This window comes from Pipistrellus kuhlii, unplaced genomic scaffold (genome assembly GCF_014108245.1).
Source record: "Pipistrellus kuhlii isolate mPipKuh1 unplaced genomic scaffold, mPipKuh1.p scaffold_m20_p_16, whole genome shotgun sequence".
Lineage (NCBI taxonomy): Eukaryota > Metazoa > Chordata > Mammalia > Chiroptera > Vespertilionidae > Pipistrellus > Pipistrellus kuhlii.
In genome coordinates, this window is record NW_023425471.1 from 3,117,021 (window position 1) to 3,170,274 (window position 53,254).

Here is a 53,254-nt window from a genome sequence, read left to right on the forward strand (position 1 = left end):
TATGTAATACTTTTAACAATAAATAATTTACAATTTTTAAAGCAAATAACAAAACCATTTCCTAACAAGATTTGTAAATAATTACTTCAAAGGGCTTGCCTCATTTTCATCACGTTTAATCTAGCTTCCTATAATCCTTGCCAGGGCCAGCTTTATGGGCACGTGACCAGGGTGACACACAGGCCCCTGCCCTTGCAGGGTCTAGCCTTATTTTAAAGTTCTGCTGTTGCCATGTTGAAATACTTAACCATTTTTTAACAAGGCCTGCATTTTGGTTTTGCACGGGGTCCAGTCAATTACATAGCCCTTTCTGATTTTTATATCTACAACTATAGAATAGCACACTGGAAATCCCATACAGATTAATAATTTGTGACGCATGGTTTTTCCCTGGATGCTTCAACGTAGTTCACATTATTTAATTTGATCTGATTGTAAAATTGATTGATGTTCATAATGAAAGATTAAGACCAATTCCAAGGACTATCATTTTAAAACAATTTGTCATTGAACTATTTCTAAGAGGTTTTCTCTTCCTAGATTGACACCCTTTGGGATCAGAGGCCATGGTCTTCTAAGAGGATTAGCAAACTTCTCTTTAAAGGGCCCCCTAAGCATTTCACGTCTTTCCTTATCTCAGGAAAACGGCCATAGACCACAGGTGCACAAATTACCATAGCTGTGTTCCCATGGGACTTCATGTGTGGACACTGAAATTGGAATCTCAGATACTTTTCAGGTGCCATGAATATTCTTCCTGTTCATTTTCTGACCACTTCAAAATGTAGAAATCATCCTTTGTGAACTGCATAAAAACGTGAATCAAGCTAGATTTGGTCTTATCCTTCATAATAATGTTAGAGCTAGTATATAGTAGGTTTTCAGTAAAGTTACAGAATTCTCTGGATCCAGCCACAGCAATGCAGTTCAACAGGCTGGCCTCAGTAGAGCACAATAAAGAAAGAGGTCCATGTCTCCCTCGCCGTTGCCTTTGGGTGCTGCCAGCCCTTGCTTCCCCGCTCCTTGACGGCATTTGGAGCAGATGGGTAACTTCCCTGTTGCTTTTGGCTATTACAAAGTCTCTCCCCTCGCAGACAACTGTACTCTCCGAGAGCACTTCTCCATCTGACAATCACTCAGAACACACAGCCACTGGCGTGGGCACCAACTCAGCATGGGCCCAGCCGTGAGCACCCCACCTGGATGAGGTGTACACACATTAGGACTCAGTCCCGCCCGCTTGCTATAGGGAAAAGAGTGAAAATGCACGGCCTCTCTGAGGCTCACACCCTCTGCCTCTCTGAATCCCCAGCTTCTCGCCCACTGCCTACTTGGGCTGATGGGGACTGGGGCGGTCCAGCTCTCCAGCACCTCCTGTATGCGTGCAGCCAGGGCCTCCTTCATAGTCAGTCAGTGTTATACTGGATCAAGAATATGCCAAATGTGGGTTTCCCAATATGCTAGGACATCCTCAGGAGATACTGAGCTCTCTGTCACTGGAGGTGATTGAGCTGATAGAAGAGATACTATAGTAAGGACCAGGCAAAAGTTGGGATGAAAATGAGAGTATTCATTATTCTGTTTATTTCTTGACTATCTTTAGGGAGTTACTCTTTACATTTTCAATTCCTTATATCTGGCTTTAGATAGGCTCTCTTTCACTACCTATAATAAATTCAGACATAAAAAGAATGACTTACTGAAATGCAAATATAACCCAAATCTCCATTTTAGTGACTACTTTTAAGATCCTCTTTCCTCAAAATGACTTCCATAAATATAAAGAAAAACGAGTTTGTGTTTCATTCTCCCTTTGGTTCCTCTGACCTGCTTTAAGAGCTTAAGTATAGAAAGATTTCATGTCTACAGACTTCAAAAAAGACCATTGTAGTTCAGGGTTAAGCACAGACATTCTTTTACAGGAAAGGCTTATTAACAGAATGCTGAGATGGAGGTAAGCCTACTCAAGTGAATATAAAAGTTATATGTTCAGTGAAGCAGATGGAGATGAAGGTGCTAGCCAGCTCTACTTGGAGCATGGGATTATGTTGTTCTTCAGATGTTTGGGATAATTTTACCTGATCTTCTATCCTGTCATTGCTTCCTCTTAATTCCAAGAGTGTAAACCAACTGGTGTTGGGTAGGAGTTGAATTTTCTTCACAAAATTGAAGCCGCAAATGATTTAGGTTAAAACAGCACTGACATCGTTCTAGATTAAGTATCCTGCCAATGAAACCACTTATCTTGGGTAAGTTTTAAAGGATTGAAAGCTAGAGCATTCAAAACATTTCAAAGAGATCGTCTCCATGCATAACAGGAATGTAAATGCACAATTTAGAAGAGGATAGGAAAGAGTTACTAAAGCTAAACATGCAATTTCACTCCTGGGTAAATATCCAAGGAAAATAAAGCATATGGAAACTACATGGACAAGAATGGTCATAGTAGCTTAGCTGCCTGCTCTACATACATTTGATACATCATAGGTGCTTAATGAATGTGAAATTGAAAGGAACACATATTTATATCTCACTGAATTCTTTCCATCCTTCACTTAACCAGACATCAAAGGGGTGAGGGGTGGGAGAATATGGCTTCACAAAACTAGCAACACATACTAGTTGCATACATTTATCCATCAGTTTGGATATCTACCATAAATACTTTAAGCAAAACCAGTTTATTAATAATTTCCCTTTGAATCCATTATTTAATAAAACATCAAAGTGAGGTCTTTAGAGTAATTTATTCAAGCTTAAGATAATTATAAAGAAGGGCCCATTACTAAAGAAAGCAGAGTGTTAGAAATTAAGATGTAAAAATGAACACATAGATGCTCCACTTACTGTTTTCTCTCCCAAGCTGGCCTGATACTAAGCTCACTTTAAAAGCACTTTCTTGCAGAGGGATTGGTTTTGGTCAACGCTAAGGTCTGGTGGTTGTATAAAATTAAAGCTAATGATATAGGGCAATGCCATCCAATGAAACGATCTGGAATGATGGAATGTTCTGTATCTGTGCTGTCCAATATGGCAGACACTAGAGTATATGATGGCAAAATGTGCCAAACAGAGCCTGCAAAATTATAATATTTAATGCAACTGGGGTGACCAGAAAACAGAGCTACAAATACTTGGCCACAAGCATTCCCAAAAGGTTAAATTCAATTATCATAGATATTTTAATAGTTTTATCCAAATTAATAAAACAGAGGCTTAACTTTCAAGCCTTCACTCAGTTGCAAATTTAGAAAAATAACTAGTTATTTAAGTCAAAGCCTTGCCAATCAGACAACAGAGAATTTAATCTATTTTTAAGTTTCAAGGTGACATACCTGATTCACGTAGTTCAACATGAATAGTAGTCACCAGAAGAGAGTCCACAACATAGTTCCATGGTGGAACGCTAAGGGCAGACAGAGAAGGGAAAATATAAAACAAACCCTGCCCTCCACTTAAAGCTGCCTTATCCATTCTGTGACCCGGATTAGAATAAGAGAAAAAGCAAGCCACCAGCCAGAAGGTTTAATGATTAACCCCCATCACTTGGGTTAATACTTGGACAGAAGCAGCCCATCTCCTGTCAGTTATTGACAAAAACCTGTTTGGAAAACAGGTTAGCTGTGTTTTGCAAACTCTAGCTTGAAAGAATGTTTCCCCTGCTGACTCAAAGTCAGAATCCCCTGCCCCCGCCCCTTTGTAGTCCCATTAAGTGCATGAGGGAAGGAACTGAGTCCTCTCTGGAGGCTTTGCCTGGTATGAACTTCCCACCTTCTCAGGCCTGAAGTCTCTCTGGCTGACAGAGAAGCCATCTTCATGTGGGAAGCTGATATCACTCCTCTATCTCTGGTGAGCAAAGGCCTGGCCAGAAGGGCCTTACCTGCCTCACACTCCTGCAGGGAACTCCTGGCCAGCTTCCCATTCAAAGGGAATGGTTTGGGTCAGCCCGAAGGGGTGGCTGCTGTGAGAAATCACAGCTGGTGACAGCAGAGCTGTCCATGGAACACTCAGTGATGGAAATTCTCTACAGCTGACCTCACAGAGTGGCAGCCAGGAGACATGGTGACTGTGGAGCACTTGAAGTGGAGCTGGTGCTGCTGGGAGAGGAATTCTTGGTTAAATTGAGCAGCTGCCGGTGGCTGGTGAGCACAATGGTCAGTGATGCCACAGAGCAGTAGGCAAGAGCTGCCCACCACACACTAGGTCTGCTGGGTTCTTTCTCTCATCCTCCAAAGAGCACCTCACTGGTGCGGTGGTTATGTTGTCATACGGTGCAGAAATTAAGGCTCTGGTGTTCAGGCATCGGTGGCATTGGGAGGAGTAAACAGGTGTCACTGGAACCCTCTCTCCATTACATTGAGCCGCACTGCATCTCAGGTCATCATTGGCAAAAACTGAAATTGCAGCAAAACCTCAGAGATGCTCTGAGTGAGATAAAGAATGGACAAGACTCCTTCCCCATGGGCACTATAGAGGCCAACAGAAGCCCCCAGAGTCAACCGATGTCAGGGCTTTCCTCTCTTCCATGCTTGTAGAGGGCCGCCTGAGAAGGCACATGAACATCCTTTAAATTGTCAGCTGAGCCTGGAGGCACTGGCAGAGTCCATGTCCCAGTTACACCCTCCCCCCCCCCCAAAAAAAAAGGGCCGGGGGTGTTTTTCAGTTTCTGACTTACCTTTGTGCAGGTATCAGCAGGGATGGGTCTAGATATGTAAATCCAGTAATGCTAGGGCCTAGTTAAGAATGCATATAAGCTCCTTTGACCCTATAAAATAAACCTGCTGAGTGGCTCGGCAGTTCGCTGCCTCTCCTTCAGAGAGGATGGCACCCACCTAGCGCCCAGCTTTGTCCAGGTGTCAAATGATGAATCTATTTCTGCCTCTTGGTCTCTTTCTTTAATTTCTTAATCCCCAGCTCCTCCATTCAGGAACCTGTCCCTTCTCCTTTTCCATGCAGGACATGGAAAAAAGAGAAGCACCCTACCATACTTGCCGCCTCTTCATGCATTTGGCCCCCAAATTTGATCTTGTTGCTTGAAAGCCATGAGTGGGAAAATTAGGTTGGGTGGCCCGGATGTTAATAGAAAGTTTGGATTTTTAAAGCAACAATGAAAAAATGTAAACAACAACGCTTCTGCAACACTTTGATAGTTTCCTGCTCCTCCTTAGGGGGGTATGTTATCATAGGTGGCCCATCAGTGTTTGCTCCCTCCACCTGAGGAAGCTTGTTCGCCTTTCCTCCACTTTGGTTGCCAGGGCACAGAGTCGGGAGAAGTTGCCAAAAGTTGGCTGTGGCAGACGCAGCCAAAAGTGAGGCCTGTCATTCTAGAAGTGTCACTATTTAGTGAGTTTTCATTTCACTAAAATGAAAATTTCCTAGAAGGAAAAGCTCACATAACTGACCCCTGCAAACAAGGTCAGACTAGACCAAGTTATCGCGGCAAATGTTAGATAAGATAAAGTCATCATGGGAAGGAAAAGTCAATAGACAGAGATTGCGACAAGCTGATAGCTGGGATCAAAAGCAAAAGCCATGTTGGAGACAGAAATCCAATTCAGCTTTCCTGTAGCCTGGAACTTCATTAAAGTATCAGATACCTCTATTTGCTTTTGCTTAATTATCTATGTGACTAAGATTGAAGACGGTAAAATGCTGAATCGTAGCCTAAGCCATTCATTTGAAATGAGAAGAAAATCTCTTCCCTGTTGAATGATGACTTCCCAATGTTTGTTGCATCATTGTTTAAATGTAAAAAAGAGCAATTTAAGTTTTTTCTAGAAAATAACAGAGAAGCCAAAAGACAAAAGTAGAAATCACTTGTAATTCAACCAGCATCAATGACCATTGCTAATGTTGTCCAAATATTTGGAACATATCTTTCTTAGCCTTGGGTCTTCCTCAGTGTGTGTGAATACAAATAGATTTCTTTTTAAAAACAAAACTAGGAATTGGAGTTGTGTTTAAAGGTAGAAAATTGCAACCAGTACATAAGTCCAGGAGATCTAAGGCACAGCACAGTATGGACAACAATTGATTTCAAGGTGGTAATATAAATTTCAAGGTTGCTAAGAGACTAGATCTTAATTGTTCTGACCACAAAAAATAAATTATAATTATGTTATGTGGTAAAGGTGTTAGCTGAGGCGATGGTGGTAAGCATATTGCAATATATAAATGTATCAAGTCAACATAGTGCACACCTTAAACTTATATCGTATTGTTTGTATTAGTCCCATAACAAACTTGAGATTATACTATTATGAAGCTTTGTCCTCTTCTTTCTTGAACTTAGTGTATTTTGGATATATTTCCACATCATTAAGTATTCCACAGTGGTTCTCAACCTTTCTAATGCCACGACCTCATGTTGTGGTGACCCCCAACCATAAATTATTTTCTTTTTAAAAAAATATATTTTATTGATTTTTTACAGAGAGGAAGGGAGAGAGATAGAGAGCTAGAAACGTCGATGAGAGAGAAACATCGACCAGCTGCCTCTTGCACACCCCCTACCGGGGATGTGCCTGCAACCAAGGTACATGCCCTTGACCAGAATCGAACCCGGGACCTTTCAGTCCGCAGACCGACGCTCTACCACTGAGCCAAATCGGTTTCGGCCATAAAATTATTTTCGTTGCTACTTCATAACTGTCATTTTGCTACTTTAATGAACTGTAATGTAAACGTCTGTGTTTTTCAATGGTCTTAGGCTCTACAGCAGCGGTTCTCAACTCTACCCACAGGTTGTGACCCACAGGTTCAGAACTGCTAGCAGGGTAGCCTAAGACCATTGGAAAACACAGATATTTACATTATAATTCATTAACAGTAGCAAAATTACAGTTATGAAGTAGCAACGAAAATAATTTTATGGTTGGGGGTCACTACAATGTGAGGAACGGTATTAAAGGGTTAAGGCATTAGAAAGGTTGAGAACCACTGATCTATGATATAGTGGTAATGAATGCTTTTAATTCTAATTTCTTATTTTTCATTTTTCTATAATAAAAATGCTATAATAAATATTCGGGACACTAACAATTTTTTGCTCACTTCTAATAACACCTTTGGTATAAATTCTTAAAATTTAAATTTTGGAGGCAAATGATATGCAAGAATGTAAGATTCTTTTCTGGCCGAAACCGGTTTGGCTCAGTGGATAGAGCGTCGGCCTGAGGACTGAAGGGTCCCGGGTTCGATTCCAGTCAAGAGCATGTACCTTGGTTGCGGGCACATCCCCAGTGGGGGGTGTGCAGGAGGCAGCTGACTGATGTTTCTCTTTCATCGATGTTTCTAACTCTCTCTGTGAAAAATCAATAAAAATATATTTTTAAAAAACTGTATGTCTGTGTACATATCTCTCTTGAACTATGTATGTGTTTATTTTGCATTGTCTTGCATCAAATGATATGCAAAAATGTAAGATTCTTTTCAAAGGTTTTATATCTGTGTACATATTTTTTTGCACTACGTGTAAATTCATTTACCCATGTCCTTAAAGCTCTTTTGGCAAATAAAATGCTACAGCAGTGTACAAATACTGCTTTGATTTGCAACTTTTTTGTTTTATGTAAAGCTGAACATTTTATATGTTAAATGGTCATTTGTTTTTTCGATTTTTTTTTTTTTGTAAATTGCTTATGTAATGCTTTGTCCTTCTTTTCTGCCAAAGTGTTTGTTTGTCCTCAAATTTTTGCACTAATGTGTGTGTACAGACATTCTTTGTCAGTTATGATTTTCCCCTTTCAATTTGATGATTATCCTCTTGCATTTTCCTGTTAAGCTATCCTGTATTTCATGTCATCTACACATCATTTTAAATTTACCTCTTACTTTTGAACAGTAATACCTAACTGTTGATGCTGTTGTTGCTTTGTCTCATTGTAGTGGCCCTGTCACAACAGGTACATCATAATGGTGAGAATAGCATGGAGCCTTACTCTAATGAGTAAGCAGTTCTCTGAAAATTTACCATTTTTTCTCACTTTTAGTCATTTCAGATTTTATACTTTTTTTTAAAATATATTTGTATTGATCTCAGAGAGGAAGAGAGATAGGAATATCAGTGATGAGATAAGAATCATTGATTGACTGCCTGTGCAAGCCCCCCACTAAGGATCGAGCCCTCAGCCAAGCATGTGCCCTGACCGGAAATTGAACCCTTGAACTCGGTTCCAAGGTCAATGCTCAACAGCTGAGCTACACCCGGCTGGGCTTATACTTCTTTTAAAATCCATATAGACTCCTTATAATTTCTAAGAAAGTCATTGAATTCATTCAGATTTTCCAGTATGCTCATGAGCTTTATAGAATATTTTCCATAAAATTTTTGTGCTGCCATGCTCCCTATATATTTGGTAGTGAAGACATTAATTTTTTTCTCGTTTTACATTAAGCTTTCCAGAAGTCTTGCTATTTTTTGTTGTATTTTCAAGGAACGTGTTCTTGGATGAATTTCATTTCTAGTCTTTGTATTTTCTGATGTATCTATCTTATTTACAAGTATTTGTCCTCCGGTTAGAGGCACCTCTCACCAACAGCAGAGAGGTGTTACCAGGCAGGACAGCCCCAGAGTCAATGGAGAGGGCTGTACCCAACCTTGATCCTTGTCTTCTCATATAAATGAATTTATACCAGAGACCTGGACTCTGTTGTGAAAAGCCAATTTGTTGAAGCAATTAAAGCATGCACCTTTATTGAAAAGGCAAAGCAAGCAAACCTATACATCTGGCTTATAAAGGGATCTCAGCTAATCTGCAGAGCAGGTTGGGTGGGGGTCAAGGCATTATATACCCCCCTGTCTAAAAGGTTTCAAAATTCTTCTGCTGAATATTTTGGTATAGAGTAATTTTTAAGGTCACCTCCCCCTTTTTTTAACTTTGTTGTGGCCTTCCCAGAATTCATAAGCACCTAGCACTTTATCTTGCCAAGCCTTGAGACTGCTGGCTTCTCTGCTTAGGGAGTGAAATGACCCTGTTTTCCTTTTCTCTTTTCCCCTCCCTTTCTGCTCTCTCTCCTTAGGGAGGTTTTTTAACCATTTGCTCTTGTGACCTTGGCTCAGGAAGATAATGGCTTGGTAGTTACAAGCTGGCTGCAAATTGCCCACAGTATTTGGCCTTGTTGTAACTTTCCTGTCTCAGCTTCCCTATTCCTCCTGCCTGGAATCCTGTAACACTCCTTCCAGTTATTTTTAAAAATATATTTTATTGATTTTTTTACAGAGAGAAAGAGAGAAGGATAGAGAGTTAGAAACATCTATGAGAGAGAAACATGGATCAGCTGCCTCTTGCGCACCCCCTACTGGGGATGTTCCCTCAACCAAGGTACAAGCCCTTGACGGGAATCAAACCTGGGACCTTTTAGTCTGCAGGCTGACGCTCTATCCACTGAGCCAAACCGGTTTCGGCTCCTTCCAGTTATTAACTTGTGTTGCTATTCTTTTAATAACTCTTGAATTGACTAATAAGCTCATTTGTTTTGAGTCTTCGTTAATAATGAAAACATCTGTGGCTATTCAGTTTCCTCTGAGTACTGATTTGGCCACATGACAAAAGAAGAGTAGAAGTACAGTGATCTCACTATTATAAATTTTCAAAATAATCATAATGATAGTTTTCATATTTTCTTATAACCCAGTAATTATTTAGAAAAGTGTTTTCTGCCTTGGCCAGTTTGACTCAGTGGATAGCATGTCAGCCTGTAGACCAAAGGGTGCCAGGTTCAATTCCAGTCAGGGGAAGGTGCAGGCTCCTCCCTGGTCCCTGATTGGTACAGGAGGCAGCCAATTAATGTGTTTCTCTCACATAGATATTTGTCTCTGTCTTTTCTTCTCAGTTCCATTCTCTCTAAAAGATCAGTGGGAAAGTATCCTCAGGTAAGGATTAACAAAAAAAACAAAAAAAGAAAGAAAAGTGTTTTCTAAATTTCTAAGTACTTTTCAGATTTAACTATAAATATATGTATATTTTATATTTTAAATAGTATTCTTATTAGTCTCAAATGTATTAATACATTTTAATCTTAAAATTTATAAGAGGAAGTCTATGCAATTTACCCATTATCTCCAAATATATTTTACTAAAAACTTTGAATAAGCATCTTATAATATTCTTCTTAACGGAATCATGAATGAACACTATACTGATAGAGTAAATTTCCTGTAATTATAATTATAAAAGCATTATCTGTGACTGTTTAGTATTGTTTAAAGTAGATCAAAATTCGTAATATTAAAGAACTGTGAAATGGAAAATTTCTCAAGGTAATAAGATTTTGATATCAGGATAAAGCAAATTTCTAATAATGGGCTGATGTGCTTATATGTTTAGATTTCTTTGACAACAACAAAAGAAATTGTCAGATGTGTGGCCCAACGTGACATGATTCAAAATATAAACTTTTATTGGTTCTGTCAGGTGAATAGAAAGACAAAACCTTAGTGACAGCTAAAACCGGTTTGGCTCAGTGGATAGAGTGTCGGTCTGCGGACTGAAGGGTCCCAGGTTCGATTCTGGACAAGGGCATGTATCTTGGTTGCAGGCACATCACCAGTGGGAGGTGTGCAAGAGGCAGCTGGTCGATGATTCTGTCTCATCGATGTTTCTAGCTCTCTATCCTTCTCTGTTCCTCTCTGTAAAAATTCAATAAAATATATTTTTTTTAAAAACACCTTAGTGACAAATATGAGCCACTGTCAATCACTTGACTTCAAAACCAAAGACACCACACGTTGCATATCACATAGAAACTAATAAAAAAGAATTCATTGTTAAATAGCTTGGTGGCAATCTCAATAAAATAGGTGGAAAACAGCTACATTCTAGGATTCATACCTCTCAACCTACTGACTTTGCTTTCTTATACTTTTCAATATCTTGCACAAATTTAGTGCTTGTTTTGATGTACAAGTTTTAAGTAGTGAATGTCCACAGGATTTGTGTCCTTGTAACTTGCTTCATACAATGCTCATTTCAGCCTAATAACTTATTAGTAACAGCGGTAACGATGGCAGGTAAAGTAGTTTCCATCATTTTTAATATATCACTATTGATTTCCTATGTTCCAAGCTTAGAGAAAGCAGATACAAAGTGAGGTTACTGTTTACCATGAGCATTACGGAAAGCAGTAAGTCTCCTGAGATAGGAAAAAGACATTGATTTCTCCATGTTTTTCATATTCCACAATACTCTTGAAAAGCAGTTTCTCAGCATATAGCTATTGATCTACTGCTCAGGAAGGTCAATTAAATATGAGATCACACAAACAGGAAACACGTGAGTCATTCTTTGTACTCATTCCAGGTGCCTTTTAAAGTTGATCAGAGTTGGAAATGCATGTGGGCATGTGTATGCTTCATTTGCTGTAAGAAAACAAGAGGTAGTGAGCACTGCTGTTGCTTTTGAATTTTGACCCCCAATGATCAAAAACAGGAATTTCCTAAACCTATTGCACCTAAATCTACTACAGTAAATTGTGAAACCATTTAAAATATGATGTTACTTCGTACATTTTTAAATATATCTGGCTGTGACACATTAAGATAAATAAAAACTTTTAATCATTGAATATGGAAACCTTTCATAAGATTTTTAAAACCCTGCACTTGTAAAACTAGTATCTACTACAATTATTTAGCGCCACTCACTCATTTTCTAGAATACAAGTGGTAAAGTTTTAATCAAATGTGATCCTTCACCTTTTAATTGTAATGCAATTGATATGTAATAAACAATTTAAAGAGGTTTATAATTATTATCCCAATTTGTTCAGAATAATCAGAGAGATAAAAAATGATTCTACTCCCTTTAAACTATCATTAGGTTAAGACATATATGGTGATAAAATATTTTTGCCTCATGTGCAAACCTATTCTATTTTAACCTAGTGGTTCTCGATCAAGGGTAATTTTGCCCCCAAAGAACACTTAGAGACATTTTTCAGTTGGTGGAACTTCGGGGGGCTGGGAGTTCGGTGATATCTAATCGATAGGTAGGACCAAGGGTTATAGTCACAGGACAGGCCCTCCTCCCCCCAGAAAAGTTTTATCCAGCCCCAAATAATAACAGCACCAAGTCTGAGGTGCTACTTTCACTGTGCAGATGCTTTTGGGTAAGGGACTGCATATTCCTTCTTAGTTTCCCAGTATCAGAAACGGCAACTTAGAATCTAGTATATTGAAGACAGTTGGTGCTGACACTTGGTAAACTGGCATCATTACTTTTTTTAAAATATATTTTATTGTTTTGGTTTTTTTTTTGAGAGGAAGATAGAGGGATAGAGAGTTAGAAACATCGATGAGAAACATCCATCAGCCGCCTCTTGCACACCTCCTACTGGGGATGTGCCTACAACTAAGGTACATGCCCTTGACAGGAATCGAACCTGGGACCATTCAGTCCGTAGGCCGACACTCTATCCACTGAGCCAAACCGGTTTCAGCATAGCAAGAAAATTTAAAACACTTTCAGGATATATCATAAACAAGGCTTTGAAATATTTTTGTCTTCATCCTGATATTTTATGCTTTATTTTAAGATGCAAAAATCTTATGAAACTAGGATATTCAAACGGCTCATCAGATTTTGTAAGTTAATTGACAGCCATCACCATTATGAACTTTGGTTTATTTTTTACAGGCTAACATTTTTTCACTTCAGTGAAAGTTAATCACTATTGCTTGAAGACAAAAATTAGACAAACTGAACGAGTGTGATTTTGCCAGTGTTGTATTTCTACAGAGGGAACTTAAAGGACAGCTACTTAAATGGAAGGCGTGTGTGCCTGTGTCTCATCCTGTGAATGAAGACCAATAGATTATGACTTCTAAGTAGTGAAAGCAAGACTCACACTGAGTTTCTGAAATTTCCTTGTAGATGTTTAAATATTTACACTGCTTCTTGAATGTTACATTGAAAGTTTTTCATGGCCTTGGTACACAATGCTTATTTTTGTAAGCTAAAATCTTTGCAGCTAGGAAAATATAGTTGGGCCAAAACCGGTTTGGCTCAGTGGTAGAGCATCGGCCTGTGGACTGAAAGGTCCCAGGTTCGATTCCTGTCAAGGGCATGTACCTTGGTTGCGGGCACATCCCCAGTAGGGGATGTGCAAGAGGCAGCTGATTGATGATTCTCTCTCATCGATGTTTTTAACTCTCTATCCCTCTTTCTTCCTCTCTGTAAATTATCAATAAAATATATTTAAAATATAAAAAGAATGCAGATGTGTTTTAAAAAAGAAAGAAAGAAAAAGAAAAATATAGTTGGACTTTTTGGTCTTTTTGATGTGCCTCAGACATGAAACAGCTTTGGCCACCAACACAGGCATCAAGCTAGGATGACCTAATGACTGTATATCTGCCTGGCCCCTGATGGATATAAGAGCACACTAATCAGGTGTTCCTTGCCCACCGCCAGGGGTGACTTTTCTGGTCTTTAATCACCTAATAGGCTGCCTGTTGGAGTTTACCCAAAAGTGTTTAGCCCTGCCCATACATACTTCCTCTGCCAGCCTTTATAAAAAGGTGAGGGGGGCCAATTTTCATTGTAGAACCTTAAACTACCTTCCTCTCAAAGCACACGAATGAATATCTCGAAGTGCCTACCCTGAAGTTTTGGCCAATGACAATGACCTCATACTCTACCCCACAGGAAATTCTCAGCTCCTTATAATGAAATGTCACTCTGGGAAGGCGATAAAGACCTGCATGCAGGACCTCTATTTCTACAAATCAGAGGTGCCGGATAGGTTGTTGCTCACAGCCAATCACCCATTACGCAATGTTCATCGCAAATGTGGACACAGCCACCAAACTTCCCAGCACAAGTTATGCAGGCAGTTTCTGTGAATGAATTGAGAGTTGACTTGCAAATTGAAATCTACTCGTCCTCCTGGGTAATAGTAATCTAAATGCTACTCTGGCCCTGGCTGGTATGCTCAGTGGTTAGAGCATTGGCCCACCCACCAAAGGGTCATTGGTTCGATTCCCAGTCAAGGGTAGGTATCTAGGTTGTGGGTTTGCTTCTGGGGAAGAGGGAGTGCATGCGGGTGGCAACCAGTGAATGTGTCTCTCTCACAGTGATATTTCCCTCTCTCTCCCCCCATCCCCAATAAATAAATAAATAAATAAATAAATACTACCCTGGATTTGGCCAGACCATTCAGGACTTTTATACTTTACTCAGCTGAATAGGAAAGTTTGGATAGTACATAGCATCAATTTACTAGTAAAGCACTGTGCTTTGTCATTATAGCAATGGTTTCCATTGAGGGGAACTATGTTTCCTTATGACACTTAGTTCCCACTTAGTAGCTTATAGCACTTTTATGAGGGACTAGGATTTCTCTTGCTACTCAAAACATATCAAACAAACCCCCTAGCTTTTATATCTTATGAACATAGCAAGACCTTAAAAATATTGCCATTCTGTCGATGAGCGAATGACATCAAGAGAATGACAATCGAGAGAATTCAGAAGTTCATGGTCAAATCTCTGCCCCACCCCCACCCCACTTTAACAAGGACATTTTCCTCTGTGCTCTAGTATGGTACTAGTCTTATTGGGTACTAGATCACTTCATAAGTTATGTAAATGTCTAATCACTTAGTTGTATGCCTGGAACTAATATACTAGTGTATGTCAACTTATTGAAAAAAAAATTAAATCTCTGCTAACTTTAAACAACTGCTTTGGATCTGATGGCCTGGATACTTAAATGCTAATTTTATCATTGCCTGCATTATTCTCCTTCCGTTAAGTCTCCCTTTTCTTAGCCCCGTCAACTCTTTCTTTTATCCAGTAATGATTGTATTTTAGTAAGCTTCCTCAAATCATCGGAGGAAGAAGATGAGCTAGAACTAATTGTATAAAAATCAACTCAGTAAATTACGTAGACTGTTTTTGGATCCATTTCTGTGAGTTCATTTCTCAGGCAAATATGACTGACAGTTGAAACATTTTACAAATGAGTCAGGCTTCTCAGGGCCAGAATGTTCTGTTGAAAGATTCCTTTCTCTGTGTTCCTTCTAGTGCAACATTTGTTCCCATTATCTCTGAGCCAGAAATGCAATGGCGGTTGGGAATAAAAAAGTAACTAAATATGCTATCATAAAAGTTTTATTGTTGATATATGAAGAAATAAAAGTAGCAGGATATGTTATCTTTCTCCACACGTGAAAAAGGCAAATATACAATGAAGATTTATTGAGAATGTATTACTTAAAGAAATGCATTCAGTCCTATGAAAGTGGTTTTTTGTTTGCTACCCAAAAGCGCTCCAACTAATCAACTCAAGAAGACCTGGGGTTACCAAATCCTTTCTCACTTGTCAAGCCCTTCTCTAATGTTCTTGTCACAGTTGTCTTGCCTAAATCCAAGATGGGACAACTTCAGACTGTAAGCCCCTGGAGGCCCATCTTATTTGTCAGGGGCGCATGTATTCAATGAGATGATTGAAATGGATGAATCAGATATCTGTACAGGGGTAGAAAAGCTGGTTATATATAATCTAGTCACATTATTCTTGTGGACTTAGAGTTGGAAATGGACAGAGAAAGAAAAGCGGGGTAACCTGTGAGCGCACGCAGGGCTGTAAGCAGAGTTTCAGTCTGTGTGATGTCTCCACGCGCCCTAGACAGCAGGAGCTCACTGGATGCCTAGAGAAGGGAAGTTCATCTGGAGGAGACATCAAGAATACAGATCACACTGTCAGACCTCAGAGGGAAGGCAGGGGAGGGTGGGGATAAGGGGGAGAGATCAACCAAAGGACTTGTGTGCATGCATATGAGCCTAGCCAGTGGTCACGGACAACAGGGGGGTGGGGCATGCGTGGGGAGGAGTTTTTGGTGGGAATGGGGGGGGGGGGTGAGGACAAATATGTGATTCCTTAATCAATAAAGACATTTTTTTTTTTTTACAAAAAGAATACAGGAGCTGAAACCGGTTTGGCTCAGTGGATAGAGCGTCGGTGTGTGGAATGAAAGATCCCAGGCTCGATTCCGGTCAAGGGCATGTACCTTGGTTTCAGGCACATCCCTGGTGGGGGTGTGCAGGAGGCAGCTGATCAATGTTTCTCTCTCATCGATGTTTCTAGCTCTATCCTTCTCCCTTCCTCTTTGTAAAAAAAAAATCAATAAAATATATATTAAAAAAAATAAAAATAAAAAAGAATACAGGAGTTCAGTTTACTCCACTCATCTGCCTAAGGGACCAGAAGGAACACCGGTGCACAGTTCAAGTTCAGAGCACAGGAACACTGGCTCGAGGAAACCCGGGTGAAGTGGACTTGAAAACCAGCTGGAAGGAACGTGCCTGCACCATCTGCTCATTATCCACGTACCCCTCCTGAGCCGCCTGCTCTCCTGTATCCTATTGACGTTTGGAAATGGGGAGACCGGAGGAAAAGCATCTCTTAGACTAGCTCTTACATCTGACTTCACCCCACAAAAGGAAGCCAGCGCTCAGGAGGGTTTCTCTACTCTAGAGTAAGGTGACCAGATCGTCCCGCTTTTGGCGGGACAGTCCCGATTTCTAATAATTTTTCCCTCATCCCATGGCGTTTTAAAAAAGTCCCGATTTTTGGAAAGAATCTTTCCAATCTTTCCAGAGACAAGGTGGGGGGCCGTCCACTCGACCTCCAATTTCTGCAACAAAGTTCCGCCAGGGAGGAGGGGGGGAGTCAGGAGGGGGAGCTAAGGGGCGTGGCCAAGGTGGAGGGGCGGGCCCAGGCGGAGCTTGGAGGCGTGGCCCGGGGAGGGGGCGTGGCTGCGGCGGGAGGCGGGTGGCCGGGCCGGAAGGCTGAGAGGGGCGCTGTCTGGAGTGGCGTGGCCTGGGGAGCAAGTAAGGACTGGGAAGTGGAGTCACATGGGGCGTGGCTTAAGGGTGAGGGGCGTGGCTCTGGCCATGGAAACCGACGAGGGGGTGTGGCTCCGATGGCCAAGTTTGCCAGCTGCGATCCCGGGACTAAGTGAGGCTCATGCTCTGGGGAACAGGCTCAGGTAAGGGCCAGGGGCCGGTGGAGCTGGGGGGAGGGGGGAGGAAAGGAGGGGGGAGGGGGGAGGGAGGAGGGTGGCTACAGCGGGGGCTGCCCCCTGGGGGAGGGCTGGGCCTTCCTCCCAGCGCTGCCCTGCCCGGTCTGGGAACCAGAGAGCTGTTTGCGCGGATTGCTGGGGTCACCGCGGAGCACGGTGGACTGGTTAGCCTGGGAGGGCATTACCCTCCCCCCCTCCCCCCCTCCTCCCCTCCCCCCCTCCTCCCTCCCTCCTCCCTTCCTCCCCTGCACCCCTCCTTTATGGGAGGCACCAACCAAAAGGCTGCACTTCTTTGGCTTTAGGGCTGTGCACTTGCCGGGAAAACAGCCGCCCCAGGGGAGCTGTGGGGAGTGTGAGGACCGTCCCGGGGAGGGAGGCTTGCCAGGGCGGGTTGGATGTGACTAACTCCAGAAACTGCTGGGAAATAGCTGGGCACAGGTGAGGGCTCCAAACCTGAGATCCTGATCCCACCAGCCGAGTCGCGGCCAGCTGGCTCTCACTTGGGTCAGCATCTTGTCTCTCCCTTCCCCTGGGTGTGCCAGGGTCTGTGGATGGAGGCCCAGCCCCAGCGAGGGGGTCAGCATCCCAGTTGGTTCTCGGGGACAAATCTCAGTCCTTCTGGCCTTTTGCTTTCGCCCAGAATTGGAGGAGAACCTCGGAAGTACAAATGTTGAGTCTTTGTGGAATTCCGTGTTAAATGCTACTGCCTTGAGGCTGGTGGCAACTCATTCATATTCATGTCAGTGCCTTCCCCTGCCCTGTATTTTAACTGGGAAAGTTTGAGAGGTACAAGAAGTTAATGTGTACACCTTCCTTCGGATAGAACCTGTTCTCTCCCAGCTACTGAAACCCGCATTGTTTTCTGCTTCCCCTACTTTCTTCACGGATGATCTAATTAGTGAAGGAGCAGCCAGATTTCTCTGGTGCGGGAAGCTACCCAGGACCCTGCCCCTCATCTGCCCTTGCACACCCCTCAGAGCCGGCACTGTTCTCGAATATGTTGGAAATGGGAAACCTTTCAGCTACGGAGGGCTGTCCTCCTTTATCAGGTGATTTTTTATATTTTTTATTGATTTTTTCACAGAGAGGAAGAGAGAGGGATAGAGAGTTAGAAAATCGATGAGAGAGAATTATCAATCAGCTGCCTCTTGCACCCCCCCCCCCCCACCACTGGGGATGTGCCCGCAACCAAGGTACACGCTCTTGACTGGAATCGAATCCTGGACCTTTCAGTCCACAGGCAGACGCTCTATCCACTGAGCCAAACCTTTTAGGGCTACTCAGATGATTTTTACATCAGCGCCAGGACTGAAATCCACCAAAAAGACCGAGAGCAGCGAGGACACGATTCTCTGTGCTGTCCACACCTCTCTGAGCCAGGGGGAAGGCAGTGGGGTTCCCAGCTGGAAGGCAGTGAAGACTGGCGGAACTGTGAGTGAATGGGTGGACATGGATATTTTGGAAATCTGATGGTAGCAGGACAGGCCACACTTGCATGGTTGGTTCGCAGCACAGTAAGCAGTCCCTGGGAATGTGTTTTGAAACCTTTGGCAACCCCCAGATCAGAAGCATAGTCTCAGAAAAGAAGTGGGTGAGAGGAGGAAGCTGAGAAACATAACCTCTCATTGAAATTCAGAGAATTACAAGCTGGCTTCCTTTCTAAATCAAGAGGTGAGGAATTTAAGGGTCAATAGGATAGGAATCAAGGAATTTTTTCAATGCAATCATTATCTTTAGTAGGACTTCATTGCTGTCTGTTTTGCATACATATAAATGTCTTAATCAGGCAGAGCCCAATGTATTTGTCATTTAATAAATACATGATTTTGAATGATTCTTCAAATCAGGTTTCTAAGTCTTCAAAACAGCCGAAACTGGTTTGGCTCAATGGATAGAGCGTCGGCTTGGGGACTGAAGGGTCCCGGGTTTGATTCCGGTCAAGGGCATGTACCTTGGTTGCGGGCATATCCCCAGTAGGGGGTGTGCAAGAGGCAGCTGATCAATGACTCTCTCATCCATGTTTCTAACTCTCTATCTCTCTCCCTTCCTCTCTGTACAAAATCAATAAAATATATTAAATAAATAAATAAAATTTTAAAAAACTAAGTCTTCAAAACAGCAGATCAGGGACCTGTTAGTAAAATTCAAGACATGCATAAGTAATTAGTGATCGCATAGTACTATAGTACAGAAAACTTAGCCCCCTCTTGAGCTTGTAAAAATTTAGTGGGGATGGAGTCACTTCAAAATGGAGTCGGAGCTGCCATCCCAAAGGAGCCTTACTCCTGAAACCTTTGGATTGTTAAAACTGAGCAAACATTCCTATGGGACTGTATCCCACACAACTGTTTGCAAAGCTAATAGGAAAGTAGATATGACTACATTGCTGAAAATGAGATCATTCTTTAAAATTAGTATATGCTAGCTTAGCTGCACCTATAGAAATTTCTTCCTTTGCTTATTAAGACTCAGAGAAATTCCTACTATTGCTGCATTTATTCCCCTTTCCTTTCTCATAAAAATCCCTTGCCTTCACCTCCTAATCCAAACATAATTTGGGTTTCTACTTGAATCAGCGCTTCCTGAATAGCTCTTCTATAGAATCTTAAACACTTGTTGCATCTCACTTTGTGTCTTTGTGTTTTGGTGTTGTTGTTTTTTTAGTAAATCTTTATTGTTCAGATTATTATAATTGTCCCCCTCCCCCATAGCTCCCTCTCACTTTGACGTTTTATTTTTATGTTAACTGTCCCATCCTTAAGGACAAACTTAAGTAAGGACAAATTTTCTGTGAAAGCCAGTAATGTATTGTAGTAGTTCATTGTTATATATTATGTTTGATAATTAAATATTATTTGTGGTTTCACAAGCTTGGGTTTTATGAGATACTGGATAAGTTTAAATAACCATCTCTAGCTCTAACCGGTTTGGCTCAGTGGATAGAGCATCAGCCTGCGAACTCAAGGGTCCCAGGTTCAAATTCTGGTCATGGGCATGTACCTTGGTTGCGGGCACATTCCCAGCAGGGGGTGTGCAGGAGGCAGCTGATCAATGTTTCTCTCTCATCAATGTTTCTAACTCTCTATCCCTCTCCTTTCCTCTCTGTATAAAAAAAATCAATAAAATATATTTTAAAAAATAACCACCTCTATAACTTTTAATGTAACATTTGGGATTGGTGTTAGGCTTGAGTATAAATAATTTCAACTATTGTTATAGGTATTGTAGCCCAGCATTAGCTAACCTAAGTTTCTGTTTATTTGGATTTTCATGGAATCCTCTTTACCTCTGACTTTCCATGCTCAGTGCTTCCTTGATTGCCTTTTACTGTTCCTTCTCCATCCCTTGGCCTCCTTAATCACTCCATTTTTTTTCAGTCTCCCTCTGTACATCTGTTACTCCAGGGGGGGGGGGGGGTTGTACCTTCTCTCTAGCCTCATAGCCTCTCCTGAGGACCAGAGCGGCTTTGCCAACTCTCCTAGACCTTTCTTCTCATCTGTACCCTGGACCTCAAATCCAATATTTAATGAGATGAGGAAGGTCATCTTTGCCTTCTCACCTACATCTTGTGCCAAGCTCTGTTTCTCTGTCAGGGATCCCTCCTCATTCTGCCACCGGCATCATCTAGCTGTAAAACCATGAAGCCTTCTTCTGCTTTTCCCTTTACTCCAGTTGAGTGCAAATCCTACTGTTTTATTTTTAACCAAAAAAATGGGGATCTCTTAATGCAAAGTGCCTTGTTCCTCTCTACTGCCACTATCAAGTTCAGTATTTTATATCTCCACGTGGATCCCTGAAATTTCATTTTAAACTCTACATTCCCAATTCTGAGCTACTAAATTCCCACCCAAAACCTGTTCGACACAATATCATCCTCATCTCAGTTCATGGCAACTCCATTCTTCCAGAATTATCCAGTCACCCTTGACTCCCATATTTCACATCTTACAAGCTGTATTTCCAAGTGGTAGCTAAGATCCAACTACCTCTCACCACTACCACTGCAACATCCTTAGATCTAACCCCTGGATTATCTGAATGATTTCCCTGATTCTCTCCTGCCTTACATCCCACTTGATTTCCAATAGAGTACCCTGAATGATCTTTTAGAAATATAAATCAGATTAAGTCCCTCCTGTGCTCCAGAAACTTCATCGTGACCCCATTTCTCTTAGAGCAGTAGTTCCCAATCAGAGCTGATCCCCCTTCTCCAAGGAACATCTGCAGTGTCTGGAGACAGTTTGAATTGTCACAGTCGGAGGGAGCGTGCCACTGGCATCTAGTAGGTAGAGACCAGACAGGCTGCTAAATGTCCTACTGTGCACATGATGCCTCACCCAGAAAACAAGAGTTATCTGGTCAAAAATATCAACAACGCCAAGGCTGACAAACCTGAGTTGGAGAAAGAACCTTTTTAGTGGCCCAGACATTTACTTGATCTGGCATCCATTACCTCTCAACCTCATCTCCTATCCTCTCGCTGGCTCAGTCCTGTCCTATTGGCCTCTTCACCATCCCTTGTATGTGCCAGACACACTCCCACCTCAGGGTCTTTGCACAAGCCATTTTCTTTGCCTAGAATATCCTTCACCCTGATACCCATGTAAGAAATTCCTTCACTTCCTTCAATCCTTTGCTTAATTTCACCTTCTCAATAAGGCCTCCCCTGAGCAATTGATTTAATAATCGGACACCCCTTTCCCAGTGGCACTCCAAATTCACCTAACCCTGCTGTATTTTTCACTGAATCTGTTATATCATTGTTGTTTATTGTCTGTCTCCCCCTACTAGAATATAAATTCCACAAGGGTAGAGACTTTGTTTTATTACCCTGTTGATCCTAGAACAGTGTCTGGCATCTAATATGTTTGATTGACATCTTGGTGAATGAAGGAATAAAAGGGTGATGGAATTAAAGGAAGGATGGTTGAAAGAATCATCTCGTCACTGACTTTCCCGCCTCCAGTCTTTGCCCACTCCCATCCATCCTGCACTGTGCTGACAGTCATCAGAAACCATCAGTGCTTCCTCCTGTACACGTAGAGTAATATTTGAAAGTCTTCCAGTCTCTTGGAAATTTATATTCTGTGAATTAATCTCAAATCCCCATCCTTCCCTACCTTCTACTGTGTCTCCTGGGCATCTGCTTGGCCAACACCTTAACAAATATTCATGGTAGACTTGAGATTATGGGAAGTTCAGATACATTTGGCTTCATTACCAAAAACAACATTTTGGTTTCATAAAAAAAAAAAAAAAAATGCAAGGTCGTCTTCAGAGTCAGTGTCCCCTGCAGTGAGATCAACAGTATTCCTAGGAGACAAACAGAAGTTCAGACTTCCAGACTATTACATGCAGCCCACTATTGGGTGGGCTTGGTGGAGGAGGAACTAGAAAGTGAGGTTGATTTCAGGCCTTTGGAGCTCTTGTGTCCTCCTAGTCCTCAAGAGCCAGTCTGGAAGTAGGCAAGAGACACTTCCTCTGGGTGAGGTGTCATCAGGTGCCAGCCTTGGCATTGTGCACAGATGGCATGATTGCAGAATGCAGAGCAGTCCCCAAGGCAGTACTGCTCTGGCCTGTTGCACCAACTCAGACTTGCCCTAGGGCTTTCCTCATGGCTCTGGAGCTAAACCAAGGATCAGTTATCCAGACTCCTCTGGGCGTCTCAGTGACAGGTCTCAGACCCTCACACGGCCCCCTGTGCAGGGCCAAGAGAACACCCACTCATCTTTACAACTCTCTTGGTGGTCAGGCATGCTGCTGACCTTGTCTTATCACAACATTCTCTTTGAAGGGCGGATCAGCAAATCCCTTTTGTTGAGTATATCTTGCAGTTGGCATTGTGTTCCCGGAATTTACTGTATTTTTTTAAAATCTAGATTATGAGCAAGAAAGAAATCCTTTTCCACATGTTTTCCCACCTGGAATTGATTACAACATAAGCCCAAGATTCGACCTGATTCAACTTCCATTGTCCTCTTTGGCCTTGGTTCCTAAGTACTCCTGCCTCCCCCACAATATCCTCATCATTGTTGACGTTACCCTGTCCATCTCTCTGTCTTTGTGCCTCTTATTAAAATAGTCTCTCTCTTGCCAAAACCAGTTTGGCTCAGTGGATAGAGCGTCGACCTGGGACTAAAAGGCCCCGGGTTCGGTTCTGGTCAAGGGCATGTACCTTGATTGCGGGCACATCCCCAGTGGGGGGTGTGCAAGAGGCAGCTGATCGATGTTACTCTCTCATCAATGTTTCCAACTCTCTATCCCTCTTTCTTCCTCTCTGTAAAAAATCAATAAAATGTATATATATATATATATTTTTAAAAAATATATATATATATTATTGATATTTTACAGAGAGGAAGGGAGAGGGATAGAGAGTTGGAAACATTGATGAGAGAGAATCATCGACCAGATGCCACTTGCACACCCCCTACTGGGGATGTGCCCGCAACCAAGGTACATGCCCTTGACCAGGATCGAACCCGGGACCTTTCAGCCCGCAGGCTGACGCTCTATCCACTGAGCCAAACTGGTTTCAGCGCAATAAAATATATTTTTAAAAAATAAATAAATAAAATAAGTCTCTCTTCTACAACACACGTTTCAGATGTTACCTCCTCCTGAAACTTAGAGCCTCTCCCTCTGTTCTCATTGAATTAAGTCAGGGCTGTCTTCATATCTAGCTTGATTAAGAAGTATTTAATTATGTTGAGTGAAATAAACTATACTCAGAGGAAAATATTATATAATTCCACTTATATGAATTATGTAGAATAGGCAAATGCATAGAGATGGAAAGTAGAAAAGAAGTTACTGGGGTTTGGGACATCATAAGGAATGAGGAGTTGTCTTTTAATGGGTAGAGTTTATACAGTGGGTGATGAAAAAGTTTGGGGTATAGATACTGGTGATGGGTACACAACATTGTAAATGTATTTAATGCCACTAAAAAGTGAAAATGATCAATATTATGTATATTTTACTACAAAGAAAGATAACTAAAAAAACCCACAAAAGTTGTTCGTTTAAATAGCTTTTCCTTGTAGATTGCAAGCTTGTGGGAATGGTGAAAAACATGACTTTTTTCATCATTATCCAGCACAATGCTTTGGATGAGATAGTCACTCATTACTGCTTCAATTCAAGGATAGAAAGAAAAACAGAAATAAGGTACATTTTGACACATCTGCTGCCTCCAAAAATGTATATATACAAACACACATAAAACTACTATAACAAACATGATTCTAATTTGGTTTGAGAATTTCTAACTTTTGTCAGTGAAGACCTTGATCCTAATTTCAGTGGCTGCTAGTATGTTCTCAGTATGAAGGGATTTTTCCTTTTCCTACACGTCACTTCACACGTTTGCAGATTTATTTATACACTTTGAAATGTATAAATAAATGTATTTACATACACTTATGAAAAAACACTTTAAAATGTTTAAGCGGAGGGTCTCATATCCCTTCCTATAAGATAGGAAGGACCCCTGAAGTTCTGCCTGATCTGTAAAGGAACTATTGAACCCAACCTGGTGTTACAGAGATGGGAATTGTGCCAGTAATCACTTTCATTGAGACATTTATTATAAATTCCTTTGCCCCAGGCACCATGTTTGGGGCTGGGATGCAAAGAGAAACAAGACATGAACTCTAGCTTTGGTGAAGTTATTTCACATACTTCAGGTGTCACTGCCCTAACGACCCCAGGTCGGAAGTCAGACGTGCAGGTGCGGAGCCTCTGTGGGTTTGAAGAATTTCCTGCCAGTCTCCTTCCATGTGTTGTCATGCATTTCTGCTCCCTGAGATCAGTCTGATCATTGGCAAAATGTTGTGGACAACAGCACACAGCACATACAATATTTGTCCAGGCACATGAACAAATAGCGAATTCTATCTAATAAAAGAGTAATATGCAAATTGACTGTCACTCCAACACACAAGATGGCTGTCCCCATGTGGTCAAAGATGGCTGCCCCCATGTGGACACATGATGGCCGCCACAAGATGGCCAGTAGGGGGGGAGTTGGGAGGGACCAGGCCTGCAAGAGAGGGCAGCTGTGGGCAATCAGCCAGCAAGGGAGAGCATTTGGGAGGGACCAGGCCTGCAGAGGAGGGCAGCTAGGGGTGATCCCACCGGGATCCAGCCTAAACAGGCAGTCAGACATCCTTCGAGAGGTCCCAGATTGGAGAGGGTGCAGGCTGGGCTGAGGGACACACACCCCCATGCATGAATTTCATGCACCGGACCTCTAGTTAATAAGAATTCTGCTTTGAGCCATCAGTTGTTCCTTTCAGGGTACATATGCCTTCACTGGACACACCTCACGGTTCCCATGGGTTTATCCTTCTCCCCTCTAGCTCAGATCTGGTGGAGTCAAGGGTAGAAGAGCTAGTTCACAGCCAGTAAACAGCAATGAGGTACATGAAGAGGGGACAGTGAAATCAGGACAGGTGCCTCCTTTCTCTGCATCCCTGAGGATCCTAACGTGCTTTTTTAAAAAAATCTTACTCTTGTTGGAAAGACAGTGTGAACAATAAAATTCAAGTCTGTAAGGGATGTGTGTCTTTAGTGGCTTCTCTTTTTCATGCCTTTTGGCAGCTGTCCTCTCCTGGCATTGCCAAACTGTTTAGAGGCCTCCAATAGGCTGAGGGCAGAATCTGAGGAGCACTAACACCTGCTGAGAACTGGGTTGGTGTGTATTTTCCTTCCCATGGGATGTGCATGTCAAGAAGCTCATAGGAGGAGACATTGCACATCTGAAAGCTAGAGTTCATGTCTTGTTTCTCTTTGCATCTCAGCCCCAAACATGGTGCCTGGGGCAAAGGAATTTATAATAAATGTCTCAATGAAAGTGATTACTGGCACAATTTCCATCTCTGTAACACCAGGTTGGGTTCAATAGTTCCTTTACAGATCAGGCAGAACTTCGGGGGTCCTTCCTATCTTATAGGAAGGGATATGAGACCCTCCGCTTAAACATTTTAAAGTGTTTTTTCATAAGTGTATGTAAATACATTTATTTATACATTTCAAAGTGTATAAATAAATCTGCAAACGTGTGAAGTGACGTGTAGGAAAAGGAAAAATCCCTTCATACTAGCAGCCACTTCACTGTTCTCAGTTCTTGAAATTAGGATCAAGGTCTTTCCCTCTTTAGATCATCAGGTAGCCATCATGTGCCAGACACTGTGGCCCTAAGAGATGCACGTGTGACTCAGATACAGATATTCTCTACCACCATGGGGCTTAGATACTGTGAAAATAGTCATACATTTCAGTCCTGGTGAGGTATTTAATTCAACTGTGGCCAAGAACAAAAGGGCTCTGGGATCATCAAGAGAGGCCACAGTCAAGGGAGGGTTTTAGGAGGTGACGGTGGATGTGGTCATTAAAGGGTGGATAGGAGTTAACGAGCCACAGGGGCAGTGAGATGGTCTATGGAAGGAGGAGCATCTACATAAACTCTGAGGCTAGAGGGAGCATCAGGAGTTGGAAAAAACCAAAGTCCATGTGGCTGGTGTGCAGACAAGAGTGTGAACTGGACATGAGGTTGAGAGGTCATCAGGGCTAGAGCATTCAGCTGTGCAGCCAAACCATACTCATTGTTGCTCAAATGGTGTCTGAATAGTTGTCTGAATGCATCTCAAGTAATTACTCTAAACACTTTCAATTCTATAGTAGAGTGAATATATAATCAAGGATCATTCCCCCCCCCCCCCATTTTTTACCTTGTTTGCTTTCTTGGTACAGAGATAGAAGTTTTGAGAAAAATGGATGAAGCAATATTGGGTGGAGAGTGGGGAAGAAGCATTCAAAGTTAACATTACCATAATTTCAGAACACTGTGGTGAATGCCTTGGAAAGCATAGTCTTCTGAGACTCTCAACTATGAATATGGGAGAGGTAGAGAGGTCATCAGTGCAGTCATAAAACAATATTCAGATTGAATCTACTTGTAGGTTAGTTTAGGATGAATCTTCTGCATTTTCCAACTAACCAAGGAAAATATTGCTACATCTATAAAATTGGCAGTCACTGGTTATATTTAAGCTTGGATTTCAAAACCAGTCCTGACTATTTTGGCAGGATGTATCTTGGATTGTTGTTTTTAAGCAATCCAGATGCAGACTAATTTTTTTAAAAAAAATTTAGCCTGCCGAAACCGGTTTGGCTCAATGGATAGAGCGTCGGCTTGGGGACTGAAGGACCCGGGTTCGATTCCGATCAAGGGCATGTACCTTGGTTGCGGGCATATCCCCAGTAGGGGGTGTGCAAGAGGCGGCTGATCGATGATTCTCTCTCATCGATGTTTCTAACTCTCTATCTCTCTCCCTCTCTGTACAAAATCAATAAAATATAGTTTAAATATATATATAATAATAATAATAATAATAATAATAATAATAAAAATTTAGCCTGCCTAGAGGGAGCCTTCATCTTTGGTTACTTCTTATATATAAAGTAAAGGCCCCATGAATTCATGCATGGGTGGGGTCCCTCGGGGTGGCCTGTGGAGATCGGGCCCCAGATTGCACCCCCAGGCTCCAAGCCCCAGCTCACGCCCCTATCTGCAGCCCCTCCTGGCACCCTGCTGTGGCCTGGCACCACCACCTCACCTGCTCCACCATTCCCCTGCCTGGCTCCCTAAGTGCTGGGAACTGGGTGGAGGCTTTGCCCCTGGCTGTTGGTCACTGTCTGCGGGGCAATTGGCAGGGCCATTAGGCCCCTGCTCACACCCACCTTGGTCTGGCAATGCCCACTTACCTGCTCCACCATCTGGCCACGTCACTCACTGACACCTGCCATGTTCTGTGCCACCTCCTGATGGTCAGCGCACGTCATAGCAAGTGGTGAAACTCCTGGTCAAACTCCTTGTCAAGCAATTTGCACATTAGGCTTTTATATATATAGCTATCCTCCTAGACAATTTGGGTTTCAAGAAGTATCTTTTTCAATTTTAAGAACTCTACTGTTAACAGTCTATTCATTCTTGTGGTTAAAGAGGATAGTTTCTCTGGACCTCTAATATTTGCCAATCTCTAAGGAAAGGCAGGGTGCCTGACTTAGTCATCCAGATCCTGTTGACTCTAAGTTCGGGTTTCTCTCACCCCATCGTGTGTAGTGATAGTCTGGATGTTGCCCTCTTACTTAGGGGATTCCATATGGTCCTAGATCTTGACTATTAACAGCTTTTCCTCCTCTCTCCTCCTGCCTCTGGGTTATTAGGTTCCTGCAAGTTCCTTGCAAACTGCCCAAGAGTTCCAGCCAAAGATGGTGGCGATGAGTAGCCTGAGGGTCATTCTTCAGGCCTCTCTATGCAAATTTCTGTGGAGAAGATGCCAAATTCTGAGATCCACACCAGTGAGGCCCTGCAGCCTCTACACCTGCACTTACAAAACCCGGAACCGAGCCTGTGAGTACCCTGCTACCTTAAGGAGAGCAGGATGCTTGTTTCATAACAGTCACGCATGTTAAAGATCTGTGGATGGGATGTCAGTGGCATTCCAGAGTGGGTTATATATAATTACTTGTTTATCTGTCCTCTGAAAGGAATGTCGAAAGTTCTTTTTACCCCAGCTTTACTGAGATATAATTGACACATAACACGTGTAAGCCTAAGGTGTACCACGTGGTAATTTGATACACATGTATATTGCAAAATGATTACTTCAGTAAGGTTTAGAAAGTCCCTTTCGTGATCAGTTTGAACATGCTCAAATGATGTCCTACAGAAATGGGACAAGGGCAAGATTCCAGTTCAAATATTTTGAAACCTGTTCTTTATTGTTTCTTGTTAGCAAACTGTCTTTTTAAAAATATATTTTTTTGTTGATTTCAGGGAGGAAGGAAGAGGGAGAGAGAAATAGAAACATCAATGATGAGAGAGAATAATTGATCGGCTGCCTTCTGCACACGCCCCCTTACTGGGGATTGAGCCCGTAACCTGGACATGTGCCCTTGATTGGAATCAAACCCAGTACCCTTCAGTCTGCAGGCTGACACTCTATCCACTGAGCCAAACTGGCTAGGGCAGCTATTGTTTATTATTATTATTATTATTATTATTATTATTATTATTATTATTAAGGTTGCTCACAGACTGCGAATGATTTCTGTGGATCTGAACATTCTAGGAGATGCATGTGAATGTTTGCCAGCAGTTCAAAACAGTAGCATCACACCCTGGAATATTCTTTCCTGAGTTACGCACTGTGGTTGCTTCTAGCTGACCAGCTTGTTGAATGTATGTTCTTCTGTAAACATAGCAGATCAAGTGAGGCAGCAGGTGGTCTCTGCTAAAACCTCTCACGTCCAATCCCCGTGCCAAAAGACCAGTTACCATCTACATCTCTATGGGGCAGGGATTCTCCACTGCAGCACCACGGACATGGGGGTGGTCATTCTGTGTTGTCAGGGGCTGTCCTGTGCACCGTAAGATGTTGGATGGCATCCCTGGCCTCTGCCCACTAGATGGCTGCAATGTCCCTGACCAGTTGCAACAACCAAATATGTCTGCACACGTTACCAAATGAGCGCTAAGGGACAAAATTGCCTCTGGTTAAGAAATGATAGGAGAGGATAAACTTTGTATCTGTGGAGAGATGAGTTTGAGTTTGTAGAGTGATTCAATGGATAAATATATCCTTGAAGAGGTGTTTTTCCTATTTTCCATTAGTTTAAAGGGTTTGACTCAGAGTTGTGAAATATTGGCTTGCTTCTAAATCAAGTTTTCCCTATTTTTTCTCTTTGGGTTTAATCTCTTCTGATCCCATTTGCACGTAATAAAAGCATAGGTAAGAAATGAATGCTTGTAAATTAGGAATGATAATCTAGCTAAAGCCAAGGACTTGAAACTGCTCCACAAATATATTTTTATTGAAAGTACAATATATTTTATTTCCTCTCACATTGACCACGTTCTCATTAAAATAAACTGTTATAATGCCTTTCTGGCTGCTGGGTGTGGCTTCCTACCACCAGCCCCACATCCTACCCAGACTGGCTTATTCTCAACACTGGCACTTTGAGGCTTAAAGTGGAAAAAAAATATTTATCTAGGCAATAAAGTTTTACTTTTTTAACAGAAAGTTGAAAAGTATAAGTCCCTAACGCTAGCTAGTAGTTAAATAAAGTGAACCACAAAAATGAGCTATGTAAGCAATTCCATCTTTTCTAATAATCACACTTAAAAATGAACGAATAGCCTGAACCGGTTTGGCTCAGTGGATAGAGCATATGCCTGTGGACTCAGGGATCCTGGGTTCAATTCCGGTCAAGGGCATGTGGTTGCGGCCACATCCCCAGTGGGGGGTGTGCAGGAGGCAGCTGATTGATGTTTCTCTCTCATCGATGTTTCTAGCTCTCCCTCTCCCTGCCTCTCTGTAAAAAATCAATAAAAAATATTTTTTTAAAAAATGAATGAATAGTATGTCAATTGCATCTCAATAAAACTGGGGGAGGTAAATTTTGTTCATTTTTGTAATTCTAATATAGAAAATATAGATGAATTATAGTATATAAGTGAAATAAATATGACTAATCTATTTTATTTAATGTAATATATCCAAAATATTATCACTTTAAAGTAAGATGAATATAAGGGTTATAAATGAAATATTTTGCTTTTGTTTGAAATATATTTGCAAACAACATAAGTCTTCAAGGTCCCTCAAAAGTTACATTTATAGCACAATTCAATTTCAACTAGTCACCCTGGGTGCGTGGGTACCATGTTGGACAGTGCAGGTTCGGAGAGCAGTTGCCTAGGAATAACAGTAGATGAGAGGATGCTTAGTGTAATGTGCAGCTATCAGGGAAGGGGTTTGAACTGACCTTGAGGGCCAGTAGGATTTTCACAGATGAGAAAAAAACCAGGCCGTTGTGATCATGTGGATGCAGGAGGTGTTCTGGGTATAGCTGCTTGCCTGGTTGAAGAGACTATGGGTGAGAGGTAAGGCTAGAGCGTTGGTATCAACTTGTTTGGTTTTCCCTATCAGTAAGGTAAGCATTAAGTGCCTCTTTTGTGCCTGGTACCAAGTTTAGCCCTGGGCCTGCAACAAAAGTACAGCTTAGAGTTGGCACGGGCCCCTTGAGCAGATAAAGTAAAGGCACATGCGTGAGACATGGTTAGGTGCTAAGTGGTGTGAGGGTGAATGCAGGGCGAGTTCAGCAGAAGAAAGGTCAGAGTGGTTGGAGAAAATGTCAAGACTGGAGTTTGGGAAGATGGAGTAGAGGAGAGTGAGAGAGGAGGCAAAGCAACCAAGAACATGGTATGAAGTCTGGGCTATAGAGACTGGAACTAGGCTGGTGGTCATGGGTGAAGCAAGAAAGAGGTAAACCTAAAATATTCTTTAAAAAATAATGTGGCTAAAATCGGTTTGGCTCAGTGGATAGAGCATCAGCCTGTGGACTGAGAGGTCCAGGGTTCTATTCCGGTCAAGGGCATGTACCTGGGTTGCAGGCACATCCCCAGTAGGAGGTGTGCAAGAGGCAGCTGATCGATGATTCTCTCTCATCGATGTTTCTAACTATCCCTCTCCTTTCCTCTTTGTAAAGAATCAATAAAATATATTAAAAATATATTAATAATAATGTGTTCAGTAGGGTAATCTATTTATCTATCTATCCACACATTTATATATGCCTAATATGCAAATTGTCTGTATGGAAGTTTGATTGGGAGACCAATCACTCATTATAACAGGCACTCTTCACCAGGGGCATCACAGAATGAAGGAAGGCCCGGCCTGGCAGCTGACAGCCGTGGAAGGGAGGCCCCAGCCAGCAGCCAGAAGGAAGGCCCTGCCTGGCAGCTGGAAGGACCTGATAGGTCCTGATCGCTGGCTAGGCTTAAGGATCTTACCTGTGCATGAATTCATGCACCGGGCCTCTAGTATGAAATATATAGATTAAAAAAAAAAAAGATCCGAAACCAGTTTGGCTGAGTGGATAGAGCATCGGCCTGTGGACTGAAAGGTCCCAGGTTCAATTCCGGTCAGGGGCATGTGCATTGGTTGCGGGCACATCCCCAGTAGGGGGGGGGGTACAGGAGGTAGCTGGTCAATGTTTCTTTCTCATCAATGTTTCTGGCTCTCTATCCCTCTCCCTTCCACTCTGTGAAAAATCAATAAAATATATATATTTTTTTTAAAAGAATGAGACCTCCCAGTTATGTTCTTCATTATATTCCTTCATCCACAACTGATAGAAAGCCAGCTGAGTTCTGATTTGCAGAGCAGCAGGGGAAGCACATAACACTTGTATGTGTAGGGGAGGACAAATTATTTTTATTCTTCCCTTCTGAATTATTGTCTCCTGCTCCAATAAAGGAGAAACTAATCAAAGGAAAACAAACAGAATTTTAATAACATGTATACCAGGCCAAAAGGGGGGAGGCGAGGGAGTTCGAGGAACAAGTTAACATATAATGTGGATTTATAAAAAGCATCAGTTGTCTTGTACATTTTGATAAGCAGCAGCAACAGCTTCATTTGTGACACAGTTTGTGGCATTGGGGAGAAAAGTATTCTGTGATTGAAGTGAATTATGTTATAAATGCATAGAAAAGAAAAAATATAAAAAACATAATTTCTTAAAAAAAATAACATGGATACCTCCTGTATACATTGGAGAAACCCAGGAAAACCGGGTAATTCCCTGAAACAGCCCAACAGACCACATTGCCCAGACCAAACATTCTCAGTAGTCCTCACAAACTCTTAGTATTCATAGTCTGAACTAGAGGCCCAATGCACAAAATTAGTGCAAGGGGCTCGGCCCTCGCAGCCACCATGGCTCACCTTGGCCAGCCCTTGCAACCCCAGCTTCATCCAGAAGGTCAACCGGAAGGACATTTGGCTATCCGGTCTAATTAGCATATTGCACTTTTATTATTATAGATGTCCCCTTGCTGTAGTTGTCTCTTCATATACTGCTATGGATAAGCCCCTGTAGTGCCCCTCAGCAGCTGAGCTACTGAGTAGTTATCAATGAGAACAAATGAGATGATATCCTGACTCAGTTTACATCACTCGTATCGAAACAACTTCATTCTTAGATCAGAACAATTTCACTCTTAAAAACAACTTTAATTTTTGTCATGAACAGATTTTAAATCACACAAAACTGATATACAATAAGTGTGAATTCTCAAGTCTCCAGCCACAAGTCTGAATATCTCAGAGGTATTTCTAGAAGTTTAAAAACATCACAAAATCAAATGCAGTTGTTTATCCCAACAATAGCAGTTCAATACTAAAATTAAAAGGTGTATATCAGATACGGCACTACAAGACAAAAAAAAAAAAGGAGGAAGATATGGCTCCTACCTTCAAGGATTTTGCATTCTAATCCAATTATAATATGAGTATATTATACCAATTCATATACATTTTCCATTTTAGATTCCTGAAACAGAAAGTTCTGTTTTTCACAAGTTCTTTTCTATTAACTGAGAAACCCAAAACATTGATTTCAGACCTCTCTACAGGTGAGAGCACTGCATTATATGAAAAAATAGAAAGAAGAAGAAGAATACTTTGAGTTTGTCTTTGCTTTCAGCTCTACACCAAGATTTCTCTACTTCGGCATTGTTGAAATCCAGGGTCTGATAATCTATGCATTGTGTGATGTTTAGCTGCATCCTAGGCCTCCGCCCACTAGATGTCAGTAGCACCCTCCTCCAGTTACAACAATGAAAAATGTCTCTAGAGTCAGTGTGACACTGACACATATCCCCTGGGGGCAGAATTACTCTGTTGAGAACTACTGGCCTAGAAATTGCCAGGGGAGCTTTATGTCTGTACTGCTGGGGTACATTTACCCAAAACGACAAGGTTAAGATCTTGCACTCCCAGCTTTGGACAGCTACCTCAGAAAGAAGAATGTTTCCTTCCCTTCCCTTCCTTTCCCTTCCCTTCCCCTCCCCCTCCCCCTCCCCTCTCCCCTCTCCTTCCTTCCCCTCTCTTTCCTTCCCCTCCCTTCCCTTCCCTTCCCTTCTCTTCCCTTCCCTTCCCTTCTCTTCCCTTCCCTTCCCTTCCCTTTCTTCCCTCTCTCCCTCTCTTCCTCCCTTGCTTCCTTCTTTCCTTCCTTTCTTCCTTCCTCCCATCCTTCACTGCTTCCTTGCTTTTTCTTTCCTTCTTGCCTTTCATCCATCCTTCCTTCCTTCATTTATATAAGATTTCTCTTTTAAAAATATTTTTTTATTGATTTTAGAGAGAGATGAAGAGAGAAATATCAATGATGACAAAAAATCATGGATTGGCTGCTTCCTGAATGCCCCACACTGGGGATCCAGCTCACAACCCAGGCATGTGCCCTTGACCAGAATAGAAACCGGGACCTTCAGTCCCCAGGCCAATGCTCTATCCACTGAGCCACACCAGCCAGGGCAATACTTCAGCTCTTGAAGACCTGCTCCCTGACTCTGGCCCTTTAAGAAGACTATTGTCACAGGCCTGCAGAGGAGCCCTGGGTGCCATGGAAACATGAGAATGTTTGGTTTTCTTTATCTGTTACTGCTTGGCAGTGGCTACCATTTGTACAATACCTCTGAGACATCCTCCTCCTGCCTTTTTGTATTGCTTGGGTAACCATTGTGCTTTATTTTTCCCACAGGTTGAGAACCGCTGCTGTAGAGCAGTTGACTGAACATTTGCTTTCCAAAAATTTTTCTCCTCTTTTCCCATTTACTTGGTTGAATATGTGCGTTATTGAAAATTACATTAATATGATCCTGTGTTTAAAACTAGTTTAGCAGTCTGTTCTCTGTATCTATGAGCCTGTTTCTATTTTGTAAGAAAAACAAAAACAAAAAAAACAACAACTTATAGACATAGATAACAATATGGTGATTACCAGAGGGAAAGAGGTGTGTGTGTGGGGGGGGGGGGGTAGAAGAGGGTAAAGGGGGGATAAAAATGGTGACCGTGATGAAAGGAGACTTGACTTTGGGTAGTGAATATATAATACAATATGCAGATAATCCTATATAATAAAAGCTTAATATGCAACTTGACCAAATGGCAGAACTACTGGTAGAGCCACTGGTCACTAGAGCACTGACCACCAGGGGGCAGATGGTCAATGCAGGAGCTGTCCCCAGCCTGCAGGCCCCAGGCCAGCCAAGGTGGGTGCCAGCAGGGGCCTCTGAAGTCCCTGCTGCTTACCCTGCAGAGGTAGACGATCGGCAGCAGTGGGGGCAGGACTGGCAAGCAGGCGGCACCAGGCCAGCCAAGGCAGGTGCCACTGGGGAGACTCCCCTGATTGCCCCGCTGTTCACCCCACAGATTGGCCCTTATTGGTGGCCAGGCCGAGGGACTCTACACATGCATGAATTTTGTGCATCGGGCCTCTAGTGTACTATAAAACTGTACACCTGAAATCCATGTAATTTTATTAATCAATGTCACCTCAATAAATTCAATAGAAATTTAAAAATACAAGTAAAATGGGCATATCCCTTAAAAAAAAAAAACACACACACACACTTAGTTTAGCAGGTGGAGCCCAGGAAATTATCAATTCTAATCTCCATGCATTTTTCGTGTTATCATAAGACTATGTTGCACTTCGTTTAAGTGGAATTAGAAGGTGCGCTGAGAGGCTGCAGTTTGACAAGACACCAGAGGCTGCTCCTCTGCAAAGGACTCTCTGACCTGCCCATGTCCATGTCCATGTCTTCTGCTTTCGTCAGTCCATGAAGCTCCTAAATGGCTAAGTCTTGAGACTTCTCGTTTCCATTAGCTTCAACAGGATCTCCACAAAGAGAACCGCCTGACGTGTGATCCCAGATAAGGGACATCCTGATGGCAGTCCCCATGTGCTTTCTCCTAGTACACCCTCTCTGGGAAAGAATGGACCTGGCCCCGGGGGGCGAGCGCCAGTCGCCCATCAACATCCGGTGGAGGGATAGTGTCTACGATCCTGACTTAAAACCACTCACCATCTCTTATGACCCGACCACCTGTCTACACCTCTGGAATAACGGATACTCTTTCCTTGTGGAATTTGAAGATTCTACAGATAAATCAGGTGAGAGCCAGACTGGTAGTGTCACCTGGAGTTAAAGGCACAGTTTCATATGGGCACAGGCTGAATCACACTGTCTCCATGGAAGCACGACCCCTTTTGTTAGCAATGATGGCACACACTGGACTTACTTTGTCAATGTAAGTTTTTATGCATATTTTCTTCTAGTATAGGTAATATTTTTATTACTAAATAAACCTATTTCTAAGTATAGATTTATAACTGATATAGAAGATAGGGTGTGAAATTAAAAGCTGTGTCCAAAATTTATTTTGTAGGGTTTATGAATATGTACTAATTTCCTCTACTTGTTGACTTTATAAGATACTTTTATATCAATAGTAACACTATTTAATTAGATTTAACTGATTAGGTTTTAATGCCTCTGAAATGGTGAAAATAATATTCATGTGTGCATGAGGTTTTAGTCTTAACAACTAAAGTTAGTAGTATATTAGAAAAATGGAAACTCACAGTCTGTTAATTTTGTTAGTTAAGCAATGTTACCTAAAAGAAACACACTTTTATTTTTTTATTTTTAATGTGTTTTTATTGATTTTTTTTAGAGAGAGGAGGAGAGATAGAAACATCAATGAGAGAGACACATCAATCAGCTGCCTCCTGCATGCCCCCTACTAGGATTGGGCCCTGACTGGAAATTAAACTGGTGACTTCTTGGTTCATAGGTCAACACTCAACCACTAAGCCACACCGGCCAGACAAAAAGCACAGTTTTAACAGATTTTAAAATTAAAACATTATATTGCACTTGAATCTTTTTTTTCCTCTTAGTCAGATATAAATTAATCTGAATGATTTCAAAGTTTCCCTGAAACTTTAGAGTGTGATGAATTCTATACAGGTTTTGTTTTTCTTTTCCTTTCCAAGCCCAATTTGATGGTATCATATAGTCCAAAATACATTGAAATAATTATTATTTGAAATAGCGTGTCTTTTTAAAGAGAGGTTATCAACCTGTGGCAATTTTGCCACCTATTTTTTCCCCAGGGACTGTAGGCATTTGTCGTCATAACTGGAGGGTGGTGGTGTGACTGACATCTAGTGGGTTGAGGCCAGCAATGCTGCTAAATATCATATAATGGGCAGGATAGCATTCATGAAGAGTTTTCCAGCTTCAAATATCAACAGAGCTGAGACAGAGAAATCCTGATTTAAAGAAAATTAATTTCCTCTTCTGAATATGAAGAAATGAGTCTGTGAAAGCTCATAAATGAAGTAAAAGCATAACGTAAAACATAAATACAGTGTTCACTCCTGTGTTTATCCTGGCTCTAGGATTCTCAACCGTACCTTGGGTTTCTTTGCCTTTTTCTAGCGATGCTCTGATACCTAGACATGGCCCTCTGACCAACTCAAACAGACTGATCCTGCAATGGGCTCATCTCTCTCTGGTTCTCTTCACTCTGCCATACTTCTTTGCTGTGATTCAGAAAGTATTCTAGTCTGTCCTGAAGGGCTTAAGTGTCTCTATGTTGTATCCCATTTTTTCTTTCTCCCCCTGGTATTACATGACCCCAAACCCTAAATATCTTAATTACATTTCTCAAGCTAGAAACTACTCCTTTTCTCCAGATTCATCAGTGTCTTCCTTCTTACATTTAGAGTATGCCACCTCAACTGGGAGACTATAATATATTGACCTCCTAGTTCAAGGGCCAATGCTCAACCATTGAGCCACACTGGCTGGGCTTTTTGTTTTATTTTTCAATCATGCTTTTTCTCATTTGAACAATAGTCCCAAGAATTTTCATCCACCTATTTGCATGGGCAATCTTATATGGGGAAAAAACATTTTCCTCATAATAGCTCTCTAGATACCTACCAACACAACAAACTGAGTCATTCCTTCCCTAGTGAGTCAGTTTCACACTCTTTTTACAAAATGCAAGAAAGTTTGTAAGGAGGTGGCTAATTTTCCACTTGTTTTGTCAGGAAGGACTAAAATAGGTAACTCCTTTTCATTGTGCTTTAATAATTATTTTCTTTCAGATATCATAAATCTTTAATAAGTGCCTAACTCTATCTCTTTTCCACATTTCAGTGACTACCTCCTATCTCCTGCTTATTCTTCACTGCTCTTTCTCCTTGCTGTTTCCAAATAATCAATAACATTCAAAGAGGAAGAAAGAATGAATGAACACAAAAAATAAAGAAAATTAAAAGAAAGCAAAGACATCCTAGAAAGGAAGGAAGGCGTGGAACAACTCTAATTCTAGAAAATAAAGGATCTAATCAATACTAATGTCTATAAATTTCCCAGAAAAAAAACCTAGGAAATGCTGCCACGGTGTGATTTACAAAGAAATGAGGATAAAGTGTGCAAGGGACCAAGCTGGGGAAGGTATGTGACAAAAACAAAATATACCAAACCTTATGGGATGCAGCAAAAGCAGTGCTTAGAGAGAAATTTATAAATGAAAATGCCTGGATTGGGGAAGAAATTTCTCAAATTAATAACCTACTCTTCTCCCTTAAGAAACTAGAGAGAGGATAACAAACTAAACCGAAAGTAAACCGAAAGGTCATGATAAAGAGCGGAAATCAGTGAAATCAGAAGTTGGTTTTTTCGGAAAGTTCAACAATTGACAAATGTTTGGCTCGGTAGACCAATGGGGAAAAGTAAGGGAAGGCTCAAACGACTAAACTCAGGAATGAGAGAGGGGATACCACATCACGATCAGCCTTACAGAAATTAAAAGGGTAAGAGAAAGGTTGTGTTTCATACCACTGTCCTCTGCTGAATATTGTTTTGCTTGGCTCCCCTGAATAGAACAGTTATTGATTTTAATGAGTGCATATGAGAGATGCAAAATATTGTGGGGAAGGGCACTGAATTATATCTTTACTGAGTCCTGTAGAAGATTCCTATAAATTATCACCTTCACTGAAATTACTCTCGTCAGCAATATCAGGCATTAAAGAGCAAGAGTTGAGTTCGGTTGTTCTCCTAAGGATGCTTTCTGCCCCATTGGGCTTCACTTACTTGACACTTTCAGGAGCATCACCAATGAATCTAAGTTCTCCTTCCGTATTTGTGGTCCTACATCTACTTTTTTGGAAAAACAAAATAGTAGTTCTTAGTAAATTTGCAGAGTGGTGGAGCCGTTATTACAATCCCATTTTAGAGCATTTCCATCGCCCCAAAAAGTTTCCTGCCCATTCTGCATTTCCTTTTATTTGTATGGGGCTTGTGTATTATCTTCTCCTTCACCATCCCTTTCTCTGTTACCTCCCTCACCTCTACTTTGGGGAGGAAGGGGCAGGAAAAGATTAACCAAAGAACTTTTATACATATATGTATAACTCAATGGATACAGACAATAGTATGGAAGTCCTGGGAGGGGTGGGGTAGAGAGAGTCAATGGGGGAGGGGAGGGGACATCTGTAATACTTTAAACAACAAAGATAAAATTTCTAAAAAGCAATAGAAGGGAGTGAACATTACATAGGCTGCTTACGTGACACTGTGCTAGGTGTTTTATATTTCCTATCTAATTTTTACATGTTTAATCTCTTCTCAGAGCACAGAAAGAACGAAATATCAACAACCTCAAATAAATAAGTTTATCATTGGTATATATTATGACTGCTCTGCTTTCTAATTCACTAACTTCTGTGCCCATTTTCTGCCCCATTTCTTGCCAACTGTACTTGCCCTTCTCATCCACGCATCTGCCCTGCCCGACTTCACCATTTTCCTTGCTCTTGTTGAGGTTACAAGTGATGTTTCAACTAACGAACACTTTACAGTCTGTTTTTTTTTTAGTTCCTGTTTTCATTGAGGATCTCCTAAGTGTCAGGCACTGTGCCAGGTGCTCATAATAGAAAGAGGAAGAGGGGATGGTTTTGCCTTTAAGGAGCTACAGTGTGGTGGGGAGACAGAACTGGTGGGACCATCTAAAGGGGGCGACCATGTCTCCAGTCCAGCCTACTGTCATCCAGTAAAAGCATGTGCCCAACATGGTCAGGACGTCTCATTTTCAAGTTTAGTTGAAAGAGTGGATTTTTATGTGAAATCATGCAGATTTAAATGTTGGCAAGGGATGTAAAAATGTCTTTAGTATTATGTGGGTGACTCCAAACACACCTGAAGACCAGTTCTGCTCTGCTCCCTCGAGGCCACCCATTGGTGACATCTCCTCTCTGCCTTGCTCATTGTCTTTGGAGAAGACACACACCGTAAGTATCCAGGAAGTTTTCCCAGTGTGTTTCTGAGGATAGGAGAGAAAAGCTCACCGTCTCCTCTGCCCTGGTCACTAAACTTGGGACCAGACGTCAATTGAATTAAAAAGATTAGGTTAATTATTTGCCAAAGTCATGCTCACAATATGGAGATGGCACAGAAAAATAAGAATTTTGAGGAGATGTTTTATTTTTATACTAGAGGCCTAGTGCACAAATTTGTTGTGTATTAGGAAGGAAGGAAGGCACGGTAGGCCTTCCTTCCCCCGGCTGCTGGCATCAGCTTCCCTCTGGCACCCGGGACCCGGGCTTCCCTTGCAGCCCGGCTTCATTCAGAAGATCATCCGGAAGAGTCTGGAAAGGACATCCAGTCTAATTAGCATATTACACTTTCATTATTATAGATCAGTACACTTTAGTACCATCTTCCTATTAATTTAGTGAAGCATGTGGTATTATTCTCAACTTCCCTGCACCCAAAGAAGTTATAGGTGTCTTTGCTCACAAAACTTCTTATTTTTAAAGAGGAAGTTAGGTAAAATATTTTCAAAAGCCAGTACAATACATAGAAGACCATTGTATGACATATCTAGTGTATTTGGTTCTTGGAATCACTGTACTCAATCATTTGTGTATATAAAATTCAATAAATGATGCGATAAATGCTAAAGATCATTGCAATAGAAGAGATGGATGGTTTTCATGTTGTTGTATTAGTTTAACCATGAACAGATATCTCCAAGGTCTCATTAGGTGGAAGAAATGAGGAAATAAAATTATTTAGCAAATTCAAACAAAAGAAGAAAATTAGCACCACCCAAAAACTGAGGAAGAGTGACTTGAAAAAATCACACCCAAATATTTTGCTACTGTAATGTATTGATTTCATGAGTTTCAGAAAACATTAATCTAAATAAAAGGTATTTATCCAACATGGTGAACCTAGTGGTGAAGTGTGTGGATGACTCACATTGTTCACTCTGTCCAAAGGGAGATGGATGATAATTCTTTTTAAATATAATTTTATTGATTTTTTACAGAGAGGAAGGGAGAGGGATAGAGAGTTAGAAACATAAATGAGAGAGAAACATCAATCAGCCGCCTCCTGCACACCCCCCACAGGGGATGTGCCCACAACCAAGGTACATGCACTTGACCAGAATCGAACCTGGGACCCTTCAGTTTGCAGGCTGATGCTCTACCCACTGAGCAAAACCAGTATGGGCATAATTTTTAACTTGCAAATTTCCCATTCTATTTCAATGAAAGGGAAGGGTATCTAGAAAAACTGAAAAACCAAGTATCAGTGCATAAAAAAATAAATAGAATATCTTTTGTCCCCATATTTCAGTTTTAGGAGATTGGGTTGGATATATATGCTAAGAGAAATATACATTTAACTATACCCACAAAAAAACTGGGCACAGTAAATGTAGAACATGAAAAATAAGTCAACAATTGGCCTTTAACAATTGTATATAGCTTGGACTGTAGTTAAGTCTCAGCGTCATTCAGAGTGCAGATCTCCCCCTTCGACATGTATAAACTGCATGGAAATTAAGTTTAGAAGCACTTGTATACAACACACTGTGTTCCACTTAAGACAGTTCATATAGGAGTTTCACCCACAGATTCGGCCTTCCCCTCCATCTTCCACGGGGTGCAAACCTGTGCCCTAAAAGTGTTGGATGTGTCATTTCAGTGATCAAGGGGGGACCCCTGGAAGACAACTATCGACTGAAGCAGTTCCATTTTCACTGGGGGGCCATCGATGCCTGGGGCTCTGAGCATACTGTGGACAGCAAATGTTACCCGGCAGAGGTATGTTGAGAAGCTCAAAAATAGTGACAACTGCGGAGGGGTGGGGATAGTTCTGAGTTTCCGATTTGAAGAAATTCTCAGGAAGAATCAGGTGATTCCTATAAATCTAAGTAGCTCTCTCAGGGGCATATTAGATTCCCAATTATTACATGTAAAATAATAATTGCCCTCATCTCAAATAATATAGCTTAGATCAACCTTAAGATTACAAAATGGACTTCTTTCAGAATTCTAAGCTAAATTCAAATCAGTCTAGAGCACATGTGTCAAACACAAGGCCCGCGGGCCAAATCCATCCCGCCAGGCCTTGCAATGTGGCCCGCACCGCGCTGTCATCACTGCACTCCGCTGCGTTTCCATCACAATGACAGTTTATGACTGTTCAGTAAACCATTCGGCCCGTGATTTAGGCTGGATTTTAGATTTTGGCCCCTTCTCTGATTGAGTTCGACACCCCTAGTCTAGAGTAAAAAGCTGGGCAACAGTGCAGGACTACCACATCTAATTAATCCAAGTGAGAGATGGTGGGAACCTAAATGAAGAAATAGACAAAAAGAGTGAGATTTAATAAGCATTTCTAACCGAAGAGCAACAGCACTTGAGGCGGGTCCTATTTGGAAAGGAAGGTAAGCATGACCTTGAGGGTCTTACTTGGGAGTCCAGGCAATGAAGCATTCATGAATGATGGATGAGGAATCATTTGTAGTGGAATATAGAGAACACATAAGCACATAGAATTTCTTCTAACAATTTCCCTGCTAATTTAGTTTTGTGTTAGCTTTAAAAGAAACATATTTTAACTGGTTCTCACTCAAAGAAATGTCTTCAACTCCTATCTCATTCCCAGAAGGAGAATCTATTTCTCTCAAGATAAGCATCTCTCCTGTATATGCAAATGGTTTTGGGATATGAGTGTTTCATGCAAATCAGGGTGAGAATGGACAAATGTTGCTCCCTCACTGAAATGTTACTGACTCTGCTATTTATTTTTTTTCTTTTATTTTCCTCCTCAAATAAATGTCTCTGGTCCAAATTAATTTCTGCTGTTGCATACATTTGTTCTTGTTCTTTTTTTTTTTTTTGATTCTGTATGCTTTTCCCAGTAGCTTTATTATGAGTGAGGAAACATGTTAAAATACCATGTTGAATAAGGCTATTTTTTATCGATCCTATGTGGTCATGTGTCAAACCAACTTTTAATGGTGTTTCAGCTGCACCTGGTGCACTGGAATTCAGTCAAATTTGAAAACTTTGAGGATGCAGTACTGGAAGAAAATGGTTTGGCTGTGATAGGAGTATTTTTAAAGGTAAGAAAAAGTTACCAACTTTAATTGATGTGTAGTATTCTAGGATGAAAAGACAGAACATTGCATGCCTAAGTTCTAAGAATATTGGGATAAAAACAAACAATGGTTAAAATACAAGATTATTATGAATGTACTAGAGGCCTGGTGCACGAAATTCGTGCTCTCAGAGGGGGAGTTCCTAAGTCCAGACTGCACCCTCTCAGTCTGGGAGCTCTCAGGGGATGCAGAGGAAGTGGGCCTAAGCCATCAGTCAGACATCCATGGAGGGGGGAGAGGCTCCCACCACTGCTGCTGTGCTTCTGGCTGAGCGGCACTCCCCCTGTGGGAAGCACACTGACCACCAGGGGACAGCTCCTGCATTGAGCATCTGCCCCCCGGTGGATAGGGCATGTCATAGTGACTGGCTGTTCTGCTGTTCGGTCAATTTGCATATTAGCCTTTTATTATATAGGATTTTAAATGGTGTAAAAATGCACGGTCCAATAGAGTAGTCAAAGGCCACATGTGGCAACAGCACTAGAACTGTGGTTACTTTGACTGTGGAACAGTTTTTAATTTTAATGAATTTAAATTTCAGACCTTATAAATGAAGGAGCACCTTTGCCTGCAGGCATGCTGATCCTGTCAGCAAACAGCCTGCTCTTTTGTTCTGTTCTAATTTAATTCTAGAGTAAAAAGCTGGGCAACAGTGCAGGACTACCACATCTAATTAATCAGTGATATTTATAATATTCTCAATTACCAGTTTAAGTATAGTTTAAGTAGTATGGTTGGTTTGCTTTTATACACTCACCAGGTGGTTAATTTTAATTCACATTCTGTTGTAATTTCAAAAGTGAGATGCCAATTATTTTTAATATTTCCTCATTGCCTTTTCTTTAGCTAGGGAGAAATCATAAAGAGCTACAAAAATTGGTGGATACGTTACCATCAATTAAGCATAAGGTAATATTTTTTTCCCCCAAAAGCACTTGTAATATACAATATTTATGTTGAAGTCTCAGGGTGGAAATACTAACAAAGCCCTTTGAATTAGGAAATGTAATTAATTTCAGTGTAATTCAGATTCTCTTTGAAAGTTTCCTAGACAACAGCTTGGCTTATGGTGCTGGTGTGTTGAGAGCACCCCTGGCCCTCAGGGTACAGAAGGGATTTCCTTGGTGGGCGCTGGCCACTGGTGTTGCTGCCATGCCCTGAGCCTTTGAGGACTTGGGAACATGATGCCCCCCCCCCTTGCTCCCGCCACCTGCTCCCTCTCAGTCCTTGTGGACACACTTAGAGCTGCCTTCTTGACTCAAGCTACCCTCCCTCAGGCAGGAAGCAGAGAAAAGTTGGACAGAAGCTTGGCTTGTCCACCTCTAAATAACAATTACCATCTCCTTCAGGATGGAGACCTTTGTCCAGCCCCAAGATCAGCTGTTCAATATTCAGAATCCCTAATGGGCTGCTCCCTGGATGTCCCTATGTTGTTCTCTTCCTCTTTCCCTCCCCATCTTCCCCGCCCCCCTTGCCTTCCTTCTTCTTTCTCACTCCCTTTAGAGTCTAGGATCCTGGCTCCTCCTAATTTGCACTGCATTTTAGAAAGGATACTATTAATCTCTTGAAAAAGGAAGCCTCCTTATTTGTGCACCAGCCACCACCTAATGCCCCCAAGAATTCAGAGGAGACCACCTGCCCGAAACTCACTAGAATTGAGGCAGAAGACAGGTTCTGCTGTGTTCCCACTGAGGAGTGTCAGAAATAGAGTTGATTGCAGCCATGGGGGTGATTCAGTCCAGGTCTGAAGGAGCTCCTCTGGACCACGGCTGGTCCCCAGACACCCCTAGAGTTGTTGCCTTGTCACCTCTTTCCAGAGTGGTTGTCATCACCCTGAAATGATAGTTTGGTGACCCTTCCTCTTGGCCAGGATACCATAGTGGAATTTGGGTCGTTCGACCCTGCCTGCCTGATGCCCACCTGCCCGGACTACTGGACCTACTCAGGATCCCTGACTACCCCACCGCTCTCCGAGTCTGTCACCTGGATCATTAAGAAGCAGCCTGTAGAGGTTGATCATGATCAGGTACATTGTTTCCATGTTTCTGTATAGGAAATTCTAGTTTTCCTCTTCAAATCAAGCCGGGGCTCAAACTTTGGGATCCGTTTTTAACTTATAATGCTTATACATTTTTATTAAAACTAGAGGCCTGATGCACAAAGATTCGTGCAAAAATGGGCCTTCCTTCCCCTGGCTGCTGGCATTGCCTTCGCTCTGGCCAGAGCCACCTTTCTGCCTTCCCACACTACTCTGAGGCCAGGAGCTTCTGGAGTGGTGCAGAATGCCTGCATCATCGCCATGGTGATGATGCAAGCATCCCACCTGCCCCTGGCAGCACGGTGGCTGTGTATGCAAATTAAACCACAATCTTGGTTGGGTTCATTTGCATACTCACTCCTGATTGGCTGGGCGTTGTGAAGGTACAGTCGATTAGCATGTTACTTTTTTATTAGGTAGATGTGCTAACTTTTTATCTAATTTAAATATGAATTAGGAAATGCTTCAAATTAACCAGAAAGAGAAGTTAAAACTTAGAAAATAACCTAGCCAGTGTTGCCCAGTAGTTGAGTGTCAACCTATGAATCCAGAGGTCACTGGTTCAATTCCCAATCAGGGCACATACCCATGTTGTAGGCTCAATCACCAAATAAGGACATGCAGGAGGCAACTATTTAATTAATGATTCTCTATCATCATTGATGTTTTTCTCTCTCCCTCCCTCTACCCTCCTCTCTGAAATCAGTAAAAATATATTAAAAGAAAGAAAAGAGAACATCTTAAACAAATAAATATACAAAAGGGTAACTTCTACTGGGTTTTCAGATTTTCTCTGTGTCTGCACTTTAATAAAAATAATCAGCTCAAAATAATCCTTATGCCAAAGGCATATTTTGGAATCACAAATTCTGCTCCCCTTTATCTCCAAATGGAGGAAGCTTTTCTAATTATATGTCAAAACCAGAAGTCTTAAAGAAAGCAACTAGTGAATTAAGACTGTATTTTTTTAAATTCTGTGTGATGAAATCCATTAAAAACCAATGGCAAAATGTAGATCTTGCCCATAAGCCTGGGCTTGGTGGCCTATACGTTTAACCTGCTACTATCCTTCATATTTAAAAATTGACATGACACTGAAAAATAAATAAATAAAATAAAGAAACCATTCGGTCAATGTCCTATATGGAGGACTTTGGAAATAAAATTTCAACAGAAAACAAAAAGATAGAGCTGTCATCTATTGGTATAATCCTAGTCACCTATAACCTAACCACTCAGTGTTAATCATTGTTTGGAAAAATCCTTCAGCTTTCTTATCTGTATAAATATATGTAGTTTGTTTTTTTTTTTTAAACAAATGGAACCATTCTGTATGAACCATTTTGCTGCTCTTTTCACTCTGTGATGTGTGGAATACTTTGTAGATAATAATCATTATCTTCGGCATTATTTTTAATGGCTTTGTACCAATCCATTTTATAGATCTAATGGTGTCTGGGCTATTTCTAATCTTTTCAATTTGTAAAAAACAAAACAAAACAAAACAGAATAACCTTAGTTACTTGGACACATTTCTATTTATTGAGGGTATACGTGTAATTTGTAAGTAGGGTAACTGTTTTGGTGCTTGCCTCTGGTCCCAATCCTACCTCTGCAACTCCACTATGCCCCAGGTTGTCCTTCAAGCTGTATTGCACCTGACAGAATAATGAGAAAGGTTGTGGATAGGTTTTCCGGCTGGCTTGAAGTTGAGTCCACCCCATAGTTACCCAGAAAGCCAAGGTGCTACTGATTCATGCTATTGCCACATTCGTGGGGTTGGGGTTGCTCCTTTTGTGCTGAGCTGCTGTGTCTAATACATTGGCCACTAGCCCCATGTGGCCATTTAAGTTTAAATATGGATCCATTAAAGTGAAGATTAAATTAAAACATCACTTCCTTAGTCACACTGGCCACAGTACAAGTGCCCGGAAGCTATCTATGATTTGTGTCTACCCTAATGGACTGCAGAGGACCTTGCCATGGTCTCAGAAAGTTCTATTGGACAGTGTGAGCAAGGAGCATCCCAGTGTCCAGGGGTGGTAAGCAATCAAGGATACATTGTGTTAACAATTCAGTTAAAATTTGAAGGAAAAACAAAACAAAAAACAACAATCAACAGACTACAAAAACATTTTTGGTGCTATTACTCTATGTACCAGGCCTTTCCTTTTTTATTCAGTGAGCTGCTGTTTTAACTATTTCAAGATGAGGTTCCTGGAATCAAAGATGAAGTAACTTATTCTTGGCAAATGGCCAATATGTGGGGGACAGGGCCTTGGACCTGTAGTCCTTGGGTTCCAAGTGCCCGGCTGGTTTTTTTCTTTTCTTAAAAATATATTTTATTGATTTTTTTTACAGAGAGGAAGAGAGAGGGATAGAGTGTTAGAAACATTGATGAAAGATAAACATCAATCAGCTGCCTCCTGCACACCCCTACAACCAAGGTACATGCCTGCAACCCAGGTACATGCCCTTGACCGGAATCAAACTTGGGACCCTTCAGTCCCCAGGTTGAAGCTCTATCCACTGAGCAAACTGGTCAGGGGCCGGCTGGTTTCACCACCTGCTGCTGCTCTCCTCTCCACACATCTTCCTCCCTGTCCAATGCTGAAGGCCTTCCTACCCAGCATAAGTTCTGCTGTGTCCCATTGTAGAGGAATGTTTCAGAGTCATAAAAATGAAAGTAATTTATTAATGCGGTGAAGCTGTTTTTCCATTTAAATTATTTATGCTTCCTGTTTCTATTTCTAGCTTGAGCAATTTCGGACCCTGCTTTTCACTTCCGAGGGGGAGAAAGAGAAAAGAATGGTGGACAACTTCCGCCCCCTGCAGCCCCTCATGAACCGCACTGTCCGCTCATCCTTCCGTCATGATTACATCCTCAACATACAAGCAAAATCCAAGCCATCGACCAGCCAAGCTAGCCCCTAAGACGCCCAGATGTAGGTGGTGTTTTGCTTTAATACATAATAGGTTTTCCAAAACTTAACTAAGACTATTCTAAACACCTGCGTTTAATACTAAGTATAGAGGTGCATTTTTTGGTATTAGTAGTGCTCCTTCAGTCTTTTATTGATAACGATGTTTATCACTGAAGTAGCAACAAGAAACACAAGTTGGCTTTTAGAATGTCTTTTAATGTCTGACATTTTTGAGCTGTCTTTTTATATCATCAGTTAGTGGTTATATACAGTTGTAAGTAGGTATGACAATCAAAATATTGAACCACTGGTAAGGCACAAACTGGTACTTGCTGGCTGAACATTGGCCATGATTTTAGGTACATTTTATTTCAAAACATGGATGAATTTTCTTTTTTAAGGCCTTCTCACTGAGCATACTTGCTCTGATCTTTAGTTAACTTACAAGTACAGGATTTGCTTGCTTTCTTACTGTCAATTTGTGATACAGAAAAAATATTTTGTAATCCTAGGAAGACAAAGATTTACTGATATCTGAAAATCTTTTTGCATTTCTGAAGATCAGATATTTTACTTAAAGGCCTGGTCATATAGAAAGCATATGCAGCGTAGAACATTTTAAAGGAATTGCTTGAAGTGCCTCAAACTTAGAATTCTTTCATGACATATTTATAGAAGTATTTTTCAAATGACTAGTAATATAACCTATAGTTTATAATATTTTGCATTATTTGTACACTGTTTCATAGACTACAATAATATTTTTCCACAAAGACAAAACAATCTTAGCTTCCTTTTAAAGCTGTCTGGACTTTATTTCCTTAGTTGATGTTCTGGGCAAGACAGATGATCAAAATAAATCTCCCAGCTTAAACAGTGGCATAGAAAACTTTTGCTACAGTAATGGGGGAGAAACTTGTCAGCCAGGCTAAACTCTAGGTAATTCTACACATTCCATGGAATCCATGCCACTGTTGCCCTTGCTTGTAAATATCTTGGGATGTTTCTAAAGGCCAATAAGCCTGTGTTCAGACTCAATATTGCATTCATTAGTAGTATTTCTTTCATGAATATGCTAGTCATCTGGTCTGCAAGATAGAGTTGGATAAATATGCTTAACACTACTGAGCCATACACTGAAAAAAGTTAAGATGATAACTTTTATGCTATGTGTATTATTAATTAAAAATCAATAGTAATTCAGTAGGAAGAAAAGGTAGAATTGAAGTTGTATATGTAAACTTAGGGGGCTATATCTGCCCTAAATAAGGTTGGAAGGGGCAGTGAAGGCATTTGCTTCTAGGATGCATGCCTTTTCTGGGAAAGGGAAGCAAGCATACCTTGGGAAATGAATATACCATATTTTTCGGACCATAAGACACTCCGGACCATAAGACGCACCAGTTTTTAGAGAAGGGAAATGAAGAAAAAAAGATTCTGAAACAAATAGTGTCCTAAAATATTTTACGTGCATTAAAACCCAACATCACAGTCATAAACACATGTAATCAACCCTGTAAAGTAAACAGCAGCATTTAGAACCATTTTAGAGCCGGGCAAGCACACAGAGACCACACAGAGCTGGGCAAGTAAAAAAACTTTTTTTAAAAAATATATGTGTAGGCTATATTTGGACCATAAGACGCAGGGACTTTTCCCCCCCACTTCTGGGGAAAAAAGTGCGTCTTATGGTCCGAAAAATACGGTACTTCTTAAAAAGATAAATGAGGGGTGGGGTGTTTACCTCAATTGATCTGTTTCAAACCATAGTTGTCTTCGAAAGGGTAAACACCCAAGATATGCATTATTCCTCTCACACAAGCTTCCCTCCTAGGCCTCTTGCAAACTCTTAATGCAAAATTCTATTGCTATGAGTCTCCCAACTTGGAGCCAGAAGCAATGTATCAAACACCTGATTGCCCTTATATCTTAGAGGTACAAAGGGTGTCCAGTTGACCCTGGAACTGCATTTGAAATGCGTGGGTCCAATTACACATAATTTTTTTTCAATAAATACCTACACTACTGGAAATATCTTCTCTTCCTTATGATTGCCTTAACATTTTCTTTTCTCTCATTTACTGTATTGAAAGAATGCAGTATATAATATACAAAATATGTATTAATCAATGGTTTGCTATCAGCTAGGCTTCTAGTTAAGAATAGGCTATTAGTAGTTAAGTTTTGGGGGAGTCAGAAGTTATACACAGATTTTGACTGTACAAGGATGACAGTGCTCCAAGCCCTGCATTGTTGAAGGGTTAACTATACAGGGTGGGGCAAGAATAGGTTTACAGTTGTCTGCATGGAACATAATGCAATAATTAATAAATTTAAATATAAGATAAACTCAGTGTTTTGCATCCTAACAACTGTAAACCTACTTTTGCCCAGCTCTGTGTTTATAGGGTGTTTCTCTGTTTACAACTCCTGATTTACTTACACCTCGTGTTCTGGTGTAATTATTAACAGAACCCTATTCGCTCTCAGCCAAGTTCTGTATGTATGTTTGCATAATACATGTTTGGTCACCTTCTCTGAGGAGGTTATGGAAACTGCCCTGGGGTGTGGTTTCATGCATGCCTTAGTTATCTGCCCCCCAAAAGAGATAACAGAGATTCCCTGGCTACTGAGACACCCTATCAGGAAACATGTTATGTATTTTATGTCTCCGAAAGTGTTTTACTGGTACCTTCCGAGCCCCGAAGGGGGTAAGATCTGTCAAAGGGCTTGAGAAAGAATTTTGTATTTGAATTGCTGCTCATCTTCATTAAATGATGCTAGATTAATAAAGCCATCTTTGTAATATTAATATTTGTTGAATGAGCTTTTATTTCTATTAGTTGTTTTGAGTATAGAATGTGTCTGTAAAATCTGTGAGATATCCTACCATGTAGATCAGAAAGTGAATGGAAAATTCATAAGGATTTTACTAGTGAAGCAAACAAGAATGGAAATAACCGCCTGTTCCCCCCCCCCTCCCGCCCCAGCTCACCTGTTTCTATGAAACCAGGGCATGATCTGCTGACATCACCAATGGGGCAAGCTGCCAGTCCCTTTCCCCTTTCCCAGTGCTACAGGGGCTAGGGCAGTGGTCGGCAAACTCATTAGTCAACAGAGCCAAATATCAACAGGACAACGATTGACATTTCTTTTGAGAGCCAAACTTTTTAAACTTCAACTTCTGCCCGGACCGGTTTGGCTCAGTGGATAGAGCATCGGCTTGGGGACTGAAGGGTCCCGGGTTCGATTCCGGTCAAGGGCATGTACCTTGGATGCGGGCATATCCCCAGTAGGGGGTGTGCAAGAGGCAGCTGGTCGATGACTCTCTCTCATCGATGTTTCAAACTCTCTGTCTCTCTCCCTTCCTCTCTGTATAAAATCAATAAAATATATTTTAAAAAAATAAATAAACTTCAACTTCTTCTCACGCCACTTCTTCAAAATAGACTCGCCCAGGCCGTGGTATTTTGTGGAAGAGCCACACTCAAGGGGCCAAAGAGCCGCATGTGGCTCGCGAGCGGTGGTTTGCCGACCACGGGGGTAGGGTAATGTTGGCTATTCTAAAACCAGGCATCCACCTCAAAAAAGTTTAGGACGATGTCTTTTGGGGGGACATGATATTAGCAAAAATACAGTATTTTAATTGCTTTGGGTAGTTTTCTTTGTCACTAAAAAAAACAGCATTATTTACCTGATATTTATTTAACTTAATGTTTTATTGTATTTTTAATTCAACTTTGTTAAGTTGTTCATATATAACATTATTGATCAAAGTGGATGGTTCATTTAAGTGAATAAGCTCTAATTTCACCATATAAGTAGTACATATAAACAATCCCGGCTACTTTACATATATATAGTTATGTATTCTTGTGTTTATGAACTGTTTGTGCCTGCCCCCACCCCCGCCCCCATCCAAGGTTCATATGTTGAAATCCTAACCCTCAAAGTGATGGCCTTTGGGAGGTAGTTATATCATGAGGGCGGAATCCTCATGATGAGATTAGTGCTCTTATAAAGGAGTCCCCAGAGAACTTTCTCACTCTTTCCACTATGTGAGAACACATAGGCAGTATGGCTATCTATGAATCAGTAAGGAGGCACTTAACAGACACCAAACTTATTGGCACATTGACCTTATACCCCAGCCTCTAGAACTGTGAGAAATCAATTGTGGTGATTTATCAGCCACCCAATCTCTGGTATATTGTTACAGCAGCCAGAACTGATAAGACATTGCCAGTATATGTACATTTTTATTATTATTATTATTTTTAATTCAACCAGTCTTCAGAAATGATACTTCGGTTGGGTTCTAGGTGGGGACATCAATTCTGCCACCATTCATTCTCAAACCACCTGAAGTTGTGCTGCTTTGACCTTATCACTAGACAAAAGACTCAAATAATAACAATTATCACTGAATGGTTCTCTCCTCCAAAGAAAACTTTTAATCAGTTTTTACAAATCAGCGTTTTTCATATTAATATGCATTCATAAGTAGTTTATCTTGCTATTTTAAGTTATAACTATAATCTGAGATAATCAGTTATAACTTAAAATAGCAAGATAAACTACTTATGAATGCATATTAATATGAAAAATGCTGATTTGTAAAAACTGATTTATTTATTTATTTATTTATTTATTTATTTATTTATTGGGGAGTGAGACCAGTTTAATTTAGAAATAAGCTTTGAACAGCCTCCTGATCAGAAGGAGCCTAAGGCCCCCAAGTGGGGAGGGAACCAACCGCATGGGAGCTGGCTCTGGAGGTGCCACGGAGCTGGTCCTCCCTCAGACGATACTGGCAGAGCCTGACGTGGTGAGTGGAACAGCTTTCTCAGAGAAGGGGCTGAGG

The 53,254-nt window shown here is 41.3% G+C and overlaps 1 protein-coding gene and 1 long non-coding RNA gene across 6 annotated transcripts; both read left to right on the forward strand.

Moving 5' to 3' along the window:
• Nucleotides 1–11,051: 11,051 nt before the first annotated feature.
• CA5B (carbonic anhydrase 5B) lies at nt 11,052–49,605 on the forward strand. 5 transcript variants are annotated; one of them, XM_036439548.2, is made up of 8 exons: nt 11,052–11,273; nt 28,259–28,445; nt 35,867–36,064; nt 41,967–42,085; nt 43,297–43,392; nt 44,275–44,337; nt 45,299–45,454; nt 48,221–49,605. In XM_036439548.2, exons 2-8 carry the CDS (start codon nt 28,304–28,306, stop codon nt 48,398–48,400), a joined length of 954 nt encoding a protein of 317 aa, XP_036295441.1. In that variant the 5' UTR covers nt 11,052–11,273; nt 28,259–28,303; the 3' UTR covers nt 48,401–49,605. The 5 variants fall into 5 exon arrangements, with proteins under 5 accessions (XP_036295441.1, XP_036295440.1, XP_045438245.1 ...); XM_036439547.2 differs by having other exon boundaries at nt 11,052–11,237; XM_036439549.2 differs by lacking the exon at nt 11,052–11,273 and adding an exon at nt 16,825–16,993.
• LOC123650979 lies at nt 21,192–49,605 on the forward strand. Its single transcript, XR_006741775.1, has 3 exons — nt 21,192–21,205; nt 25,395–25,399; nt 48,586–49,605. It is a non-coding gene; the product is annotated as an uncharacterized LOC123650979 (long non-coding RNA).
• Nucleotides 49,606–53,254: the final 3,649 nt, after the last annotated feature.

What these genes read in the sequence shown, in the direction of transcription:
- CA5B (XM_036439548.2), top strand. Translation starts at nt 28,304, where the DNA reads ATGGTGGCGATGAGTAGCCTGAGGGTCATTCTTCAGGCCTCTCTATGC. An exon ending in CAAAACCCGGAACCGAGCCT is followed by an intron (nt 28,446 to 35,866) that starts GTGAGTACCCTG and finishes GCTTTCTCCTAG; the next exon opens with TACACCCTCTCTGGGAAAGA. An exon ending in GCAAATGTTACCCGGCAGAG is followed by an intron (nt 42,086 to 43,296) that starts GTATGTTGAGAA and finishes ATGGTGTTTCAG; the next exon opens with CTGCACCTGGTGCACTGGAA.